Consider the following 72,089-nt stretch of genomic DNA (forward strand, 5'->3'; position numbering starts at 1 on the left):
AAGCATGTCTGTGAAGCTCACATCTGCAGAATAAAGTATGTCTACCTTGCATAAAGGCTTCTGGAATGACTAATGTTTTACCTGACCAAACAACTCCAAAGAATTTGACAGACAGCCCAGGTGCTTGTACTTTGGTTGTGTTCATGGCCCACCCACATTGTTGCAAATGACCTAGCAGCATTGGAGCCACTTGGGTTAAACCTGCAAAAGAACCAGAGGTTAGTAACATCATCAATATAATGAAGCATTGCAACCGTTCTGAGCTTAGTCCGCTTGGCTAGGTCCCCAGCCACCAAACCATGACAGAGAGTTGGGCCATACAGATAACCTTGGAACAACACTTGAAAAGTTCATTGTCTTCCGTCCCAGGCAAAGGCAAACTGTTCTTGGCTATCAGCTGAGACTGGGATAGAGGGGAAAATGCACTTGCAAGGTCCAGTACACAATGACAAGTTTCAACCTAGGTCATCAGCCAATTCATCAAGTAGTGAACTGAAGGCACAGATGCATATAAAGGAGGTGCTACTTTGTTCAGTTCTTAATAGTCTGTAGTCATTCTCCAAGTACCATCAGGTTTTTTCACTAGCCAAACTGGGGCATTAAAGGACTATGCATGGGATGAACAAGACCAACCTTTCCTGACTCCAGAATAGTGGCACTTATCTCTACATGTCCTCCTGGCAAGTGATACTGTTTCACATGTCCCCACAACACAAGCTTTACTGTCCAGATCTGCAGCTGGAATTCTCCAACTGTTGTTTGCAGATGCAAACCATAAAACACATCTACACCCAAGATGCATTCAGTCACTGGGGTCACATACACAGCACATACATAAGGGGGCAACTGTCCAATGCCCAGTGGCAAAGACACAGCTTTGACTTTAATAGTCTGTCCTCCATAGCCATCAACATTAACTGTGGTCCCCAGAAACTTATCAGGGTTGCTGTGTATCAGACTACATTTTGCACTGGTACCCACCAATGTTGACACACACTGCACATTTGCCATCCACCCCTAGGACCACAAAAATAGGAGCCCTGTTTTTGCTGAAACTGTTTCAACTCTTGAAACTGTGCTGTGTCATGTAGTGCCTGGTCAATGTTGGCTCACAGTTCAGTGAGCAGTAGCCACTCCATCTGGCCAGCTGCGCACCAGGACTCTTCATCTTTCACCGTGGAGCTAAATACCCTGAGAGCTTTCTCTGTGCTCTCAGGGGACCCATCCACTTGGTCCCACATTTCCAGTGGAGGCCAAGTCCACAGGAGCGCTGCCACCAGGTACCATATTCTTGAAGGCAGCCACATATCCACTCACTCCTGAGGGGCTCGTGGCTCCCTTACCTGCTCATCCTTCCAGACTATGCCAATTGTTGGGCTGGATCTCAGATCCTTCTGCCCCTTTCTGTGAAGATCATAAATAAGGTAATCGAAAGAAGATACTGGCTGCTTTATGCAAGGTAGACATACTTTATTCTTCAGATGTGAGCTTCACAGACATGCTTTACCCTCAGACATGAAGTCAGGCTCTACGCTGCTGACCCTCCATGCTCTGCCCTCCTTCCATGCTCCACTGACCAGCAGTTCAGAGCAAGTACCTTTATACTTTTAGTACACAATAGCAGCCACAAGCCAAGCATTACATAATTACAACAATCCTGCTGAATCAGTAAATGGGCATACATGCACAGTTACACTACTTTTATAACTGTTTCTAGTGAATGTGCTGAATCTTGCCCATTTATAACAAATGCAAGGCGAGAGATCCTGACTATACTTTTTCTATTTTCCTTACAAGGAACATCTAGTATGGACCTTATTCTTGGTGGTACCTCTACAGCGATGCAGGTATCACAATGGCAAATGGCTAAACAAGAGAGAGCTAAACTTCTCAATTGCTCTCCTTTTAAAGCCAGCAGAATCATGATTATGACCACCCATTAAACCATCAGTGATTTAATCCATTCATGTGGGCACACTCCTCCGGATCCAATCACCTCTCAAAAGTCCCCACCTTTCAATCACCATAATAGTATTTCCCACCTTCTTAACCCTGTTACCATGAAGGTCAAGTTTCCAGTATGTGAACCTTGGGAGGATACATTTAATCCATAGCACTTGGGCACCATTTACTGGTGGACCAACAGGTAAAAGAAAGGGGTTACTGTACTACTTAGAGTAATTAGCCTTTATTGTTATAAGAAGTTTTAGTATATATAATTAAATGTTCAGCACTAAGCATTGCTTCAGTTTAATAATTTCTTGGTTATAAAAATCTTGCACTCTGGTAGATTTCTCAAAAAGCATTTAACAAAATTGTATTCCGGAGTTTGTTTTTTTTGTTGTTGTTGTTGTTGTTTTCTATATTCATTATTGTTTGTGTACTTTATATTTGAAGGCAAATTAAGGTGAATATAAGACCTTTCACTATATCTCTTTTCTTGCTACTTTAAATATGGCCATATCTTGACTTCTGCTATAGAGTATTGCTGTTGAGAGTTTCAATACCAAATCTGATTTTTCTCCTAATTAATGACTGCTTATTTTTTCTTGGGTGTTTAGTTTTCTTTTCTATAATTTATTATTCAGTTTTATTGCTGTTATTATGTTTGAGACTATGCCTCTGTTTTTATTTTTTTTGAGAAAATCTTTACAGGTACACAGTGTACCCTCTCAATATAGTTCTAGTTTGATACTTCAATTTAGTTGTCTTTTCTATTTTAGAAAACTTTTCCTAACATTTATTTATTTATTTGCCTATCTATTTGTCAACTTATCAACCTGTTTATTTACCAATCTTTCACCTATCTATCATCTATTTTTTTTTATTGTTTTGGTTTATTTCTTTGGTACCTTCAGTGAAAGACATGCTGGATCTTTGTATCTGTTTTCTATATTTATGTTTTTTAATTAAATTTATTTGCTATTTTTATTTCTGTTTAATTAATATATTTTTAAATTTTTTATCTAATCCCTTAATGTAATTTCTGTGGTAATTATTATAGTAGTCCTTCAAGTTTAGACTTCATTTCTGAAGTTCATTTTTTGATAGTTTTTTTTTTGAGCTCTGTCAATTACTATTTATATCCTCTCTTCTCATTGTTCAATCATAATATTTCTGGCTTTTATATTTTTAATTGCTGCTGGTCTGTATGACTTTTATAGTTATTTTTAATTCTTTTAGCTCATTTTGTAATATTAGCCTATAACCTCAGTCTGTTCTGGTAACTTTATTTTCAGTACATATGTTGTTTAGTTTTTGTATCTTTTATTAAATATTCTATTTGGAGTTCAATCATACATTTTTGTATTTCTTCTATATAAAATATTGCTCTCATATATTATATTTTAGGGGAGAATTTCTGTATCAGCATAGTTTTTGTATCTTTAGTTCTTGAGGACATTCTCCTGTCATTTACTACAAAATATTAGAAATATCAGGTCTCTAAATGTAACTGTTTCCACAGAGCTGAGATCAGACTCCTTTAGACTCCTATCTAGATGCTAAAACTAATTTCTTTTATTCTCAGTGTTTCATCCTGCTTAATTTAAAAAATACTCTGAGTGGTTTTTCTGATGTTGGTATGTTCTCCACTTAGACCAGTGTACTGTACTAGAACTCTCAGAACTGAGGATGAGTGACACCACACAGCCATGTATATTTGTATCTATGCATTTTCTGATTATTTTTTTGGACATAAATTATGATATTAACATTGGATGTTTCTTTGTACTACATATCCATTTGAATGATTGACAAACATAATTTATTTAGTCAGATATTAAGCAAAAAAAAATTACGTACTAAGCAAAAATATTTCTACTGATATTTTTTAACAATTAAAACAATTTGTTATTTGTTAATATGTTGAGCTTTCAAGGAACTTGTTGCTAACCATATCCACGGTGCAGTAGTGATAATTTATTACTGGGTTTTGTTGAAAATGTTGCTCATGATTTTTAATTTTCCCATCTTATGCTTTAAGAATTGAATAGTTTTCATCGTGGGATCACTTTTAAATAACCATTATAATTTTGACAGAAATAGAAGTATTTTTAAATAAATATCTTTTTAAAAATAAGAATAACTACATTAGCTGTAGTGGTGTTTTATTTTTATATGTAATCCTGATCATGAAATTAGGAACTTAAAAGCAAGAGACCTACAGTTTGACTTATGAACAACTTTGTTTTGTTAAACTTGCTTCATACATAATTGGAAGAAATTATGGTTTCTGTATGAAAAACTTAAAATCCTATCTTATCCAGTAGAGACCCAGAGATTTAGCAGAATTTCTAACATAGTTATTATACTTTTATTGTATATCCCTCCCTGGAATATGCAGTAATTTCGTATTTAATCAACATAATCTATATTAACAAGCAGTTTTTGTTTGTTTTAGTCTAGAAGTGGTTAATCTAATAATAAAATAATAAACATTAGGTTTCTAAAATTTGCAAATAAATTAAGAATTCCGTATTAATTGATTTAGGCATATCTCACGGAAGTTAAAACTTGTCTCTTGAACAATTTTTTGAGTAATTTATTGGTGCCACTCTGATGCTGGTCTTAGGCATACTTCTTTCTATAATATACTCCCCCAATCCTTGATGTCTGTTCCCTATTGGCTTTGTAGCATAGCTTATGGAAGTTTGGGACTCTTGAACACAGCTTTACTGGAATAAAAGAGGAATATCAAAGCCTAAATAAAAAAAAAAGTAACATATATTTTCCGTTCCACAAGCTTTTTCTTGTCCTACTTTCACAAGAAAACAGTGACTGCCATAATCTCCTTTGTTAAACTGTTGGCCCAAGAATCTAAAAACTTTCCGTAAGTTCTGCTTTCCTAGATCTAGTTTCCCGTATGACGACAATCAACTTTTCTAGGTGATTGATAGTTATCTAGCAGATGTCTAACTCTAGAAAAAAAACATATGTACTCACCCACCAGACAGACCTAAGTATGAGAGCATTAAATAACTATACAATAAGCCCTACAGCCGTACTATGTGCAGTATTAAAGAATGTCATAGAGGTTATTCCATCACAGGACTAGAGGTACCTGATGAATTTAGTTCACCATTTGTGGCTAAATTAAATTCTTTATTTCCTTGTATATTTCCTATGAGTTCTCAATAGATTTATCTAAGAAAATCATTACGATTTGGTTTCTAAAAAATAATTTTAATGATTCTCTTGTAGATAAATCACCCTGTGAACATTTTATTTATACTAGTCAACATAAATTTGTTGGTATGCTGTGGAAAATCAGCTCAAATGCAGTTTTGATGATAAATGACCTATGACCTCAATTAATCAAGAAACCATTTTAATCTATTTCCATAGTTATTAACACATAGTGAGAGTCTACAATTACCCAGGCTTTATGCTAGGTACTTTACAAACATGATTAAATTTAATCCTTGTTTTCCAAGGTAAACATTGTGCATAATTACACATAAAAAAAGAATTGGAGATTAGAAAAGTGAAGCAAACTAAAGTCATGCATCTGGTCAAAATTAGAGGTGGTTATGTCTATGTAGATAGAATAAACAGTATTTCAATTTTTTTTTTCTCCCTAACTGGAAACTTAAGCCTGTGTAGAGATAATGCCATTATGATCCACTGTGTGCTGATCAATTAAAAACCCAGAAAAATTGTTCATATTTTTTTGCTTGAACTATCAGCTTTAGCTCAATCTTACTGTTTCAAAAATTTTTAATTATCATATTATTATCACAATCCAATAATTTGCTTGACGATAATGAGATTCTTATGGTAATATTCTTCCTTTTCATTTATTCTTTAAAATCATGTGAGTTAAATGCAAATCTCTTTCCTGGGGAAAAGTAAATTTGACAGCATGTGTATTCAAACATAACTGATAATGTTACGTAAGAGTTTTTTAACTGAAAAATGAATATTTGTAGACATTTTCAAAAGGAAGAGAACACAATATATTGGCATGGTCCTTGACACTATTTCTGAATATCAATCAAGGATAATAGGGAAATTATCAGATTCCCTTAGTGTGGTAAACTTAGTATATATGAATATGCAATTTGTTATTTAATCATTTTAAGGTAAGAATTTTTACAGGTACTACATATAACATTTATTAATACATTGGTGAGAGCTATGTAAAAATATGCTTCAGGAAGAATGTTCACTAGAAATCAGTGGTGTCCTGTAGTTTATTCTTTTATTTATTTATTAAATCACGGGTTATTTTTCTGTTCATCCATTCCTTCCTCTAAGCTAGTAGTACATTAGTTTTAGGGTCATCTAAGTTAATGATAAGAATTTCTCAAAAAATATCTCTCCAGACATACTTCCCTAATCAAGTGATCAGTTATTTGGAGATGCTTAATATCTATTGTTAAAATATAGTCAGTTAGGTGAGCTAGATCAGAGAGGTCTTATAAAAAATTTCAACAGACATAGTACAACATAATCTGGGATTTATTCAACCTGTATTTGTATTACATTTCATATTCATACAAGCATACTTATTCAGCAGTAGATTCCAGTACTGCATATACTTGAAATGATTAAGGGCATAGGTCTGTACTTAAAGAACAATGTCTGGCCGTAGGAGTAGTTGTTGAACTTCTTAATATTCACAGTAGCAGAAGGATTTCTTTGTCAAGTTGTGCATTGTTCAATTTACAAACAGCATTACACTGGAGTGATTGATATCTTTGTATTTCTTAACACTATTAAAACACAGATTCAACATCGTATGTTTAAGGGTTACCTGTAGTAAATGTTTGAAAAGCGACAATGCATTCATCATGATGTGCTAGTTTACACCCATGAATGAGTAGATGACTCTCTCTTGAACTCAAGTGAATAGCAACTTGACTCTGAAGAAATAGTCCTTAAAGCTGAAAATCTCCATGCGATGTAATACTTTTTTCAAGTAATCGGAGAGGTGAATTAGAAATGGTTATTTTGAGTAAGAAAAAACATGACTGCTATTGAATATTCTAAAGGACTCTTCAAATCCTTGCCATGAATTTAGAGGAAGGAATAATAAACTGTATATGACTTATTTAGTATAGAGAAGGTCAAGCAGCATGGCCAGTGCATTTGTATCTGAATGTGGTTAGCAGCATACATGCTCCTTTCCTGCTAATTCCATGATCAACCCACTGTTAGCACATTATAACGTCATTTAAATTTTTATAAATTTTATTAAAATAATTGATTATACATGGGAAAGAGTTGAATACAACACCTGTATACTATATATGATGATCAAATCAGGATAATGAGCATATTTGTCGTTACAAAATTTAATCATTCTTTGTGACCCTGAACGAGTTTCTCACTAATCCCCCTCATCCTTCCCCTTTTCCACCTCTAGTAACCACAATTCTGTTCTCTCCTTTTGAAAGTTCAGCATATTATTGTGATTACTGGTTCCTTCTTTCTTTCTTCCTTCCTTCCTTTCTCATTTATTTGTTTACGTCCCTCTTATGAGTGAGGATATTTCGGTGCCTGGTTTATTTCACTTAACATATTCTTTTTAAAATTTCGTTTTATTTATTTTTATTGTACCATAGTTGACTGTACATATCTGTGGTGTACACAGTTGAATATCAATACATGTGTGAAATAGGTAATGCTCATATTAGGATAATTAGTATATTCAACATTATACAATGCAATCATTTTTTGTGTCCCTTTACCAATTCCTCCCTTATGTCCTTCCTCCTCCGCTCTTCCTACCTATAGTAACCTCAGTTCCATTCTTTCCTTTTGAAAGTCCAATGTATTATTGTGATTGTTGTATTTTTCTTTCTTTCTTATTTATTTGTTTATTTTTTAGCTCCACTTGTAAGGGAAGACGTGGTATTTCTGTTTCTGTGCTTGGCTTATTTCACTTAACATGATTTTCTCTAAGTTCATCTATGTTGCTGCAAAGGGCAGAATTTCATTCCTTTTTATTGCATAGTAGCATTCCATCTCTCTCTCTTACACACACACACACACACACACACACACACACACACCATATTTTCTTATACAGTTATCCATCAATGAACATTTAGGTTGGTTCCAACTCTTGGCTACTGTGAATACAGCTTCAATAAACATGGGGGTGCAGGTAACCCTTTGACATGATGATTTCCATTCCTTTTGATATATACCCAGCAGTGGAATTTCTGGATCATATGGCAGCTCTATTTGTAGTTGTTTAAGGAAACGCCATATCATTTTCCATAATGGCTGCACCAATTGACAGTCCCAGCAGTAGTGTTCCCCTTTCTCTGCATCCTTGCCAGAATTTGTTATTCTTTGTCTTTTTGATAATAGCCTAAGTGAGATGAGATGACATCTCAACGTGATTTTGATTTGCATTTCCCCAATGCTGAGTGATGGTGAGCATTTTTACATGTGTCTGTTGGCCATTTTTATATCTTCCTTTGAGAAATACCTTTTCAGCTCCTTTACCCATTTTTTAATTGGGTTATTTGATTTTTACTGTTAAGTTGTTAGAGTACCTTGTATATTCTGAATATTAATCCTTTGTCAAATGCATAGTTTGCATATATTTTCTCCACTCTGTAGGCTGTCTTTTTTCTCTGTTTGTTGTTTCTTTTGCTGTGCAACTTTTTAGCTCATCCATGTTGCTGCAAATGGTACAATTTCTTATTTTTTATGGCTGAGTAGCATTCTCTTGTGTGTATATATCACTTTTTCATTATGCAGTCATCTGTTGATAGACATTTAGGTTGGTTCCATATCTTGACTTTTGCAAATAGAGCTGCAATAAACATGAGAGTGCAGGTATTCCTTTGACATGATGATTTCCATTTCTTTGGGTATGTAGCCAGTGGTGGGATTGCTCAATCATATGGCAGTTCTATCTGTTGTTGTTTGAGGAACCGCCATTCTGTTTCTCATAATACCTACACGAATTTACCATCCCACCAACAGTGAAGAAATGTTCCCCTTTCTCCATATCCTTGCCAGCATTTGCTGTTCTTTGTCTTTTTGATAATAGCCAGCCTAAGTGGAATGAGATGATATCTCAATGTAGTTTTGATTTGCATTTCCCAGATGCTTAGTGATGTTGAGAATTTTTTCATGTACCTGTTCGCCATTTGTATGTCTTCCTTTGAGAAATGTCTATTAGTTCCTTTGCCCATTTTTTAATTGGATTATTTGCATTTTTTACTACTAAGTTGTTTTAGTTACTTTTATATTAAGGCTATAAATCCCTTGCCAGGTGTATAGTTTGTAAATAATTTCTCCCACTCTGTAGGTTGTCTTTTCACTGTGTCAATTATTTTCTTTGCTGTACAGAAGGTTTTTAGTTTGATATAATCCTATTTGTTTATTTTTTTCTTTTGCTACCTGTCCCTTTGAGGTTTTCTTCATAGAGTATTTGTCCATTCCTACATCCTGAAGTGTTTCTCCTATGTTTTCTTCTAGGAGTTTTATAGTTTCAAGTCTTATATTTAAGTCTTTAATCATTTTTGAGTTTATTTTGATATATGGTGAAAGGTTCAGGTGTTGTTTCATTCCTCTACATATGGATATCTAGTTTTCTTAGCGCCATTTTTTGAAGAGGCTGACCTTTCCCCAAAGCACATTCTTGGTACCTTTATTGAAAGTCATTTGGGTATAAGTACATGGATTGATTTCTGTATTCTCTATTCTGTTCCATTGCTATATGTGTATGTTTTTATGCCACTATCATGCAGTTTTGGTTACTACAGCTTTGTAGCATAATTTGAAGTCAGGTAGTGTAATGCCTTCCACCTTTACTTTTTATTTTTTGCTCAGGATTGCTTTGGTTATTCAGGGTCTTTTTGTTGTTCCATATGAATGTTAGGATTATTTTTTTCTGTTTCTGTGAAGAATGTCATTTATATTTTGATGGGGATTGCTTTGAATCTGTAGATCACTTTGGATAGTTAGTATATTATCATATTGTTAATTATTCCAATCCAAGATCATGGAATGTCTTTCCATCTTTTTTTTTTTACCTCCTTTAATTTCTTTCAGCATTGATTTGTAGTTCTCATTGTAAAGATCTTTCACTTTCTTCATTATATTGATTCCTAGGTTTTTTATTTTTTGGTAACTGCTGAAAATGGGCTTGCTTTCTTGATATCTTTTTCTGCTCGTTTGTTGTTGGTGTATAAAAACACTACTCATTTTTGCATATTGATTTTGCATCCAGCTATTTTACTGAATTAATTTATCAGCTCTAAGAGGTTTTCATAAGAGTCTTTAGGTTTTTCTTATGTAGGATCATGTCATCTGCAAACAGGGACAGTTTGACTTTGTCTTATCCAATCAGTATGTCCTTTATTTCTTTCTCTTGCCTGATTGCTCTGATTAGTACTTCCAATACTATGTTAAATAGGATGGATGAGATTGTGCTTCCTTGTCTTATTACAGTTCAAGATGATATTGCAGTGGGTCTGTCATATACAGCTGCTATTGTGTTCAGATACTCTCCTTCTATACCAATTTTGTTGATTGTCTTTATCATTAAGGGATGTTGAATTTTGTCAAATGCTTTTTCTGCATCTATTGAGATGATCACATGGGTTTTGTCTTTGTTTTTGTTGATGCAGTGTATCACATTTATTGCTTTGCATATGTTTAACCATCCTTGCATTCCTGGGATGAATCCCACTTGATCATGATGTAAAATCTTTTTGTTTTAAATCTTTTTGTTTTTGTATTCAGCTTGCTAATACTTGGTTGAGGATTTTATGTCTATTTTCATCAAGGTTATTTATCTGTATCTTTCTTTTTTTGTTGTATCTTTGTCTGGTTTTGGTATAAGAGTGATTCTGGCCTAATAAAATAAGTTTGGGGAAATGGCCTCTGATTCCACTTTTTGGAATAGTTTGAAGAGAATTGGTATTAACTCCTCTTTAAATGTTTGGTAGAATTCAGCAGTAAAGCCATCCAGTCTTGGGATTTTCTTTGTTGGGAGATATCTGATTAATGCTTCAATCTCATTGCTTGCTATTGGTTTGTTCAGGTTTTGTATTTCTTCTTGGTTCAGTCTTGGTATGTGTCCAGAAATTTATTCATTTTCTCCAGGTTTCAAATTTGTTGGTGTATTGTTGTTCATAAGTCTCTAATGATTCTTTGTATTTCTATGGTATTTGTTGTAATGTCTCCTTTCTTTATTCTGATTTTTGTTATTTGAGTCTCCTCTCTTCTTTTTTTTTAGTTAGTCTGGCCAATCGTTAGTCTATTTTCATTCATTTCTGCTCTGATCTTAATTATTCATCTCCTTCTGCTAATATTAGGGTTGGATTGTTCCTGTTCTTCTAGTTCTTCAGTGTGTAATATTAGGTTGTTTAGTTGACAGTTTTCTATTCTTTTGAAGTAAGCATTTATTGGAATAAACTTCTCTCGTAGTACTGCTTTTTCACTATCTCATAGGGTTTGGCATGATGTATCTTTATTACCATTAGTTTCAAGAAGTTTTTTGATTTCCAGTTTAATTTTTTTTGTCCCACAGGTTGTTCAGGAGCATGATATTTAATTTCAATGTATTTGTGTAGTTTCCAAAGTTTTGTTTGTTATTGATTTGTAGTTTTAATGTGTTGTGGTCTGAAAACATACTTGAAATTATTTCAGTTTTTCAAAATTTGTTGCTACTTGATTTATGAGTTTTGTGACTTTACATGTGGTCTATCCCAGAAGTGTTCCATGTGCTTGTGACAAGAATGTATGTTCTGTAGTTGTGGGATGAAGCGTTCTGTAAATATCTGCCAAATCTAATTGGTCTAAAATGTAGTTTAAATCCTCTGTTTTTCTGTTGATTCATTTCCTAGATGATCTGTCCAATGTTGAGAAAGGGGTGTTCAGTCCCCAACTATATCATGTTAGGATCTCTCTCTCTCTTTAGGTTTTTTAGTGTTTGCTTTATATATCTGGGTGCTCTAATGTTGGTGGCATATATATTTATGATTGTTATGTCTTCTCGCTGGATAGATACGTTTATCATTATACAATGACCTTCTTTGTCTCTTTTTATAGTTTTTGGTTTAAAGTCTATTTTTTCCAATATAAAAATAGCTACTTTTTCTCTCCAATATAAAAATAGCTACTTCTCGGTTTTGATTTCCATTTGTGTGGTATATCTTTTTTCCATCACTTCACTACTAATCTATGTGAGTCTTTACAGGTGAGGTGAGTTTCCTGTAGACAGCATATAGCTGGGCTAGGATTTTTAATGTATTCAACCATTCTATATCTTTTGAATGGGGAATTCAATCCATTTACATTTAGAGTTGTTGTTGAAAGGAATTGTCTTATTCCTGGCTTTTTATTCATTTTTCTGTGGTTATTTTAAGTATATTTTGTTCCTTTCTTTCCTTTATTGTTTGCCTTCAGTGTTCATTGTTTTTTTGAGGTAGTGTTATATACTTTCTTTTTCTTTCTCATTTGCATTTCTGCTCTACCCGTGGGTTTTGTTCTTTCTTGTGTAATCATGTTGGTCATTGTCATTTTTTGGATTCGTGATGCGAGACACCCTTGAGGATTTCTCATAGGGTTGGTTATGTGGTGGTGAACTCCCACACAGTTTTTGCTTGTTGTTTGCCTGGGAAGTACTCTATTTCTCCTTCATTTCTGAAGGATAGCCTTATTTAGTATAGTATTCTTAGCTGGCAGGGTTTTTTTGTTTGTTTGTTTTGTTTTCTTTTAGTACTTTGGACATATCATCCCATTCTCTTTTGGCTTGTAGGGTTTTGGATGAAAAGTCTGCTGTTAGTCTGATGGGTATTCCCTTATAAACGACTTGACACTTTTCTCTTGCTATTTTTAGAATTTTCTCTTTGTCTTTGACTTCTGCAATTTGACTACAATGTGTCTCAGAGAATTTTTTGGATTAAATCTGCCTGAGGATATTTGAATCTCTTGAAAAATAGATATGAAAGTCCATATCTCATCCAATACCTGGTAAGATGCTTTGCTATTATTTCCTTGAATAGGTTTTCAAAGCCTTTTCCTTTCCTTTCCCTTCCAGAACATTCCATGATTTGGTTGTTTGTGCACTTAAGGTAGTCTGATAACTCCTATGGATTTTCTTCATTTTTAAAATTCTTTCCCCTTAATTTAATTTTATTTATTTATTGTCTTCCTGGGTTATTTCAAGAAAGACTAAGGGTAGTTGCGTGGGCTTCATAAGTAGTTCCCAACTCTGAGTGTGGGACCAACCTTGGGGGCAGTGTAGTTTCCCCTGTTGGTCAGCCACTGGGCCAAGAGGCTGCCCTTGCTTTGCAATAAAGACTATAAATATATGCACACCAACTTTGCAGCATCTAAATATAGAAGTAAATATTAACAGAAGTAAAGAAAGAAATAGATAGCAATACAATAATAGCACGGGACTTTATCACTCCACTTTCAACAATGGATAGAATATCCAGACAGAAAATCAAAATGGAAATTGTGGATCTGAATAATAAAAAAACCTTAGTTTTGCAGTTAAACAATTTTGGTTTTGAATCATGATCCGTCTATTTCTTATGTGTAAGTAACTCCATGTGACTCATTTTTGTATCTAGAAAATAGAAAAAATATAATTATCTCATGAGATTATAATTAACATTAACTGTTATTCTGTATATAATACTTGTAAGGCAGTCAATAATATTGACAAAAATATTCTTGCCAAACCCCCATTTAATAAGTACAGGTCCTTTATTTTATTACACAAAATAAAGAATAAAACCCTTATAGTTCTTAACTTTGATGAAAATGAAGTTTGTGAATATCAGTTACTACTTTACTGTTAATTTTTATATTCAACCTCAATGCTATTATGAAAAATGTTAAACCAGTTTCTTTCCAAAGAAGACATAGGCATTTGTGTTTTATACTGGCCCATGTTGTTTTATGCAAAGAGTAATGACCTATTGCTGAAAGGCATGGGTTTAGATGTTATCTCTACTATTTTTAGTTATGTGATAATGGGTGCATCATTTATCAGTCTGATTTTTAGATTCTTCATATAAAATTCTGGGTAATAACATAAAGTATGTTTAAATAAATACATTCAGAGTTAAGTAGCAATTTGAGCAAAAATCCTTCTTGTATTGAATCTGGCTTCTTGGTCTTAAAAATCATTAAGAACAATCCATGCCAAGTATAGTATTATTAAATATTTTGGCCAATTCTGGTCTTCATTCTAATAACTAACACTTTTCTTATTAGAATGAGTTGTTTTTATGAAACATCTACCTTTTTATCCTTATGAAAAAATTAGCATTGTTTCTCTGTAAAATCAATTTTGCCATTAGTCATTCTAAACTATTATGTAGTTATTTCCAAGTATAAATAACCTATCACACTAATCACAATTGACCAGTTTTTGCCTTTATATTATACTAGTAAGTATACTAGTAGCATTTTATACTAGTAACTTAGACTACTTAGACTAATGGCTATTCCTTTGTGATTTTGAAAAAAAAGCAATTCATTTTCATTCAGAAAATATTTTAGTCCATAATAAAAATAAAGTTTAGTTCCCTCAAGGTTAGTTATGGGCTGGCAGGTTGGCTCATTCAGAAGAGTGTGGTGTTAGTAACACCAAGTTCAAGGGTTCAAATCCCCATATCGACCAGGCAACTAAAGAAAGAAAAAAAGAAAGGAAGGAAGGGAGAAAGATTCGTTATTAAGAAAAGAAATATATCATGAACCACCACATCTTACAAGGTAATATCACAACATGTCGTTTGCTTGTTTATTTACAGCACAACTGTTTTTTCCCAAATATGTTTCTTGCTACTAGCACATCTACAAAATGCCATACAAAGAGAAATCACATGATTTTATAAAACAAGTAGTAACGCATTCATCAGATTATGTATTCTGGTTCTGAGATTAACATTGCTTGATGCTTCCTCTTAGAAATGTACATATATTGATCTCAAAAGTGTAAAAATTGTAAGTAAAACAGAATTAGAGGATTATTTTCAGGTCTGGCAGATTGACAAGAGCCCAGGTCATCTTTTTTGAGTACACTCTATTTTCATGTGCCAAATTTAAATCTTCTCTCTGGATTTTTAGTTAAAAAAAATACAGCAGAATGTTGTTTTTCAGGATTGCAACATGAAGATACTAAAAGTGCACCTTCTTGCTGCACTTTGAAGCCTAGCTCTTTGGCTTCCATAATCCTCTACTGTTTCTTACAGTGAATTCTGCTTTTTAAAGCCATTTTGATACTTTTATTGTTTCTGTACAACCCAATTTAGTTTTGATAGTGTTACAATCTATTACTTGCAAATCTGAAATCCAAGAGTGTTTAAAATAAGTTGTAATTCATTTGTAAGCAAAATATGACCCAAATTAGCATAAACTATATTATTTCCTATTGGAATGAACATTCATATATTTAACTGAGAAATAATACAGAGCTGCCTAGATTCCACAAGGGATAATATATAATACATACAAAGTGTGAAATTTTGAAATACACTAGATTGCAAGGTATTTTCTGTGCTTTTAAATGCTTAATTCAATAATCTGAGGATTTACTTCAGTTCCTCACTTCTTACATACCATTGCCAAAATAGTTTGGTTTGATATATCTTTCCATTGTAATAAACTAGATTGATTTCAAAAACACAAAAACTAATATTTGTGAACATATGACTTTTACTTTCATTTAATGAATAATCTGGGGTGCCATTTTAAACCGTGAATTGTTCTTAAATTCATTTCAATACCGCACAAATATTTAAGTGTCTACTACAGTTTCTGCAATATTTGATATAGTTGCATATACAAAACAATTATTTTCTCAGTTCCTAGTTTCCAATTGTATATTTATTAAAGTGATCATGAATACCATGTATTATTTTTTTAAATTGTATACAATGAAGTTCTAAAAAACTATTGGGTAAGACACATGAATTACACAATAGATTTTGGTATCACTAGTAAATTTGTAATAAAAGAGAACTGACTTACCCTTCTAACACAAGAAGGAGTTTTATGAGATGTCATCTATGTAGTATATTGTGATACATTCTAAATTCATGAACTGTTTCACATCCAGATTGATATCAGAAGGGTATGACAACACAATACATTGGATATGAAATTCTTCAGAAAACGTTATAACGTGATGAAGAAGGTTTTAAGCTGCTTCTTAATTCTGTTTAGTGTAATTAGAATATTTACTTTAATTTGAAGCCATAGAGCTCTTAAAACATAATATTCAAACATTTCTTTTTCTTCTGTAAACTGCATATGGTGTTTATCTCAACCATTAAGTATTTAGGCAAGGCTTTACAAATAAAGAATAAAGAAATTTTACTTACAGAAGTTGTGAAATGTTGATGAATCATATGAATATCAAAAATTGGGAAAGATTCAAGGATATGGGTAATTTTTGTTGGGATACAGTACTTAAAGCATTTTTTAGAAAGGTAAAGCTAGGCAGCTTTTCTACACATGATTTAGTTTTAAAGCAAACGTATGAATATACGTTATTGACATTGCTCTGACACTACAAGAAGCAAATAAGAAAAGAAGCAAAACAAGAAAACAAAATATAACTTTGCATTTGAAAAAGTAATGGAGTTTTCTGATTCCATTGAATAACTACTTTCTGAAAGTTTGCATGCAAATGGGTATAAACGTATTAAATTTGCTACACAAATAAAATTTTATATTATTTATTGGAGAAACTTTTTTTCGGATAATGACTTCAATGAATAAATATTGGCATGCTTAGCAAACTTGAAAGTTCTAAAGCAAAGGGTGGCTACAGTGTTTTGATCCCCTAAGAGAAGTTGAAAAACTAGTACCATTGCACTTGCATTCTTAGGCTCCTTCTTCATTCCTGTTTCTCTAGTAATGGTCGGCTGATGCATTACTACCCACTGGGACAATGCTGATAATGCTGTTGCTGCAATTGCTGCTGCAATGGCATCAAAAACTTCTCCAGGCTGTTATTCCAGGAATAAAAGAGAGACACAAGTTCAATTTGGACCCCTGAAGAGCCCCTCTCCAAGGTCTTGTCAGCTGTAATCTCGCTGAAAGCCTCTGTTCATCAGGTCTTGCCTACAGCAAATAAGAAATCCCAATAGGTAGTCTGTACAGGAGAATAGAAAAAATCAGTAGAATTAGATCATTTTATGGCAGTTCAATCAATGAATGAAGCAATTTTCCCATTTCTATCTATTTTTAAAACATTTTATTTGGCTAATATAGGCATAGCATCTGAAATTTTTTAAAAAATCAGTGCTCTTCTGCTTAATTCTTTTTATTGAGTTTGTAATTTATCCTTTTGAATAGCACAGGACTTCTGAAGAAAAAGGAAATAAATTTCAAGAAATGGAGCTGTAGAGTTTAGTTCAAATAAATATATTACATTTGGACTACATATGTTTCCCATCATGAAAAAAAAAACTCTGAATGTAAGATAGTATCTGAAAAATGCTCATTGTTTTTAGCAGAATGGAAGTTTTAGGTGAGATTAACAAGTGTTTCAGAGAAATGTTGACATGAAACCTAGATTATGTTGTTCTGAGGAATGAAAGAAAATTGAGAAAATAGAGACTAATTATAAGCAAACCTATGAAGAAGTGGACCTTTATGAGAAGTTACTATGGGTATACTATTGAAATTATATTTTAGATGTAGATTAAAATTATGTGATTGAGAGATGGAGTTTCAATACATAAGAGAGAGAGGGATAATGATTAGAGGAGTTTCCCTGACTGACAGGGGAGTTGGGATCCAAAGTTTGGCGGAACTTTAAGCTTCTTTCCTGAAGGGAAAAATTTGTACTGCCAGACAAGCCATAAGGAGAGGCTAGATTAATATGTTTAGGTCTGTATCTGTTAGCACAGGAAGGGTTTATGTTAGAATGGTATGATACTTGGTTCTTCTGCGAGCTAGAAGCTAAGACATAGGAGATTTTCAGGGGTTAATACATATGAAAAATGAGAAGGGAAAGAAGGAATATTAGGTAGGTCGTGATGTATGTATATTAGGCAAGTCTCAGGCAACCCAAAGGGAAACGTCATATCAAAGACTGCCTGAGGAGAATTCCTGGGTAGGGTAGAAAGGACCAGACTCTAATACTTCTTTCAAAGTCAATCACTTGCTTTGGCCTGATTGAGAAGAGGGTGGCCTCAGCTCAAATTTTAACCAGAGCCTGAAGATGCTAACAACTAGAGACTACTGACTAACTGAGCTTCTTTCAGTTAAACAGCAGATTCCTTCTTGAGGGGAGGTCTGGGTGGCTCACCTCCATGGCTGCCATAGTCCACACTTCGTACCGTATGTATCCACTTCTGCAAAAATATTCAAATAATAGTCGCCTAGGGATCCAAGAGGCCTCTCTTCCTGAGGAGAAACTTAAAAGATGAAGTAATAAAACAAACTACTTGGTATTCTTTTACTGCATTTGGTCCTGGGGTCACAGCTGGTACTCATGATTTCCTTGCTTTCTTATCCATCCTAAATTCCTCTCACCCTCAGCTATCACCTCTGCTGGTTTTAGTGGCTTACCTGGTCATGTGACACAAACCTTCATTCTAGAGAAGTCTGAGACTGTGGTAAAGTTACCCTTTTCAGGTTTGGGTTGCTATACTTATTGAATCAAAATCTCAATTGAGAAAGTGGTTTCCAAATGGGTCACTTAATTCGCAGCCATATTCCTGCTTTCTCTCATTGCATAACAGCAACCTTACCTCTTCCTGTTGATAAAGTATTCTGTCAGGACGGTTACTCTTCTTATTAATTGCTGCTCCTAGGACATTGGTGTCCAATGTACACAGAAAGCTTGTAGTTCAATGAAATTCTTGGTGTATTTTCTGGCACGAGTGCAACCCCTTTGACAACCAAGACCTCGAACCCCTGATAGCCCAGGGTTGCAGTAATGGGAAGGAAAAAGTTCTCCTATGGGTGATTTGGAATTATGATTAGTGGGGCCACTCCTGCTTCCACTCCTAGGTTCCCAGATTCATGTATTCCTTCTGATGGCACTGCACCAAGTAGAGTCTCTAGTTCTATACTTATAATTCACCCTGAAGATGAAACTCCATCTTTGCAGAATATTGCTGTTGAGATGGTACTACTGATGCATCTTTGGCAGGCCAGTTCAGTGCTCGACCAGGCCAACAACTTCAGGAGGTTACTCTGTGTGCTATAACCAGTGGATCCAATGATGATGAGTCTACTGCTGTACCTCCATTGCTGTGAAATGTGTCCTCTGGTCGAATATGCTAACGTGCATGATTCCATGCCTGTGATTCAGTCATTCCTTAAATTTCTTGTGTGATGGTTGTGGTGAGGATCTGCCGGACATGTAAACTTAATTCCAGAATAAGTGTGAACAGCTATGAGAACAAATCACTGCCATTTAATATGGAAGTGACTGAACATAGTCAACTTGTGACTAAAAGGCCTTTTAGTCTCCTCACAAATAGTACCTTGTCAGGTGCTCAGCGCTGGTTTCTGTGCTGACAAGTTGGGCAATCAGTCAACAGTATATACAACTGACTTGGTAAATGGGATACTTTGCTGTTGCAACCATCTATAGTCTCCATCTCTGCAACTGTGTCTGCAATATTCATCTATCCTTTATCCAGTTACGGGATGGCCAATGACAAAGGCTGGTTTTGTAAACTGAGGCATTTTGTCTGTTTTGTTGTTTACCCCGTTTGCGTGGTAGATGCTTTCTGATGGGCATTTATATGTAATACAAAAACCTTCATACTCTGTGATCACACTCCATCCACATGCCTCTACCCCAGACCTACTTGTCTCTCATCTTCCAGCCTTTTTCTCTTCCAAATACCTGGCCAGTAGGCCAGGCAATTCACTACCTAGAAACAGTCTTCAAAGCACTTTAAATGTATTAATTATTTTAAACTTCACTAAAACCTTATGATGTAGGTACTAGTATTATCTTCTCTTTTCTAATGATGAGGAAAAAATGTTTATTTGCACAAAATCTTACAGTGAGTAAGTGGCAGAACCAGGATTTGAAATTTGGCAGTCTGGCTCCCTTGTTCTTGTGGACTTTCAGTAGTTTAGCTCTACCAGTCAAGAAATACGGCCCAGTGTATGCTATGCACTGGCAAGGTAATTCATTCCTCCCATGTGGAACAGGAATCCAGGAGTGCTTGGGAAAACAAATTGGTGGGCAGAAAAGCCCCCCATCTCAAAATTGGATCTGCTATTTCCATGTGAGATCATGATTAGCTAATAGACTGCTTTTACTAGATGTGACTGAGAGCTACTATTAGACATAGTTGATAAGGTCAGCCTATACGGCTTCAAAAATAACATGGATGAAAACAATTTTTGACCCTAGTTATTATGATACAGAATTTATAGTGGCAAATTAAGTGAAATTCTAAATTCCTCCAGTTGAGTGCTGTCAGGAGGTTATGATAGAATTATATTTTTTAAAAAAGGATTTCAAATATAATTATTATTTATTCTTCTTTATGATCAACTTAGCCCATAATGATTAATTTGCAAATAAATGCTACTCAATTTAAATAGATGTAGGTTCTAATCACTGAGTGTATTTACCTATAAATAAATTAATATTTTCCCAGAAAATTTATTTTCTTTTCTTCGTCAGAAAATGTAAAGAAGGCCTATGCATTAAAAAATGTGATCTTAACATTTTTCAATCTTTGTATAATTTTGAGTGAACTAAAGGATTGATGTGTTTCCAAACATCTTCTGGCTCAAAGAACAAAGAAGTTCAGTATTGGAATTTTTGTTCATAGAAATAGTACAGAAGTTGTGTACTATATTACCATGATCTAAGCAAGTGGCAACCTTTGATAAAGTTACCCATTTCTTTGGCTTTTATATTCTTATTTTCCTGATGAGTACAGAGAAAATGCATGGAGAAGTAAACCTAAGGTAAAATAAAAAAGAAGTCCAAATATCTTTTCTCTGTACTAAAATGTATATCAGTTGGGTCAATATCTGTTAGCTATCTTCAGGAATTATGCTTCAGTTTTAGTGTTTGTGAACAAATTTTGTGGTAATAGGGAAATTTCTCACATAAACAAAAACCCTAGAGTTAACAGAAAGCTTAGAATTAACATGAATCCTAATCCGATTTGGGTTCCCTGTGGATTATACTTTCATTGAATGATATTTTTATTCAGTTTAACAGAGTGACATGCAAGGGAATAGAGGAGACTGGAATTTGAGTGAAAATGATACAGCCATAATCCTCAGTTTGTAAGAACTGTGGTAAGTTCCATGAGTATGTAATATTCTATTTAACTCATACTTCTTAAGAGCTTCAAAATGCATGGTGAGGTCTTCAGGATAAGACAATAGGTCAAGGAAAGTCACAGATATGTGGAAGTGGGGAAAATATTTAGAAAACAGATAAAGTTAGCTTGATAAAGAGAAGTACACAAAAGGAAAGATGTCTTCATTATTTTGATTTCTCACACCCATTTTATTTTAAATAATGTTAATTTGTCAAAGTTACTGGCTAATGTTGTGCGATCCCATGATTAATTCTAAGCCCATGTATTTAACAATTATTAGCAAATTTTGATTCAATCGTTCTCTTCTTGAATCACTATGTTCACTTGGCTTCTGTGGTAGCATAATCCCCTGCTCCTACTTACTCACTGGCAGTACTATCTGAACTGAATTATTCTTATTCCTGAATTCTATAGCCACATGTGACCTTCCAACTATAGGACCAGAGATGAAGTGGGAACTCCGGGAAGCTCAGAAACTCTAAGCAGGTGTAGCTATATTTATATCAAATATAACAGACTTGAGCCAAGGATAGTAAAAAAGGATAAAGAAGGTCATTATGTAATGATAAAGGGATCAATTGAACAAGAAGATATGACCATTCTAAACATATCTTCACCCAGTATTGGAGCACCCATATATATGCAGCAAATACTAATAGACCTAATGAGAGCGATAGACTCTGACACAATAATAGTTGGGGACTTAACATCCCACTTACAGCAACAGACAGATAATCCAGACAGAGAATTAACAGAGAAACATGCTAGACTGATGAGACCACAGACATACATAGAACATTCCATCCAACAGCTGCAGAATACACATTCTCAGCAGCACATGGAATATTCTCTAGAATAGACCATATGTTATGACACCAAACAAGTCTCAACAAATTTTTAAAAATTGAAATCATGTCAACTCTCTTATCTGACCACAACAGAATAAAACTATAAATCAATAACAGAAAGAAAATCGGAAACTGTACAAATACATGAAAATTAAAGAACATTCCCTTAACAAATGGATGGGGCAAAGAATAAATTAAAACCTTCCTCGAGACAAATGAAAATGAAAATGAAACATACCAGATCCTATGGGATACAGCAAAAGCAATACTAGAAGGGAAGTCTTTATTAAAATACCAATGACATTCTTCACAGAAATAGAAAAAACAATATTAGAAAGCTTATGGTACCACAAAAAATCCTGTATAGCCAAAGCAATCCTGAAGGAAAAGAACAAAGCTGCAGGCATCACACTTCCTGACTTTGAAATATTCTTTAAATCTGTAGTAACCAAAACAGCATGGTACTGGCATAAAAACAGACAGACCAATGGAACATAATAAAGAGCCCAGAAATAAACCCATGCATTTACAGCCAACTGGTTTTTGACAAAGTTGTCAAAAATATACACTGGGGAAAGGACAGCTTCTTCAATAAATGGCGCTGGGAAAACCAGATATCCACATGAAGAAGATGGACTCTAGACCCCTACCTCTCACCATACACAAAAATCAACTCAAAATGGACCAAAGACCTAAATTTAAGACCTAAATGGCACTACTAGAAGAAGACATACGGGAAAAGCTACATGAAATAGGAGTGAGCAGCACATTTTTAAGCGAGACTAAAAAGGCACAGGCAACTAATGCAAAAATACATGAATGGGACTACATTAAACCCAAAACTTCTGTACAGCAAGAAACACTATCAACAGAGTGAAGACACAACTTACAGAAAGAACAAAGTGTTTGCAAACTACACATCAGACAAGGGGTTAATATGCAGAATATGTGAGGAAGTCAAACAACTCAACAGCAAAGAAACAAATAACCTACCCAGCTTTACCACCTTCTCTCTACCACCCCAGAAAACTTGTGGCAAAATCCTACCTAGGAATGGGTCACAGAGGGCTCTGCCAGTTTTTATCCACACTTCTAAATTTTCAGACTAGGGATTGAGACCATGTCCCTCTGTCCCTAAGAAGGACCAGAAGCCCTATGCCAAGTTTAGAATTCAATGGGGAGATAAGAGAAAATTGTACTTCTTGGGCCTTTTAGATAATAGTGTACAGATGACAGATACCCACAAACCTTGGCACCTAAATAAGGGAAAACAATCAATTCTGTCTTGCTTGGGGGCTGAAACCACCACCACTGGGACTTTTGAGCAAAACTAACTATAAGCAAGTCCCTTTGTGTTGCATAAACTTCTACTGCTATGGCCCCTGCTGCTGAGTATACCATTGGTCTTGATGAATTGTCTATATTCACCTCTGCTAATCTTCCTGTCTACATTTTTCATTTGCTAACTATAAAGAAAAGGAAAACTTATTTTAAGTTCATTATTGCTATGAACTCTAAAGAAAAAAACCAAAAATTAAATCCTGAATTTAAAATCAGGAGGCTATAAGATTAATATTACTTCAATAAAACTATCCATATATGTGCACACAGTATTCAATTTTTCATTGAATACAGATTTATTGAGCACCTATAATATTTCAAGTGTACTCTAGACTCAGTCTCTCCTGCCATGAAGATTAATTTCTAAAACAAACATTAAGCAAAATAGTTCCAACTAAATAAGTAAAATTCGAAAGATACCATGAAGGAACATTAGATATAATGAAAGGCGATATATTTGAGAGCCAAATCTGTTGGTTACTATATAATTAATGTGTTCATAATGTTAATTGAGGACAATCAGACACCACTTGCTTTGGGAGATATTATGAATAAAAAATAGTTAGCATACCCATTATATACCTGCTCATTGAGCTTAGTGTACTACATTAAGTAGTCAGACAAATAAAAAAAAATATGTTGTCAATGCTAAAGGCTTAACGTGATGTGAGCAGAAAATAGAAAACATATGCAAAAATATGGAGAAGAAAGAATATGGCAGTGAGGAAATGATGGGAAAACAGAGATCTAGAAGAGATACAAGCATGTTTTAAGTAAACAGAGTGAAGGAAAAGTCCATTGAGAAGGAAAAGTCTAAGCAAATGATTGGGTGCAGGAAGTAACATCAGTCATTTAAAGAATTAGAGAAGCCAGGGAGAATAAAGTGAGGTGTAAGAAAAGTTGGGGGGTTTGGTATTGTCTTTAAAAATTCCACAGTGATTGTCATGTAGAAAACAGATTGGAGAAGAGCCAGAGGGGAGGTGGGAAGACTAATTGTGAATTAAAGTCTCAGTCTTAGAGAAAAGGTGTGCAAATAGCCTAAAGAGGGGAACATGTAAGTCTTCAGTGTCATAGGTGGTAACTAAACTCATGTGCACACGTAAAATTGTCTACGTACAAAGTGTAGAATAAGAATAAAATAAAAATGACCCTAAGACTGAGCCTTGAAGGACAAATGCTGTGCATTCGTGCACATGTGTTTCAACAGTGTGTGAGTGTGTGGGGCGTGTGACTCAAACGGTACCCAGGAAAGTAACTCAAGGAAAGATGGAAAATCATTAAACTTTGGAATTTATGGCCAAAATAAACTCTTTTCTATAAGCTAAAAGACTTTTTTCTAACAACAACTAACATGGGGTTGCTGAACAACAAAAAAATCAAAACATTGAAAAATTACAGCAGTCCCTCCTTATTTGTGGTTTTGCTTTCGCTGTTTCAGATCATTAACCCAAGGTCAACCATGATCCAAAAATATTAAATGGAAAATTTCAGAAATAAACAATTCATAAATTTTCAATTGTGAGCTGTTCTGAGTAGAGTGATGAAATCCCACATCATCAAGCCTGGGATGTGAATTAAACCTTTGTCCAGCATGTTCATGCCGTAGGCAACCATTAGTCACTTAGTAGTTGTCTAGGTTATCAGATCGACTGTCATGATATCACAGTGCTTGTGTTCAAGTAACCCTTATTTGATGTAACAATGGTCCCAAAGCACAAGATGAATGATGCTGGCAAGTCAGGTATGCCAAAGAAAAGCGTAAAGGGCTTCCTTTAAGTGAAAGGGTGAAAGTTCTTGATTTATTAAAGAAAGAAAATAACCATGTGCTGTGGTTGCTAAAATCTCAGGCAAGGACGAATATTCTATCCATGAAATTGTGAGGAAGAAAAAAGAAATCCATGCTAGTTTGTTGTTGTACCCCAAGCAGATGATTCTTTTTCTGACTGTATGTCAATAGCAGCCTAACACTGTGTAACTATGCCCAGGTCACTCACCTCACTTCATCTCATCATGAAGGCATTGTGTTGTCTCACATCATCACAAGGGTGAATACAGTACAATAAGCTATTTTGAGAGAAAGAGACCACATTCACATAACTTTCATTACAGTATATTATTACCATTGTTCTATTTTATTAGTAGTTCTTATTGTTAATATTACTGCACCTAATTTATAAATTAAACTTTATCATAGCTATGTAAATAGAGGAAAAACACAGTATATGTAGGGTTCGGTACTATCTGAGGTTTCAGGCATCCACTGGGAGTCTTGGAACATATTCCCCCATGTATAAGGGGCAACTACTGTGTACTGACTTTGACCTTTGAAATACAACAATAAGATAACAAAGAGAGTGGTTTGGACAAGATTTTTAACCACCTTCAAAACTAAGATGAGCCCAGGGTCATTTCCAGCCACTCTTCCATTGCTGGACAATCTCTAATCCTACCTTTACTTTTAAAATTAATGTTGCAGATTGTGACTTGAAGATGTGCATCAGTGTCCCATTGTAACCAGAGGTAGGTCGCCATCAGTAAGGCAATGTGGGAACAGTAAAATTGCACAAATACACTGAATTCTGAGTTCTGTGATTTTCAATGCATCACGTCTGGTAAACTTAAAAATAGAGACTGCCTAAAATTAGCAAAAAGTAAATCTTCTCCTCATAGTTAAAGAAATTTGGCAGTGGGAAAGGAGAGAAAAAAGTGAGGTATGAGGAAAAAAAAGTGATAGAATTAGATAGGGCCCAATTAGACAGACTCTTTTAGTTCGGGTTGTAGATTTTGGTTTCATTCTTAGCAGTGTGAAGCCATTAATACATCGGCCCCAGTCTAGTGGGATTTCCTCCCCCTTCTCCTTATTGCCTATTTAACTCAGAGCTTAAACCATTAACTACCACAAATTTTAGTTGAACTTGCCTCAAAAGCGAGGAAAGTTTAATTTTAACTTGAAAACCCTCCTAGGAGGTGAAGAAAAAAATATTCGAATGTCATTCATTAACATAGAAAAAGAGCATGAAAAGGTAAGTTTCTCTATTTAAAAGAAAAAAGGTTGCACCTAATATCATGTAAACATAGTTCATGCATGTTAATTTCTTGCAATACATACTATATGAAGTAACTTACTGCCATTTGAATCAAACATCTTGACAACATGAATCACATTAGGTTTTATAAAACATATGGTTCTAATCAGCCCCTACCCAATAGACATCTTTTTTGATGACAACTTATTTCCAGGCAAATGAGTCCACAGTATAAAACTCTCATTTTAAATAATTGTATAGAATCTACAAACACACAGAGAATAGCAAAATCTTGACAAAAGGACCGAGGAGTTTTTAATTTGAATTGTCATAGAAAATCAGAGAGCAAATGTTTATTTTATTCACTCCTAAGAGCATTTAAATAAACCCCAGGCCTATGTGGCCTATGTTGGCTGATTAGAGAGTTTAAAAGTTTTGAGATATTTCATATGCTCTGAATGTATTACTCTATCAATATGCTACAATATAAGATGCTGAAAAACGAAACACCATTTCCAGTAATCTGTGCTGTGGAAATATTTATTTAAACTGTCTAATATCTAATTTTCCAAATTCCAAACAAATAATCTATTAATTAATTCCAAACAAATGATCTAGTTACCTAGATGGTAACATTTTGTTTATGAACCTAAAGTTAAACTGTATAAAACTGTTTAAAACTATAAACTTGTATTCAAGATAGAGTATGTTGAAAATTTATTTAGAAAATTACTCTTTTCTTATTATGACTGTGTATATCTACATCTTTTTTATTAACATATAATCTCAACATAGTTCTCTATATAACTATAACATTTTTGGTTAACTATACCTAATATGACTAGATGTATAATGTTTGCATGACAGAAATCTCAGTTTTAAATAGGCTCTCTTTTTTAGGAGAATGTGCCTGTGTATATACATACACCTATTGCTTCACTGAAGTTCTTTATCTCAGGAAAAAATTATCATAAGTTATGCCTAACGTTTTACACATCGTTTGTAAAAAATAAGATAATAGGTTTTTAATTTTTCTGAATCCTTGCATATAAGCATAACCATTAAAAAGGTATTTTAAAAAACTTATGTGATCATTCCTTTTAAACATTTATTTGCTGTCATTTTAATTTCAATAGATCAAAAATAATTTCATCCAATAATAGAATTATATCTTTATCATTTTAGTTATAGTGAGTGAAAACTTATGTTCAGAAAAAAATAACATGTAAGATATTTTTCAACCAGGAATAGATTTCATAAGAATGTAAGAAAAAGAGTTAGATACAGATACAAGCAAAACTGCAAAATGCGCTATGCTTGAAGCAGACAGAGCAGCGATCTCAATGGTGGCTATCCATGAATTTTAAAGGAAGTGAACAAGAAAACCAGTGAACCTTTAACTGACATTTTTGAAAGTTCACTAGACTTGGGAGAGATTCTAGAGGATTTGAAAGCAGCAAACATGACTATGTCATTTCAAATGGGTCAAGAGAGAAGCAAATATATATCTATATATATTGTGAGAGCAGCAAGTTGAGAAAAGTCTTACTAACTAAAGCTGCACACTGAGAGAATATTAGAAAAAGAGGATCTTCTAATTTAAAATAACCAGCACAAATACACTCATTGGATAAAATATTTAAGCAATATTAGCAGAATACGTAAGAAACTACAAGATTAAATTTGAAGTCAAAATTGATATTAAAATAAACCTTGCATAGTGGCACACAAAGAAGGAAAAGGAAATAAAATATTGCAGTATTTGAAATATTTTGAGGATAAAGAAAAGAATAAAAAGAACATGTCTTAAATACAGAAAATATTGCTTTAGTATAACATCTAAACTAAAGATAACTAAGTTTCAAAGTACAAAAGCCCACTCAAGTGGGCTTACATAGAGGATATTTGATAATGTATCAAAGGATCACATTATGACTTTCTAGGTCTAATTTCTCTATTAAATTTCTATCCTCTCTCTCGCTGTCTCTCTCCCCCCCCCCCCCACGGCCACCCCCCACCAGCTTTTGTCTGGTAAGGCTTTTAGTCTTACTCTTGTAATGGCAAAATGAGATTTTTAATCACTAGTTCAGTTCTGGCCTTGACTCAACATGAACTTCTTAGATCTAGCGACTGCCATTATTTATCTAACGATGGGCCTTTGAATGAATTCTAATTTTAGAAAAAGTCAGTGAGCTTAGATTGGGTAAAGTGCCCACCTGAGTCTATACGATACATTGAAAAAAACTGAGTCATCTGATCTCCAAAACTGATACCTTAGTCAGAATCCGCAGCAGTACACTTCCAATAAAGGGATGGTAATAGGTAATCTAAACCTTCTGAGTCATCAATTTTCAAGACCTTGCTTGAAGACTTTGGAGACCTTGTTCAACACAAGAGCATGATTATAAGGGTATAAGACATATAAATTGTGTGTTTGGAACACAATAAGAGTATGTCTATGCACTGTCCTATACATAACAAAATAATTGCTACAGTCATTACTGAAACTTATTACTACTCTTCTGAATGACTGAGGCTTTGAGGACAGCTTTTCTTGCCCCTGATCTTAGCTTAAAGTCTTTCTCCATAATTTATGATGTTCTTTGTTGTTTTCTGTAGATGCCTTTTTTTCAGGTTGAGAAAGTTCACTCCCATTGATAGGTGTTAGTTAAGCATTTCTATCATGAAAAGGTGATGGATTTTGTCAAATGCTTTTCCTGCATTTATTGAAATGATCATAAGGTTTTTGTTCCTTATTCTGTTTAAATGGAGTATTACATCAATTGAATTTTAGATATTAAACCAACCTTACATTCCTGGAATAAATTCCACTTGGTCATGGTATATAATTATTTTTATGTGTTGCTAAGATTGTCTTGCTAGTATTTTTTAAAGGATTTTTTGCATCTTTATTCATAGTAGATATTAATCTGTAGTTTTCTTCCTTGTGGTGTTCTTATCTGATTTTGGTATCAGGGTAACTTAACACAGTCTTCATAGAATGAATAGGGAAGTGTTCCCTTCTCTTCTATTTATGAAAGGGTTTGTGGAGAATTGGTAGTAATTCTTCCTTGAATGCTTGGTATCACCAGTGATGGTATCCGAACCTAAGCTTTCCTTTGTGTAAAGTTTTTTGAATTACTGGTTCGATCTCTACACCTTGTAGGTTTATTCAAATAGTCTATTTTTCTTGAGTTGCTTTTGATAATTTGTGTTTTCTAAAAATTTGTCCATTTACCTAGGTTGTCTAATTGGTTAGCACATAGTTGTTTATAAAATTTCTTTAATCCTTATTTCTGAAATAAATATTTGATAAACATGTTATTTCTTTCATTCCTCTTCTTTAGTCATTTAAGACTTCTCTCTTTTTTCTCTGTCAGCATAGCTAAAGGATTCTCAGTACTTTTGGTGTTTGAAAGAACTGACTTTAGTTTTACTGATTATCTCCCTAGATTTTCTATTTTTGATTATATTTATGCGGTTCTAATCTTTATTATTCCCTTTCTTTTACTTGCTTTGGGTTGAGTTTGCTCTTCTAGTTATGATTTCTTAATGTGGAAAGTTAAGTTATTGACTGAAGACCATTCTTCTTTCTTTTATATAGTCATTTATGTAGTAAATTTCCTTCTGAGCACTGCTTGACCTGCATCTTATAAATTTTGGTAGGTTGTGTTTTCATTTTCATTTATTTTAAAATATTCTATCATTTCTCATGATTTCTTTTGTGCCCACTGATTATTCAGGAGTGTGTTGATTAATTTCCATATTTCTGTAAATTTCCAAATTTGTTTGTTACTGATTTTAATTTAATTCCATTTTGGTTGGATAACATACTCCTATATGATTTGAAACAAATGTAGGATTAAGTACACTAAATAAATTAAGATAAAATCTGAATATAATAGATCCAAAAAATGCTAAATCATAGCTGAAAACATAGTACGTAGAAACACATTTTAGACATTTAGAAAATAAAGAAAAACTGAATCATATTATGGAATTCAGGTAGGTTTACTTTTTTAAAATAATGGTATAACTTCTTTTGTTTTAACAGTTACCTTAATTATGAAGGGATTTCTAGAAAAAAATTAATAAGGTAAAAAATATGGACAAGGTGTCAGTAAAGGAAAGTGAAAAAAAATCTAGTAGAAATTTTTTTTACTAATTATTTGTATCAAGCCAAACGAGAAAGATCTTTTACAGAAATCTGTCCTTGGTATTCACTTGGCAATGTGATACTTATACTAGAAAACATAATTAATAATTAATAATCATAAATGCCCATGTGAGTGGATCATTATGCAGAAGAAGACAGAATCCAGTGCCAAACAAAATTTAATATAATGGAATAAATATGAAGAAAGTAACAGAATGGAAATGTAACAAACATATCAATTCAAAGTATCTATTTTGCTATTAGTAATAGTTTCCAAGAAGCTCAGGGGATTTTATTTAATATTAACAAAGGTTCAACAGAAATAAAAAAATATATAAATTAATTATATACCCACTCCAACACCAAGCACACAAAGTTCATTAAATCCTTCCCTTCATGACTGTCTCTCTCTACCACTCTAGATCCCTGCTATCTTTCTAGCAAAACTTCTCTATTGAGTTTCCATTTGCTCCCTCCATTACTTTACCCCCTTCCCTATTTTGCTTCACTCTGACAGTGCTTTCTTCCTCAACACTTCACTAATATGGTTTTTGTCAAGACTGGCAGCAGACCATCTTCCAACAAGTAATGGTAAATCTATTTTTTTGCATCTTGTTATACTTTTTGGCTTTTATGAGATCTATTTCCTGGATTTCTTTTTACTTTATGGACCATTGTTTTTCAGTCTCTTTTGCTGGTTTCTGCTCTTTTTTAGTTATCAGTTAGGCTCTTACCCCAGCTCATTTTCAGTAGCATGGTTACTTCAAGATACTATATATTAATTCACTCTTTGAAGAAGTGTTTATTGAGCAACTACTTTCTGTCAATTACTATTCTACAAGTTGTAAATTCAAATGTAAATATAATTATTTTTCCTTAATGGTTCATATAAGGTGAACAACAGCAGAATTTACCCCAAAATAGCAGAAATGTTATGAAAATCATAACTGAGATATGAGGAAGATATAGTGGAACACAGTGTTTTTTATATTTTAAAATTTTTTAATTGACACATTGATTACACTTATTTATGGGGTACTGAGTTATATTTCAATACATATATACAATTTGTGAAGATCAAATCAAATAATCAGCATATTTTGCATCACAAAAATTTATTTTTTTCTTTGGGATAAGATCATTTGAACTCCTCTCTTCTAGCCAATTGAGAACATGTAATAAATTATTTTTAGTTTTTGATGTCTAGCACTACTGCAGACTGCTAGAACTTATTTTTTTAATCTAGCTGTGATTTTGTATCAAATAACTAACCTCTCCCTATCCCCTCTCTCCCCTCCCATTCCCAGCCTTAGTAACCACATTTCTACTCTCTACTCCACAAGCGCAACTATTTGTAGTTACTGTATGCAAGTGAGAACATTGGTATTTAACTTTCCATACCTGACTTATTTCACTTAGTGTAATGTCTTCTAGGCTCATCCATATTGCCACAAATGACAGGATCTCATTCTTTTTCATGGCTGAGTAGTATTCCATTGTGTATACATACCACATTTTCTTTATCTATTCATCTGTCTATAGACATCTAGGTTGATCCCATATCTTAGCCTTTGCAAATTCTGCTGAAATAAACATGAAGGTGCAGATATTACTTTGGTATGCCAGTGTTCTTTTCTTTGGATAAATACCTAGACTGGAGATTACTGGATCATATGATAGTTCTATTTTTAGGTGTTTTTTTTTTTTTTTTTTTGTCTTTTTCATGACCAGTACTCAGCCAGTGAGTGCACCGGCCATTCCTATATAGGATCCGAACCTGCGGGAGCATCGCTGCGCTCTCAGCGCCGCACTCTCCCGAGTGCACCACTGGCTCGGCCCTTTAGGTGTTTTTTGTTTGTTTTTGTTTTTGTTTTTTTGAGAAATATTCACTCTGTTTTCCATAATGGCTGGACTGATTTACATTCCCATCAACAATGTATAAGAGGAACATGATATTTACAGAAAACAGTTCATGGGAGAGGAAATGCGACCAACTAGAAGTAATGAGGAAAGGTTTTACAGGTAAAATTAAAAGTATGCATTAGAAATGAAATGTGAAAATGTCAAATAAGTATAAGTTACTAGAATGTATAAATAAATGCAGCAAGAAATAAAACAATAGAAATAAGGAAATTTCACCACTAATGAGCCTTTTACAATGAGCACATTTTGTAATGATGAATATGCCAACTATCCTGATTTGATTATCACATATTGTACACAAATATTGATAGTCAAATCTGTACCCCACAAATATGTATAATCAACTATGTTTCAATAAAAAAGAGTCTTTTATAATAACCTAAAGTTAATTTATTTTTATCCAATAAACTATGAGTAGCCATTAAAAAAAATTATAGAAAGGCGGTAACTGGCAAAATGAGATTTGTATTCTATAAATACTACTTTGTCATTAAAATTAATATTTTTCTTGCATTAATATAATAAGTCTTTTGGATAAGGGAAACAAATAATATAGTCACAAATTCTACAATATTCTATTCAAAAGGATACTGGGACCTTAAGTAAGATATGGACAATTTGGCTGACAAGAAGGGGTTGGGCATAAAATATATATAAGATCTAGGGAATTAGTAGGATCCAGAAATTAATTAGATATAGAGAGGGAAGAGCAGAGATGGCACTCATATTTCTGGTGTGGGTGACTTTGGGGTAAAAATGCAAATTATAATAATAAACGCTGAAGAAGTAGGATGTTCGGTGTGTGACTAACCTGGGAAGGAGATTAGGGGATAACATCCATCAGTTTTTTGTTTTTCTTTCAAACAATGAAAACTCAGTTTTAAGCAGAAAATAACTAGATTATTGGAAAGTTATAGAGTAGCTTACAAAACCCATGAGTCTACAGAACTAAAATCAGAAAAGTGGCAGAAGCTTTGGAAGGTCAGACAGAGAGAATTTACACAACGTCATGCCACACAAGAAGAGCGTGAGTAGTGTGGCATGCCTGCTGTGGGCCACTGGGCAACATCACTTGTGCCATTAAAAATTTTCAATTTGTTACCTGAATTTTCTTGCTATTGTCTGTGGATTCAAGTCTTATAGGAGAGCTAAGTAACTGGCCAGACAAACATCACATGCTGCATTGGGCTTCAGAGAGAAGTGTTTTCTTCCTAGAAGGCAAAGTCCTGCCCTGTCACCCGGGATAAAATCTAGGGTGTTCTGCTGAAATAAAAAGGGTTTTCAGATATTAGTTGGCTGAAAAATAAAATAACAAATAAAATGAAAAATACGATCTACAGAGAGTAAATTAAGTAAGAAATGTCCACAGGAGATTTCACCTACAGAGTTGCATATGTAAGTTCGAAACCTCAAATAGTGATTCAGGTTTTTCACTCTTCAGCTGTAGCCAGGGTATTTGTTAAAGCTGTAGCAATAGCTCTGATCACCCAAGTAGTAAATCTAGATTAGGAAGAGGAAAGATTCCACACTGCTAAGGATCAATGATATTTAAACATAGGAAATGACACAATAGCCCACAAAGCAGATTTAGAGGAAACAGTAAACAGAGCAGAAGAAGAGTAGTTTTCAACAAAATACAAAAATCAAGAGTTTCAAGCGAAGAGATTAGATCATGTTAAAAGCTACTGCAGTAGAGTAACATACTTACCGGTAACTTTGGTTAATATCAGGAAGTCCTCGATGGCTGTTGATTAAGTGAAAGCCTGGAATGGAACCTGATAATTATTGGATTAAGAGGATAGTGGAAAATGATTAATCAAAGACAGTAAGCATGGAAAAAACATATTTAAATTTTTACTGGAAATGAAAGGAGAGAAGAATGGTAGATAGAGAGAGGCTTTGTTGTATTCTCACTCTTTCGAATATTAATTTGAGAGTAACACTGATATGTGATCGACTAATAAGAAGGGGATCTCAGGTCTGGGGGGGTGAAGTCTGGGGGGTGAAGCCATGTGTGAAAGGAAATTTTGGAAGGAGAATTCTAGAACTAAGACTTTATAATGAAAGATTGTAATTAGCAAACTATCTTGTTATCCCTTTTCAGTTTTGCCTCCCAACTTGAAATATTTCCACACACACACACACACACACACACACACACACACACACACACACACAGAGGAAGGAAGGGGAAAATATAAGAAAAAAGGAAGAAACATTAAAGAAATAAATCACTGCAGAGGAGCACAGACAAAAGGCACAATGTATTCTGCACTGCCACCTACTTCTTTTCTGGAAAAGACGAGTACTTTTCTTCATACAAGCTAAATATTTTGTACTAATACCTTTAGATAAGGAATCCACTGATGTCTTCACAGGCAGTATTTTCTATATAAAGCGTAGGTAATTAGGACCTCTGGTTATGTATGAGCATCTAATGGACCAATTAGTCCTTCAAGGAAACGAGTTTTATTGTTTCATTGTTTCCTCTGCAGTGTTCCCAATTTTAATATAACTTCCCTATCTAGAAAACTAGTGTTGTACTTTGATTCCACTTTAAAACTAAAGAACTTCTGAATCTAATTCATGTATATATATAACACTATGTATATATACATGTGTATGTTCTCATACTCACACACGGGATAGCTAAAAAGTTAGTATAGATGACTTCTGTCAGACTCTTCTTGACTAAACTGTAGTCAGGCTCCTCTAAGTCCTCTTCTTGACTATGTATCATCCTTGCTCGACCTGCACAGCCCTGTTTTAGCAAGAATCCTGTTAAATCCATTCAGCCAGAATTTCTATCGTTTGATAACTAATCATTCTCAATATCCGATTAAATTCCTCATCTCTCACCAGCCACCCAGATGATGTCTCGTCACCCCAGCCTGACTTCAGCAAGAATCCTGTTTGGTCCGTCCAGCAAGGATCCCCCCCACCCTCTTCCTAATTTTCCATCCACTCACCCCAATGCTCCCCAACCCTGTTCCTATACTGAGGATGTCTCTTTTCCCCTATTTCAATATTTCAGGAAATACAGTCCCAAGTGCAGTCTTTTGACACCTGCTTGGCCACATGCGAACGGGCCAGCCTTAGGCCTGGAACACTTCTTTACCGAGAGATAAAGGGCACTCATTGCATGTGTGGACTTGTTGCCTGTGTGGGAATATCTTTCCCTGTTTTAAATTCAGTGTCTTTGCTCTGCTTAAGCATGTGTATATTGATGGACCTAAGGTACGCCCCAGATTTTAGGATTTCAGACTCCATGTGGGAAGGGTTGGGTCCTTCTACTGCAGAACGAGAACATTGTTTATAGAGAAATTGTTCTGCATAGGCTGAGGGGCTGAGGGAGCAGCGGTGGGGACCTGCTAGCCATGGGGGAAGAATGCACACTATCGCAGCTGATCTTGTTCTCTCTCTTCTCTTTGTGAGTAAAAGTGTTGCTCCATCCAGTGTTTGACTGTGTTGTTTTCCTTGGTGATTCCTTTGTGACTCCAATACTAAGATGCAAAGGACAGAGGTGTTTGGACTTCTATTCCTTGTGGTTGGCACAATGATGATCTTTGCTATCTTCCATGTAGTTAGTATTCTGACACTGGTAACCAGAGCACCATGTTCTTCTTACACAATAGGTTTTAAATTAAGTCTATTTTTACTGCTTTAAGTACTATCCTACTCTGGTTTTCTTTAACCCTCCTTTCAGTTCTAACATCATCTTAAAGTGAGGCTCATGCTTGTGTATGTTTATTATATTACCAAGAAAATAATTTTGAATATAATTTTACATTTTCCAGCATTCACTTAATGATAATTATATTAGTCAATAACTTTTCATTCAGGCATGTTATAAATTTACTTCAAAACATGCAGTCCCTCTCCCCAGTCTTTTTATTTGCAGCAATCCCTACTCCTTCAATAGATAATATTATGTGACCAATTTTACCTTAGATATTTCTAGCTTTCATAAGAATAGAAAGTGTTAAAAAAATTCTTGCTTGCTTATATTTAATAAAATTACAGTCATTTGGGGCCATCCTTTATTATCAGATTAAAGGAAAACTGTTGTGTACTATATATTTTTTTTTATTAATAAAGGAAGTAATATAGAGCAGTTTTAGAATATTTCTTAAATTATTATGACGGTTACAATATTATCTCCTCAATACCTTTTATATCATGTAATCATTCTTTTTTACATTCCACAGTTTGAAATGCCTTTAACATTCGTATTTATTTTAAATATAATTCAAAGAAATGCATGGGTGTGTTTATCTTCCTCCTGAGTGTGCTTTATTACCAAATGCTATTCAAACATGATATATAAAATTGTAAATGATCTACAATACTTATCCTCAGTGTTAAATCTTTTCTTCTATAATATAAATTTGATATAAGTTAAAGAAGCAAATAATTTACAATGAATCTGTTACTTGTAGTGGTAAGTGACTTTATAACAAATGTATTGACATAGACTATCAAGAATTCACATATCCTTTGGACTTTTTAATTTGTTTTTTGTTCTGGAAAAACAGCCAGATTAGTCATCTATCTTCTATTCACAATGATTCTTTGCACAGTTTATGGTGCAGTTTCTTTCCACAACTCAGATACGTTCTTTTCTATTTCTGTTTAGACCAATACTGCTGCCCTCTTTAAGACCTGGTTCATTTCATCCAAATGACTACTAGAGTTAAAAAGAAATTGCCAATTTAGTAATCTCCTACTCTGCCCACTCCCTGCCAGTTTCCCCCAGGTCAGCCTTTGATTGGATGAGAAATTTATGCAGTTTTATACCAGTCTAATCAGAATGCATGCAAAAAAACCCTCCACTGCACAATGGAGATGACTGCAAAATCCCAGAGTTTATGTAAATAAGAGGATGTTCGAGGCAGCCAATCTAGGACTCAAAAAGCTTGATTTGAGTGTGCCCAAGAATAGCTATAGAAAAGCATCCCTAGTTCGCATTTTAGCAGATGAGCTCTCCTTGCCGATTTTGGCATCAAAGTAAGTGAGTTCAGCTCTTTAAAAAAATGCAAAAGCATTACAGAGAATGCTTTTTTTCCCCTAAAGGTACAGCTAAGGACTTCCAGCTAATTAAATTAATCCACTTTTTTTTTTTTTAGAGCTTTGTCATTACATGTAGAAAACAAATGTGAGTGCTTTCTTTGTCAGGAATCAATTCAATCGTCATTAAAGTCACTCAAAAAGGTCTACCTCTTATCCTCTTCTGACACTGATATACATTAGTCACTCAATTTTATTACCCTGTCTCATTTCTGTTTACTTTGTAAATTTTGGGTACAAAATATTAGGTAAAGTAAACACACCACTTTTCTTAGTCCTTATTTTTCATTAACCAGAACCATCTAAAACTGCACATATTTCCAATGAAATATTTAAAAATTGTCCAAAAAATCTTGTTATTCTAAATTATTTGGTACTTTGGATATAGCACAATATTAATTTTGTTGTAACATAAAAGGTTTTTTTAGTGCTCTCCAAAATTTTTCTTCCCCTTTAAGTATTGGTCATGTTTGAGGATATATATTTTATATATTTTATATACATATTTTTTCTTAATTGCTGCCATGTGAAAGATCATTGTTTAGAGATGACTTTCTCTTTTATCTTTCATGCCAATAGTGGTAAACAGCCTATGGTAATTTGAAAAATGCTGCACACATCTTGAAGATATGCCTGTGTCCTAATTTTTAGTACCTGTAAATGTGACCTTATTTGGAAAAATAGTTCTCTGCAAATGGGATTGACTGAAGGATCTTGAGATGAAGAAATCATCCTAGATTATCCTGATCCTAAACAAAATCACAAGTGTTCTTACAAGAGAGAGCAAGAGGGAGATTAGATATACACACACAGAGGAAAAGGTGGTGTGAAGACAGAGGCTCTGATTGCGATGATGAGGCCAGAAGCCAAGGGAAGCCAAGAAATGTTGGCAGCCATCAGAAGCTGTAAGACACAAGGAACAATTCCCTCAGAGCCTCCGTGAGAGAATGCATTCTGTTGTTTAAGCCACCAAGGTTGTAGTATTTGTATGGCTGCCCTAGAAAACTCATGTACATTCCAAGGATTTTTTTTCCTCTGGCAAAGGCCTGAGAATCTCTTTTCTTTCACACTCTGCTGAGTGTAGAGTGTCCAGATTGGAAACCTGCAGGTATGTTGACAAGTTAAAGTTCTTTCATTCTTCCCCCACCCCCGGCCCCTACCTTGAAGAAGTCTGAGACTAAAATCTGAGATTCAAGTTTTTCTATGAAGGGAGTAAAGTGACCAAGATAAAGTTCTTGGTCTGAAGTTATTCAAGTGATAATTCAGAAAAATAGGATTTGCATGTAACACTATTCAGTTACTGCATTTATCTGAATTGGTGTTTGGGGCAAAAGCACCAGCTAATAATACATGCATCATGGCATTTACTATCTATCGTTATTCTGCATATATTTCCTACATTATAGGTTGTGGTGATTAGTTTAGCACAGTATTCAGACATTATTATATCTTTGGCCAATTACTAAACAAGACTATAAGGTGTATTTTTATATATTATTATATATAATAAGCATAAGAATCATAAATATAAAATTGTTGATATTCAAAGTAATATTTATTAGGATATTTGTAATGAATTATTATATTATGATTCCTTTAGGTATTGTTACTCTACATAGGAAAAGCAAGGCTTTTTCAAAATTTTACTAGTAGTCTAGCTTGTAAACTTAAGCTGAAAAACAAAAACAAAAGCAAGCAAACAAACAAAAAACAAAAAGTCTGGTTCAAAAGAGAAAAGCAGGTGTATGATACAGTGTTATTTTACCTGGTACAGAAATTGTGCATTATAAAGGTGCAGCAAACTCTTAAAGAACCAGTGCACAGAGTAAAAAAAAGGGAGAGAATCTTAGACCTCCAGCAATTCAACGTATTGAAATATCTGAGGGCCCTTAAGTAGTTAGTACTTGATTCAAGGCAGAAGTGGAGTTTCTCTACTCTTCATCTTCAAGTAAAGACGAATGAGCTTTCATAATGGACCTTGCTCTGACAATGGGAATAAATGACTGTGAGAGCTGAACACTTTCAAGGAGACCCAGAGATTCAGTATGCAAAGCTTTTCATTTTATCATTGAAAGTGCAGCCTTGGATTATTACTGACAGCCAAGATGCAGTTAAAGTAAAGGTCACACAGACTATTGACAATAATAAATTTTAAAATTTGGTATCTTTTGGCTGAGGCCTTCTCCAAGCCATTTATCAAAAAAAGAAAAGAAAAAAAGAAAAAGAAGTATTTTGTGCTAGTCCAGCTTAAAACAACATATACACTTTCCAGATTATTTCTGAAAAAATATCAAAAAATTGTAGTTTTAAATTGCATTAATGAACCTATTCTCTAAATTCCTGAATAAGAATACCAAATCCTATAAACACTGATAGTACAATATAACTGAAATTACTGTATTTCTGTATTTTGATAAAGATTAACAATATATAGTAGGAAGTTTATTTTTCATTATAAACGCCTAAGATTAATAGTTCCTCCAGTTTTGTATTAACTAATTGCCTATTTTAATTATTTATTAAATATTTTTGCCTCAAAAACAAAGACACTTTGAAACGCCCTATTAAACTGATTGAAGTGTTTACAGTAAAACTGTATGGATATTTAGGATGGATTTATTTATTTTTTCCTCCAAAATTATCTTTTTAACATAGCAATATATTTCTGTCAACAAAATTATTTATTTCCAAAGTTATAATTCATGACAAACTTTATTTTAGCTCCTAATTTTTAAGGATATCAACTTCCCTTCTCTTTTGGATTGTCTTTTGCTTTCCACAGGATGTAATAAAAACAAAAAAAGTTTAGTATTCCAGTTCCCTATATTCTCCAGTCTTATAATCTCTGGTCTTATCCGATTTTATATAATATAGGAAAAATTCATTTGACTTAAGATTATTTATTTATTTAAAAGAAAATCTCAGAGACACTAAACATTCCAATTGTATAAGCAATGAATATAGTATGTGGAAATACTTGTTTCAAAATAAAAATTACACTCCCCTCATAAATCATATAACAGGGCCAGAAAATGGGAGCCTCAGCCATCCAATTATTTGTCTTTTAAAAATTTATTTATTTATTTATTTATTTATTATCTTTTTTAGCACTGTCACAATTCAAGAACATAAAGGAAAACCTTCCAAGAAGATGTCCACTCCTAGCAAGGATACAGATTAATAATAATAACCTCTGCTCCCAATTCTGGCACAGTACTTTGAGACCAGTAGCAGTAGATCCAAATACATCTTTGCTGTGTAGATTATAGGTACACAAAGCAGCTGGGGAATATTTCTTTGGAAGTATAGACCCTCATCACTCAGTCTATGATTATGATATGACATATGAGCTTAAAATGTATATTTTGACAATTTATAGCCATTTACATTTAGACAGTGACAAAAAACAGTTTAATATCTTACTGTGATGTAAGAAACATATATTAATCACCTACACAGTGGCTGGTACACTGTCATTTACTTTGGGCAATGTAAAATGTAGAAACAATAGTCTGCATAATATAGTCTGTGATAATTGCAAAAGATTTACATACCTAGATATCTTTAGTTTTGCACGTACTACGAATATAAACATTTCACACGATTTGCCTATAAAGGCATATTATGGCAATAGAAATTAAGAAATCCTATACTAATAATTATGGATAATGTTACAAAGTGGAAAGATTGCACTAGCGTAAAATTTTCATATTGAAAGCTGCATAATAGATTACGTTCTCTAGTTCTTTTCTGTTGGTCGATTTTGATATAATTTAGTGGTGTTATACAAAAATACCATAAATATAGAAAAATATGGTCATTAAGGAATTATTTGTATAACAATAACAATAATGATAATAAAATTAGTAATAAACCTGTACTGAGTACTTCTCAAATACCTGGAAGTTTTTTTAACTCTGCCTGTATTAAATTATTTAACTTTCTCAACAACCTACGTGATAGGTGATTATTAATTTCTATTTTAAATATGAAGAAAAGGAAAGCATACAGATAAATTTAGCCAAATTTACAGAGATATGAGGAGCAGAGTCAGGGTTTATAACAAGGCAACTTGAGCCCTGGGCCATGGTACATGGATTTACCTGTGACTTTGTTAAAATATGTTGGAGTTTAGAAACTTTACAGTAGAATATTGCTTCCTCGATGAAGGCATGGCATTTTATTTGAAGAACTGGCATTTCAAAATGACTGATGAGTAGAATGTTGATGATGCTGTTGAATGTGTACAGAATTACACAGAAGCTAAGACAACATTTGGAGCTGGACAGATTTTAAAGTATCTCATACCTCTCTACTTATTCTCCACGTAATATTGGTTAAGTCAGCCCCTGTGAGCATTGGTTTCCTCACTTATGCAATGAGGGGGGTTAGTATCTCCTTATAGCCTCACTATGAGGATTGAGCTGTAGGCAAAGTGCCTGGTGATAGTCTTTCCATAAACATGGTAGCTATTTTTACTAATATTAAAAATTACAATTTAATGTTGAAATAATTTATTATTTATTTTAACTATATGAACATCTTTTCTAAAATACAACTCATGGGACTGCAAACCCCAACATTTTAGCATTAGAATTCATATTTTATTTTACTATAAAACCTCCCTGGATTGTTACACTTTTCACTTAAAGGAGCTATGTCCCTGTTTGAGGGCTGAAGCTTTCTTTAAATTGTGAGCATCACATTAGTACAGTTCACATTCTTTAGGTATAAAATCTAGATATAGCAAGCACTACTAAATCAAAAGGAGCCACTCTTTCCTGACAACTACAGTACTTGAACACTTAACTACGAGAAATAATAACACACACACACACACACACCTATCTTATTTATAATACACTGACACAGAAGAATCTTATAATTTCACATTTCAAGTTTTAAAGGGAAATGTGTCAATACAGTTACTCATTCTACATGTTCATATCAAGTGGTCAGAAAATCTTTATTTGATTAATTCAGTAATCACTTATTGAATACTGAGAATATGATCACCTTTGGTTCTTACCTACAGTGTTCCCTGTTTGCCATTATTTTAATATATAGTGAAGTTTGTTTTATTAACAGTGATAATGATAATAATGATGATGATATACTGTTAACTTAGCAGTTACTATAGGTTAAGAATTCCACTTAATTCTTACAAAAGTCCTGTGAGCTAAGTACCATTATTACATTTTTACAGATGGGAAAATTATGATTAAAGAGATTAAATGTTCTATCCAAAGCTAACATTGATTTGTCAGTCATCAGCAATATCTGTAATAAGTTTATATATACTATCTAACCAGAATGTTTAGTTGTTCTTTTCTAAAATTATTTGGATTTTTCCATCCGTAAAAAGAAAAAAATTAATGGTGTGGGGTTTACCCAAAAAGTGTGTACTATTCCGTCAGCATCACTATTCCAATCTTATACCATACTCTAAAAGAATGGATGCTTTTGCTCCATATTCCTCCATGACATACACTATTTCACACACACTACCCAAAACGAAGCTATATTTTATCCCTGCTGAAAAAGAAATGTTTTTTGAACTAGGATTAAGACATAATTGAACCACAGTACTATGTTTTGAAAACAGGGAGGTGAAAACACATGGAAATAGCCTGTGATCCCCACAGAGAAAGTTCACCACTTCTGAAACGCCCATTTGTAAGCCATGGTTTTAAATATATTTTGTGTTTAAACATAAAAAAATATCTTATATCTACTAATATGTCAAAAATAAATGCTATAAATATTTAAGAGAATGGCAATGAAACATTACTGAAAGATCCAAACAATCATTTTTAACTAAAAGGGCGGGGAAATGCCATAAAATTCAATCTTCAAAAATGAATAAAATAATTCATTTAATTAAAGAGTAATTATTGAGTGATTATTTAGTGTCAGGCACCATTTTTGGTGTTGGATTTACAACAGTAAAGAAAACAAACATCCCTGGACTTTTGGAATTTGCATTCTAACCATTACATTGAAAAGAAAAAAGTTACTAGTACTTTCCAGTTAATTATTAAGCATTATGGAAATAAAAACTTTGGTCCATGAGGTTTTTTTATTTTCCAAATGCTCTTCAGATTGCCTAGGAAAGTAATTGGAAATATATAAAATAAAAATATAAGTATACAATAATTAAGTTTACAAACAAGGTAGAAGTTGGTCCTTATATTTTATAGGTTTACTTCTAATCATAAACAGTTTTCTTTGATTTTCAAATTTAAACACTCTAAGTAATTTTAATTTAGCTAATTTGAATTAAATTAAATTAGAATTTAATCAAGTTTCCAAATTTAGACACTTAAACATATCTAACAGCAAATTTGCTGAAATCCTGTTGTAAAGAAATACGAAAATATCAAAACCCACATTTAAAAAATACCTTATTAAATTTTAACTGTTCTTAAACAAATAGTCACATATTAAAACAAGCCACAAAAAAATTGTCTGATTAATTTGGGGACAAATATATTTAAATGTATTCTTTTAAAAAGCTATTCTTTTTTAAAAAATATGTTTGTTTAAGCTGTTAGATATACATAATATAAAATTTATACTTTTAAACATTTTTAAAGTGCAGAGTTCAGTGACATTCAGTAAATTTACGTTGTTGTGCACTGATTTCCACCGTCCACCTCCAGAAATTTTGTCTTCTTGCAAAACTCATTGTACTCATTAAACAATAACTCCCCATCCTTCCTTCCTCCCAGCCTCTCGCCATCACCATTATATGTAATTTCTCTATAAATTCGACTAATTTGAGTACCTTATATGAGTAGAATCACACAGTATTTGTCATTTTGTGTCTGCCTTGTTTAATTTGACATGTCTTCATGGTTCATCCATATCGTAGCATGAGTCAGAATTTCCTCCCTTTCTAAAGCTGAATAATATTCCACTCTGTGTGTGTGTGTGTGTGTGTGTGTGTGCGTGTGCGTGTGTGTGTGTGTGTGTGTGTGTGTGTGTATGCCACACATTGTTTATCATACATCAATGGACACTTGGGTTGCTTCCACTTTCGGCTATTGTGAATATTGTTGCTATGAACATGTGTGTACAAATATCTATTTGTGTTTCTGTTTTCAATTATTTTGATTATATACCCTGAAGTGGAATCTCTGGATCATATAGTATCTCTATTTTTTAAAAAAAGTTTTTGAGGAACTCCCATATTGTTTTCTATATATGGCTGTACAATTTTAGACTCTCACCAGCAGTGCACTACTGTGCAATTTCTTCACAGCCACGCTAATATTTATTTCCTTTTTTTTGTAATAATAATCATTCTAATAGGTATGAAGTGGCATCTCACATGTTTTTGGTTTGCATTTCCCCAATGATTAGTGAATCTGAGCATCTTTTCATGTGCTTATTGTCATTCAGGTATCTTTTTTGGAGAAATGTCTATTCATGTCTTTTGTCCATTTTCAAATCTTTTCAAATATGATTATTTACTTCTTGTTGAATTTTAGGAATTCTCTATATATTATGGATATTAATCCCTTATCAGATAAGTGATTTGTAAATTTTCTTTCCCATTCTGTGGGTAGCCTTTTACTCATTTGATAGTATCTTTTGATGCACAAAAATTTTGATCTTTTGAAGTTCAATTTATTTTTGGTTTTGGTTTGGCAGAAATTGTGAGATGCTTAGTATTTGAGGACAAGTTTGTCAGGACAGTAGCTTCTAAAATCCCTTTATAAAAATGGATTTTTATTTCAGACCTCCACTTGACCCTAAGTAGGAAAAGAATAGAGCTGGCATAATAATTGCATTTAACAAACATAAATTCCAAGAGAACAGATAAAATGGGAATATTTAATAAATAGAAAATAGAGAATGCTTTATTAAAATTATAAGAAGTGTAAAATAAGTCATTGCTGTATATCACAATAAAGTTTCAAATGCAAATGATGTTTTAATAAAAGAGAATATATGGATTTACATAAAGCAAGTGTCAAGTTCTTCAGGTGGTTGAGACCAAATCTAATCAATAAGCACCGAGTGCATAAAAATTAATATTTCAGGATCCAAAATATACACAAACTATATATTTGCTATTAAAAATTGTTAATAGTAACAAACATCATCTTTTCACAAATCTAACTGCTGGCATAATTCAAGCATTGAATACTCTCATTTTTTCAGGGTTCTTTATTTCAGTTTAAGAAAATAAGTTAAGCAACTATTCAGTTTCTCTTTGTATTTGTACATATATCCATATTTACAAATGAATTTAAAACTTATACATGTACAACAATATTAATAGCAATAATATTAATAATGAAATTAATAATAAAACAATTCACTGATCATTTACCAAGTGCTAAGTGCTTCATGTACAACTGACTTCTCTAATTCTACAATTAAACTTTGATAGACATAGTATTATCTCTCATTTTCTACCACTTTAAAGGAAAAATGTCAACTTATAGTGGTCATTTTGTAAATCAACAGCATTTCTAAAGTTATAATCTCAGCTTTTTCATAAAGTATCTAAAGTAATTGTACAAATATTTGTGTCCAAATTCCCAGTGTATTCCATGCATTCTATAAAAACTCAACTAGATCTGGTAGTTGGAAGACAGGACTTGTCCAACATTCTATTTCACATTTTGTTCATTTTTTCCTAATTAACTGCTCTTGTCATATTGTAAATTATTTGCCATAAACTACCAACTAGAAAATAATGTTTTTGGTCAATAAATTGCATTCAGACTCTAGTAGGGTCAAAATTCAATGATTCCCTAGAAATAATAAAATAATGAAATAATTTTGGTAGTTCCTATTAGTGTTTTACATTATTTTTTATGTTCTTATGGCATATTGAAATTAAGCATAGTAATTATATATACGTGTATTACATATGTGTATATATGTTTATATATACGTGTATACATATATACATGTATATACACACATACATATACATTTATATGAAAAAGAACAGAATCGTTTCACATTGAAATAACTGTTATATACTATGTATTTATTTTTATCTTGTCTTCTATAGGCTTTTTATTTATTCATTTTAAATTGCATTAAAATTATAGTTTAGATAATAACTAAAACAGAAATAATCACATCCAACTACCAGGTATACTTGAATTTTTTAATGATATGTGTAATATGTTGGGAATTTGGATATTTGAATATTATTTTTACAATTACTTTATGTTCTTTTGGAAAAGGTGAGATTAAAATTTTAGGAACTCGTTCTAATGTCATTTGTTTACAAAATGATTGCTTTAAATTAACATCCTTTCTTCTAAGTGCTGGATGAGTGAGGTTATGCTATAACAAAACAGTTGATGGCAAAGAATACCTGACACTATGTATCTGCCATTTTACATACTTTTAATACAAAAATAATAGTTTCATAGTCTTATGGGTGAGGAAATAATTATTCAAGTTCCTTGGAAATTCAAAAGACAATTATGTTGCTCTGGGCACTGCTGCATTTCGGAAGATGAGGAAGAAACCTTCTTTACAGTAATTCTCCTCTTAGTGCTTGAACCTATTGTTCAGTAATTCTCCTAGCACTGTTTTCTCAAATAAGTCAAAGGTTTAATCACTTTTAGCAAGTTAAGGAAGATACATTATTGTTTTCAAATATTACTAATCATGGGAATAAATTCATTCTAAATTATGGATTTAAAAAAAGTGACAAAAGACAGATATTTCCTTATTCCCAGCAAATTATGGACCAGAAAAAAAAAATTGCTTTGGGAAGCTGAGTAGGTCCAGCATTCATTTCCTGGTTGTAAAATATATATTGAGGATACATGATCATTTGTAATTCCTAAATTTATAGTTCATCCCATAGGGTGGGGTTATGTTGTACCATGACTTGCCCATCTTTGAGAGGTTAATGTTTCATGTTTCTACCAACATAAATGAGTCTTGTTTTATTAAATACATCTTATTTAATTAATCTTAGTGTGTTGGTCAGTTTGTTTTCCTGTGTTATTTTGTTGTTTTTGTTGTTGCCATGGATTCTTTCCATATTTTTGACTAACTTTCATCTTTTCGAATCGGTTTTTTAATATGTGGGAATTAGTGCATATTGAATTCTACATGCTTTTCATACAGAATGGCAGAGCTAAAAACCCTTCTTTTTTACAGTTAAGTTGGATGTGTGACTTAATTTCCCAATCATAAGACCCACATAAGAATTTAATTCAGAATTTAGCAATGTGATGAAGTAGGATTTTCAGGAATGTTCATTTTTGCTGGTATGATAGGGAACAGAATATCAGTCCTCAATGGTGGGATAGGTAGTAGGCAATAGGTTCTCAGTGATAGCAAACCTCGTTCCCAGCTGGCAGCAGATAGGAGCATCAGTGCTAGCAGCACTAGCAGATGCTCTGTAAAGCAATGCTTTCCCGAAATCTCCTCACAGTTCTAAAACCTACCTAATATTATTTAATAAAATCAATTAACCGATTAAACTATCCAAGTTTGATTTGTGTATTTTACTCTTTTCTATGAAACCTGGGTAATGTTTGTACATACGCTTTTTTAGAAAAATAAGAAAATTTGACTAGAATATTTTGTGAGTTGTTTGTATAGGACTATCAATATACACGAAAATAAAATTTCTAGGATATAAGATTTAGGAAACATGACTGTCTCTCCTCAAAATTTTGTAAGCATTGGTCTCTTTCCTTGTGCCATTTATATATGCTATGGTGTGAATGTTTATGTCAATTCATATGTTGAAATCCTAACCTCCAAGGTGGTGGTATTAGTAGGAAGGGTCTTGGAGAGAGGTGATCAGGTCATGAAGGCAAAGCCCTCATGAATGGGATTAGCACCCTTATAAAAGAAAGTTCCCTTGCCCTTGAGCCAGGTGAAGTTAAAATAAGAAGAAGATGGTCTGTGATGAAACTGTCCTCATCAGGCACTAACTGAATCTGCAGGCACCTTGATCTTGTGCCGTGAGCCATCCTACATGTTAAAATACATCAAAATTAATTGGTTTATTTAAAGGGTATTGTCAATACTAACGGTGTATTTGATGCATGTTCCTGGTATGGGTTGGCTCCATTTAATTTTGTTATTAATCTGCATTGTTAGTGATATGTGCATTAACCCATTGTGTCTGTGGTCATGCTCTTGTACGTGTGGAGTGAAGTTATTATGTTAGATTTCTATCCACATTCCCCCAGGGAGACTGTGGGTCTGGGTGCAGTAATGTTTATAACTAATTGGTCATCAACCAGTTACAGATTTCTTTGTTTCTCCCCACTCCCACAGTTTCACTTGATTTACCAAGAACATGTTCTTTCCTTAGTAATAATAAGAATGATATAGTGTGTTTTTGTTAGTTTGAGTAGGATCACTTAACTTTTCATTTTGTCCCCTATGCTGTCCCCGGAGTCTATTGGCAGGGAAATAAAGGGTATAAACATTGTGATTTTGATTAAAAATTAAAATGATCAATATAGAGTATAAACAATATTAAATTGTTAACCATAACTAATCAATTTTATTAAAATTAAGTGTAAGTATAAGTAAGATTAAAAAGGGGTTAAATTGTAAGCTAAGAAGGTTAAGGTTTATGATTCAGACCAAAAGTCTGACGTTTTAAAGCCAAGCATGTTGCTGTTGTATAATTTCCTGGCCACAAGCCATAGGCTTTGGGGTGAACTACTGATGCATGGGTAGGTGTTTTTGTCACAGCGTGAATGCTTTAGAACATTTTGACCTTTCCTTTTCAATAGAAACAAAATAGACAATGTTTTGATTAAAAGATAAATCATCATGTAAAAAAATTAAGTAAAAAAAAGATATAAGTAAAACAAGATTCATGTGGTTTTCGTCCACACTTGCACTAGACACTTGTGGTCCCCCTTTTTCTTTTTTCCTCATCCTATCCACACCACCTATTCAGGTCCAATGAATCCTGTGGAGCTGGTCTCCAGCAATCTTGGACTTCCCAACCTTCAGAATTGTGAGAAATCCTTTTTTTTGTTATTGTTCTTTATAAGATACCCAGTCTTTAATATTTTGTTATAGCAGGCATAACAAAGGAATGCAATATGTTACAGAGAAATTTGAAATCACTAAAATTTTTATTTTCTCCTGGGCAATTTCCCCTTCCTCCAGCTTTATTGAGGTATAATTAACAATTAAAAACTGTATTTATTTACGGTGTACAATCTGATGATTTGATAAACATATAGTATATACAGGCAGAGGCATATTTGATAGAATTTATTATTAATATTATTTGTGTTTAACCATCATTGAAAGGGAGGGTTTCATATCCAATCAACCTGGATGTATCATTACGTAAAGTTAAAGATCATAGTATGCATAATTACCAGCTCAACTTCCAATATTTATCTGCCATTTATCTACTGAGTGTTTTCATTTGTTGATGTGGGTTCTCTTAGACCTACATTTAATGTGTCTAACACTCTTGACAGATGGAGAGTACTAAAGAAATTATGAAACGTAGAAAAGAGCCCTATTATAATGTATCCTGTTTTACCCTCCTCAATTAATAATCTAGTTATGGAAATTGTATTCTTAGCATTTGAGTAATTTCCAGTAATCCTTTCCTGCCCTTATCCCAATTTGTTATTTTTTTAAAATCATAATATTAGAATGGATGAAGAATGAGACACAGTATTAGATGTGGAGGCGGGAGGAGTATGAGAAACTGCAACACTGCCTAAATTTAGCATGCAGTCCATAGAAGGATGGGTATTCAATTTTCTGCTTGGTTCAGATTTTGTTTCTGATCCAGGGATTAGAGAAAGAGGGAAGAAATAAAGGTCTATCTACTTTCCAGCAGGCAGGCACACTAGCAGCATAGTACTGATTGAATATTTAATCCACTCCCATTGGCCTTATAGTTAATGGAAATTCCTCTCATATTCTGACAATAAGTTGACAGTGGATACCAGTCCACTGTGCTATGCAATTTCATCTGTTTAAGTGTCTTCCTAACTACTTTAGTGAAAAGGTGGAGAAGGCTGTTTCAAGGGCTGCTAGCCAGATGACATTTTAAACTGGAAATGAAAGTATGGGCTTTTGAGTTTCCAATATATCTGCGAATTCTGTATAAGAAATAATTTGGTCCACTACAAAACAGATGCGCTACACACTGACCTCATAGAAAAAGCTGGAGAGTTAAAGTTAGACAAATAGGATATGCAGCTTGCTAAATTTTCATTGTGATCTCCACTACTTTTTTCTTTAACGTGTATACAATTTATTATCTATTCCTTATGCACTCTTCAAGCCTATTGTGTTAAGAAAGCATAAGTTATTGAATAAAAGAGAAATTACTTGATATCTTTAGTATGGTTGTATTTTCCAGAAAGTTATAATGTAGAAGCAATTGGCTATTTTTTGACATTAAAACGTAAAATATTATACAAACCTATTATGTTTCCTTTGTGTAAAAAGTACTTTTCCTAGAATGTTTTTAACTCAGTTAAAAGGTATTAATGGGGTATCAACTATCTATTCAGCACTGCTTCAGGCACCACACACAACAGTAAATAAAACAAGTAAATATGTCTGCCTCCATGAAGCTTACATTATTCCCTTTTATATGTCTTTGCTAAATGCCCATGCGTCCTTTTCATTTCATATCCAGTGCTACTTTTCCTAACCTGTCTACTAGTGCCTAACTGCAGCCTCTTCGAAGATGAAAACCATATTTATGTTCCCTTAAAGCTCCTAATCTAGTTCCTTAATATGTGCTTATTGGATAAAATCATATTTAACCACACAGTTATGCCATTCACAAAAAATGGCATTCTTGAGTGTTTTTGTGAATACCTCTTAGGAAAAGTTCTTCATTTCATTATATTTGTTTTAAACAAATAATTGTAATTATTAGATAGGAAATACCTCTGCCTCAAGTTATTTACTATTACTGGGAATTAGGTTTTCATGAACATAGTTAAAACATTGCAAAATTTTGTCAAATTATATTTGGAAAGTAAGCTTATGAAGTACACTGAAAATACATACACACACACACACACTATTTTCAAATTAGCTGATAATAATAGCACTATTCAAAACAATGGTTAAGTTTATGGTGCTTATAAGTTTATGGAACTCAGTACTGTACACACACACACACACACACACACACTTTTTTTTTTGGCAGCTGGCTGGTACTGGGATCTGAACCTCAGTACACCATTGATATAAAAAGTGAGAGATATTCTAATAGATAGAATCAACATTACAGGAATCTTTGAACTTTATTTACATTTTTTAAATTAAATCACAAAATAAATTATTACTCTTAATTGGGTTTATATTCCTATAATGCCTCAATCTCAATGTATGAGAGTTAAGCCTTAACTATTTAGCAACTGATTTTTTTTTTTACTAAAATAGAGATATTTATATTTTTGCTCTATTAATAAACTGCTGTGTGGTCAAACTTCACAATGTAAACAAATTATTAAGTTCAGTTATTAAACTCAGATTTATTTCATCTTATTTTATCATTGTTTTCATTTTATCTCAAATAATAGTTTTCAATGTTATATTTTGTCCATTTTTTTAAGCAGTCTTATTTCTACTCATTGTGGAAGAAATCAAAGTGTCAGCCATTAAATAAATAAGAAAAATATAAAATATAACATTAGATAATTGTGTTTTTTTAATGAGCCAGTATTTTACAAAAATCCATTATTTGACAAAGGAAAAATTAATAAACATAGGAATTATATTCCCAGAAATAGTATTCAAAGTTAAATATTAAAACAATTATATTATTAAGTCAGTTCTTCCCAAATAACTGAACATCAAAACAATCAATCAATTTCAGGCTTTTATTAAGGAAAATCATTTAAGTAGAGTTCTTAAATGTGTATCTGTAATAAATTTCACAATTAAAAATTAACCAATATCTCCAAGTAATTTAACTATTTTTTAGGGTAATATCTGATGTAATATCAATAATATCTTGCTGAATAAAAGTTTCCTTTGGTAGCAGACCTTGCTTGGATATAAAGCCTATAAATGAAAGATTATGTTACTATAATTTAACAATATAAGAAAAAAATATAAAGTCCTTTCCAGAATAGTCCTGAGAACGACATATCACTTCTGTTACGAGGGCCACAGACTTTAAAAATTTCCTCAACGTGATAAGATATTGACAACATAAATAAAAGGACTTGCTATTATATACATATGCATGAAAAGGTATTCAGGCAGAGGCACATGGTAGAGCTTGGTAGCTGAGGGCTTTTTGGTTGAGGTCCACCAGTGTATTTGAGGAAAGTAAGGTGTTGTTGCTGTTCTGAGGGCTAAATAAAAATTTTAAAAGAGGCAAACAATGGCAAACTGATTTCATGGCATAGTTTCTTTTCACCCAAGAGATGAGGGCAGGGGAGCTTACCTGTGAATATAGACACTAGACCATGCGGTATTGCTGCCAACAACATGTGTGAAAGGGTCATTAAGCAAAGAAAAAAGCACACTGTGTATATTAGTCAGGATTCTCAAGAAAAACAGAACCAATCGAATGTATGTGCGTATAGGTAGAGAAAGAGATTTAATTTAAGCAATTGGCTCATGTGACTATGGAGGTTTGCAAGTCCAAAATCTGCAGGGTGTGTTGGCAGGTTGGAGATCCAGTGCTTTAGTCTCTTCAGGCTGCTGTAAAGTTCCTTAGACTGGGTGGCTTATAAACAGTAGAAATTGATTTTGTCACAGGTTTAGAGGCTGATAAGTCCATGATCAAGGCACCAGCAGATCCAGTGCCGCTTCCTAGTTCATTATGACCTTCTCCTCACTGTACTCACATGGCAGAAGGGCTGAGGAGCTCTCCATGTTTCTTTTATAAAGGTATCAATCCCATTTGTGAGGGCTCTGCTCCCATGATCTAATTACCTGCCAAAGGCCTTCCCATGTAGTACCATCACATTGGGGGTTAGGATTTCAACACAAGAATTTGGGGGTTGGGGACAAATATTCAGTTTATAGTACCTGGAAAGAGCAGATCAAATCAAAGGCCATCTGTTAGCAGAATTCCTTCAGGAGAAGTTAGTCTTTTGGTCTCTTAAGACCTTTAACTGATTGGATGAGGACACCCATATTTTGGAGGGTAATCTGCTTTACTCAAAGTCTATGGACTTAAATGTCAAGTTCATCCAAAAAAACCCTCACGGAAACATCAAGAGTAACGTCTGACTATATATCTGGGCACTGTGTCTTAGCCAAATTGACACATCAAATGAACCAAACACTGGACCACTCCTAGGCAGAATTTACCCTTTACTTCAAGAAATCTGAAACCCTATTACGCACATGCACACACACACACACACACACACACACACACACACACACACACACACACACACACACTTGTTTTTTTTTTTTTTTTTAATCAGGACAACAATAAACGGTTTGAAGTGAGGGACCAAAAGGGGGTCTAAAAGAATTCAAGTTCTGTGACTGAGCCAATGACAGCAAAGTCCAAATTTATGACTGTAGCTGGTGAGTAGATACATTTTTGATGTTGTTGTTACTTTATATGTATAAGCTGGTGCTATTCAACCTTCATGTAAGAGGAGTTATTATTCTGACAAACAGATATTGTGAATAGAATCATTTAACATATTTGCTTGAATCTGTTTTATGGCTTCCCTCTGAGCTTCGACTATGATCAAACTCAAAACATGTCCTAAAATCCTTTTGAGGCCTTGGCCTTGTCCACCTCTCAGACTTATATCTTGTCACTTCTGCCATTGCTCTCTACATTTCAGCTAACTTCTGGAAGGCAACAATTATTTTATAATGAAGAATGATCGAACAAGTTGTTCCTTTTGCCTAGAGAACACATTGGTGTTCTTTACTAGTGAGCACTGCCTTATTTGTTCAGTACAGGGTCAGTGTCATTTTTCTTGAGTGGATTGTCCTAATTCCAAGTCTCATTTAGTCTTCTTTCTCATAGCCTCTTTTATAACTATAGCTTTTATTATCATTTTAAAAATGTGTTTGTGTGTTTGTTTAATATTCTTCTGCCAGGCTGTTTTGTTCACTAATGTATTTTGAGAGCCTGGCACAAGTTCCAGTATATTACAGGAATTCATCAATCATGTTTAACTAAATTATATTGAATTTTAAGCAACTAATACACCAAGACATTTTACATACAAGGGTACTTCAAAAAGTTCATGCAAAGATTTGTATTATCTTTTAATTCTTTTTCTTGCGAACTTTTTGAAGTATCCTTGTACTGACTGCTTAATGACTTGCCAATTTTGAATTATATTAATAATATCTAACACTATAGCTATTCTTGTTAAACATTCTTTCAACCTAATAATCTAACATTCAAATAATTTTAAAATTTGAATTCTATCATTCATGTATTTAATATGTGTCCTGGATTTTTGCCAATTTTAAACTTAATAAAAATATCCTTCATACAATTTTTCTACCCCCTTGTATATGTCCCTAATTTCAGGCACTTCAAATTGAAATCATTTGATGAATTTATTTACTGAGTTTCCTCTGTGCCTCAAGTAAATAGCAATAAAAATTAAAAGATAAAAAGACAGCAAATTAAGAAAGCATTGGCAGTCTATAAAACATAAATTGAACATTTTTTTGAAATAAAATAATGCATTCTGTAAGTGGTTCATTAAGTAAAAGCCCACTGGACTCAGGACTTGATTCAGTTTAAGGAGATAGTTCACAAGAAGAGAAGGAGAATGAATATATTTCATGCAAAATGAGGGCCTAATACCAGGTCCAATGGTTAAAACTAGAATTGTAATAACAATTTAAATGGCTAAAACTTTCAGAATAGGAGAAACAAATAAATCCTCAATTTGAAAATTTATTTGGAGTTCTGAAGAAAAATAAAACAGATCAATAACTTGATACTTAATAATAAAACGGTAAAACAGCAAAACCTAAAAGAAAATTCTTTTTTTTTAATTATTCAAAATATTTTAAAATTTTCTTGTATATATTTGTGGGGTACATTATGCTGATTCAATACATGCATATACCACACAATGATTCACGTAAGGTAGGGTAGATAGCACAGTTTTGTGCCCATTAGTCCACCACTTTTCCTCCTCTCCACATCCCCCTACTCTGCCTGCCTTGGCTTCTGGTACTTGTTATTCTACTCTCTTCTTCTATGAGAACCACTTTTTTCCCCCTATAAATTCTACATATGAATGATATCATGCAGTATTTGTCTTTCGGTGACTGACTTACTTCACTTAACATTATGGTTTCAACTTCGTACACATTGCTGCAAATGATAGGATATCATTTTTGTTTTCCTCTTTTTAGAGCTGAGTAGTATTCCATTGTGTATATACCACAGTTTTTTTTATCCATTCATCTCTTGATGGTTATTTAGGTTGATTCCTTGTTTCCATGTCTTGGCTATTGTGAATAGGGCTATGATGAACATGAAGTGCAGATGTCTTTTTGATATGTTGATTTCATTTCCTTTGATATGTTTTCATTTCCTTTGATTTTATTTCATATCCCACTAGTGGGATAGCTAGGTCGTAATGTAGATCTCTTTTTAGTTCTCTGAAGAACCTCCATACTATTTTCCACAGTGGCTGTACCACTCTACACACTCACCAGCAATGTAGGAAAGTTTCTTTTTCATTACCTCCTTGTCAGTATTTGTTATTTTTTGTCTTGCTGATAATAGCCACTCTAACCAGAGTGAGATGACATGTAGTTGTGATTTTAATTTGCATTTCCTTGATATTTAGTGATGTTGAGCATTTTTTCACATGCTTGTTGGACATTGGTATGTATTCTTTTGAGAAATGTCTGTTCAGGTCCTTTGCCCATTTTGTAATTGGGTTATTGTGTTTTTTGCTGATGAGTTTTTAAGTTCCTTATGTATATTCTGGATATTAACCTCTTGTCTGATGTGTAGTTTGCAAACACTTTCTCCCATTCCGTAGGTTATCTCTTCACTTTATTGACAGTATCCCTTGCTGTGCAGAAGCTTTTTAATTTGATGTAGTCCCATTTAAATATTTTGGTTTTAGTTGTCTGTGCCTTCATTGTCTCACTCAAAGAAGTTCTGCCCACTCCCAATTCATGTAGCATTTCCCTTATGCTTTCTTCTAGAAGATTCATAGTTTTGGGTCTTTAATTTGGGCCTTTTATCCATTTTGAGTTGATTTTTCTTATGGTAAGAGATAACCTTCTAGTTTCAATTTTTTTTTAGGTGGATATCAAGTTTTCCCAGCACCATTTATTAGAGTCTGTCCCTTCTCCACTGTATATTCTTGACACCTTCATCAAAAAATCACTTGGCTGTAAATGTGTTGTTTTATTTGGAGTCTCTCTATTCAATTCCACTGGTCAATTTGTCTGTTTTTATGCCAGTACCATGCTGTTTTGGCTACTATATCTTTATACTATATTTTGAAGTGAGGGCGTTTGATGCCTCCTACTTTGTTGTTTTTGTTCAAGATTGCTTAAGCTACATGGGCCTTGAGTTCCATACAAATTTAAAGATAGCTTTTTTCTATATCTGTGAAGAACATCATTGATATTTTGATAGGTACTGCATTGAATGTGTAGATTGCTTTGGATAATATGGACATTTTGATGATGTTAATTCTTCCAACCCATGAACATGGGATACCTTTCCATTTATTTGTGTCCTCTTCAATTTTTTTTCACCAGTGTATAATAATTTTCATTAGAGAAGTCTTTCACCTGCTTGGTTAAATAGCTACTCCCCTAGCTATTTCATTTTTTCAGTAGCTACAGTGAATGAGATTACTTTCTTGATTTTAAGAGAAAATTCTTAAAAACTACTAGAGAAATAAAGACAGATTTTTTTCTGCAAAATCATGATGAATAGATCACAGCAGGCTTCCCCCCCCACACACACACACTTTTTAAAAATAGTAACAATGAGAAGAGAACACAGTGAATATTTCATTCTATGTGCTTAAGAAATGCATGTTAAGATTTGGAATTGACTGTCATATAAGAGTTAGTGTAAGTTTTTTTTGCTTGTTTGTTAGTTTTTGTGAATACAGCATAAGTGATAGCCTGAAAATCATTTTTCTAAAAATACTTAAAAGTGCTTTATAAAATTTTTTATTAAATATGTTAGATTAAATGAGATCCCATAAAGTAAAAAATAAAAAACAAAGGATCCAAAACAAACAGGAAGTTAAAAAGAGAGGATTAGAAACTAAGGTTTTGTTAGGAATGATATGCCTAGGTTGGTAAAGAAGAAGCTGGCCTTTCAAGGGTGGACGCTAGATAGGAAAGAAGAGCTTGAGTCTACACAAATTGGGAAGTTGGAGCTGAGATTCACCACATCCAGTAGGCCTCCTAAAGAGCTAGTGAAAAGAAAAAGAGAAAAATCTGGCCACACATAGAAAGAGACGAATGTTCAAAAAACCCTTTAAAAACAGATAAACAGTTTTTTTAAGAATCTTGTAGATTACTGAGAAAATTTCTGTAAATTTAAAAGTTTATTTATTTTACATTTCCCATACAATTTTTTTTCATTTATTTATTTATTTATTTATTTATTTATTTATTTATTTATTTATTTATTTATTTACTTATTTATACATACATACACATACATGCATACATACATACATACATGTGGGGTACAAAGTTGTTTTCCAATAGCTGTGTAGAATGTGTGGTGGTTACAGCAGTATAGTTAGCTTATTCATCATTACAATACATAATCACTCTTTGTGTCCATTGACCAATTCCTTGTTAGTCCCCTCTTTCTCCCTGTCCTCTCCCCTTTTCCACCTTTAGTTTTATAAAAGTTCAATGTATTACTGTGATTATTGTTTCTTTCTTTCTTTCTCTCTGTCTCTCTTTATTGTTCATTTGTTTATTTATGGATTCCATAAACTTGGAAACATAGAAAATGTCAATTTAAAATAAATTTATGTCAAAATTTAGTCAGGAAGAAATTAAAAACTTGTCTAGACCGAACCATAGAATTGTAGTAAAAAATCCATTTAAGGAAACCAGGTCAGGGTAGTTTTAGAAACATGTTTTACCAAAACCCAGTGAAACATAAAATCTTCTATTTCAGTTTTTTAGAAATCTGAAGAGAAGCACATATCTAGTTAATTGTTATGAGACTAGTACAGCATAAACACCAGAAGTAGTACCAATATAATTTACTTTATAGTGCTAAACAATGAAACAAACATATATCCAACTATTTACAAAAGCATACACAAATATTTCCTAAGTAAATTAAATAAAGCAAAATGTAATTTTTTTCTACTAAATGTAAAGATACATTGTCATCAGAAAACACATCAATGTAAGGTTATAAAAAAGCAAAATAATCACTTAAATGGATTCAGAAAAATTATATGTATATCAACATTCATTGATTATATAAAACCCTTGTAAATCAGGAAGAAAAGCTTAGTAAAGTAGAAGACAACTGCCTTATTATCATTGAGTATAAAGGGTACACCATTTTTAAAGTAAAGCTTTAGAAACACTTTAAAGTTAGAAGCAAGAAAAGGATGCCCAATATCACCTTCGTTATTGCATATATTACTGGTCCTAGATAATATAAGAAAGCAAAGAACATGAAAAAGATATAGCAACTGTAAAATTATTCATTTGAAGATGATATGATTGCCAACACATATAAGCAATAAGAATTAGTCAGAAATCTCAACAGATTACCAGATACAAGAGCAAGATCCAGAAATCAATACCATTTCTATACACAAGAAGCAACAAATTTTAAAATATAATAATAAAGACATAGTAATTCTGCAATAACAGCAAGAGTTAAGTTACCTAGTAATAAATTTAATAAAAGATATTTAAGACATTTATCGAGAAAATTAATGAAGGATGTAAAGAAAAGAACTAAACAAACCGAAAAGTGTACCTCTTCCCTAGATGGAAGTCCTCAATATTTCACTGTTTTTATTCTCTTACAGTTGATCCAAAATTCAGAGATAAGTTAGTTAAAAACAATAATTTTATGTGGAACTTACCAATATGATATAAGAGTAAATGGCTAAGAGTAGTCAGGAAAATATAAAGAATATTAAAGTGGGAGGTGAAACAAGATTCAAGGAATCATTATGAAATTAGTAATTTGGACAGTTTTCTACCAGTACAGTTTTTTGTTTGTTTGTTTGTTTTGTTTTGTTTTGTTTTGTTTTGTGACCGGTAAGGGGATCGCAACCCTTGGCTTGGTTTCGCCCACACCGCGCTCAGCCAGTGAGCACACCGGCCATCACTATATAGGATCCGAACCTGCGCCTCGGCGCTCCCAGCGCCGCCCTCTCCCAAGTGAGCCACAGGGTCAGCCCTACCAGTACAGTTTTATAAAAAAAAAATAGCAAAAGAATGTAGAGAACCCAGAATGGATCATGTATATATTGAAACATAGTATATAAAAGGATATATTTAAAAAGACAATATGGAAATTTTGTACTTTCCCAAAATCATTGTAGGACAATTAGCTAACACTGTAGAAAGTAAAATATAATTCTATCCTATTATATAACAACATACTTAAATTAAGTTTCAGACAGATTAAAGACTTGAACTGAAAATAAATTTTTAAAACTTGCATTAAAAATGTAGAAAAGAATCTTTATTATCCCAGGTTAGGAAGGATCCCTTAAACAAAATTCCAAAGGCGCAAACTATAAAGTGAAAATAATATAAATTGTTCTGCCATACAATAAATATTTTTGCTCATCAAAAGATGCCCTAAACAAGCAAACAAACAGACATGCCACACGGACTTGGGGTCAATATTTACTTGGGGTCAATATTTACAGTGCAAAGTCAAAAATTTGTAATCAGTTTACGGAAAGAATTCCAAAAGAACAAATAGCCCCAATAAACAAATGGGAAAACCCTTGAAAAGACCATCCACAGAAGTGAAAATACAAATATAAAATAAATGTGAGAAGGTGTTCAAAAAGATTAGTAATCAGAAAAAAAATAATTTGAAGCAACAATATTGTTCCATTCCATAGCTATTAGATTTGTCAAAAAAATGCAAGTTGGGTTGTGCCATAAATTGATAAAAATAATAAATATGGGAACTCTTATTTACTGCTGGTGAGACTGTACATTAATTTGTCCACTTTGGAGAGAAATGTAGCATCAGCTAGAATAACTGGAGATGTGCACACAAAATTTGACATCTTCACTTAGTATATGTCAGTAAAACACTTGCACACATATACAAGGAGATCTGTAGAAAGATTTTCACTGCATCATTATTTGTAATAGAAAAACATATTGGAAATATGTTTATCAGAAGAATGGATAAATAGCTATGTAAATATGTTTGAATAGCTCATGTGTATGTGTGTTTTCTTTTGTACCCAGATACATAAAATCAAGCTAATATATTTTATGCCACTATCTGCTTCGGGCAGTATAAGATTAAATTCTTATTTTATTTTATTGTCTTTCTTTTTTTCCCTTTGTTTCTGATCGTCACTTTCACCACCTATTGTAATAAGTATATATCTTTGAAAGATATATAATGTTGCTTTTGGTGCACACATTTTAAAGTTATAAAAATGTCAGTGTACGGTAGATGCCATTCTGTTTCTTTTTTTCCACGACATGTTTTAGAGAACTACCTAGAATACTAAAACTATCTTTTATTTTTTTCTCTAAGTGAAGAAGATCATTTCATAAAATGCGTTCTCTGTAACTTTTCTTTCTGCATATTCCCTTAGAAACTTGTGACCTGTTTTCTCAAAGATATATATGCTGGGTCATGGGTCATAGAGTACAGAGTATGTACTTTCCCTTTTTGTTCTTTTTTTTGAAGATTGGCTTTCTTGCCTTGTCTTTCTACTCCCATGAATGATTTTTATTTAACTTACTATTTATTAGATAATATAATGATAGAAGGCAACATTTCAAATATTTTAAAAGTTCAAGTTTCTATTACAGCTATTTCCTTCAGACTTTCATTTCTTCACCCCAGAGGGAAAACAATACAATTAGCTCCTTGATGATCCTATTAAAATGGTTTATTGTATATACAAACAAATACAAAATATTTACATTTTTACCCAAATAGTAGCACATTAAACATGTTGTTCTACACTGAACTTTTTTTTTCTTTGTAATTTATCTTGAAGAAATTTCCATTTTGGTACATAAAGGACTGACTTCTATATAGATACATAGTATACCATTATTTGATTTTATAATTATTTAGTAATATCTTTGTAGTTGAACATATTAGATTATTTTTCATCTATTGCATTTCAAAGAATTCTGCAAAGAATAATCTTATACAGATAAAAATCATTTTACATGTGTACAAGTTTATCAGTAAAATATGTTTGGAAATATATTCCTGATTCATAGAGTAAAGTGCATTTATAATTTAAATAGATATTGAGAGTTATCTCTCTATAGAGGTTGTACTAATTTACAAATTTATCTGAAATAGTCAATGGTTGCTAATTCCTCATTATCTTTTCTTGCCAAACTGTGACTTGTGTGTGTGTGTGTGTGTGTGTGTGCAATGTACACAAATATCAAAACATTTATATATGAACATGTTCAAAATTGAGGAGGTACAAAAGTTAAACAGAGAAAAGTAGGTTTGCCTCACATAACTTTACCTGGTCACGTAGTAATTTTCTGCTGTGGCAGCCATACGTATCAGTTACATACACATGTAAGTTTGGGCATATATAGGAATTCCTCTTATTTGGACAGATTTGTATTTTCTTCTGCATTGCAAGAACTGGAATGAGAAAGCTCTCACCACCATGCTTTTAAAAAGGAGTGCCAGATTTCTGTGTAACTATTTATGGTAGGAATATATGTTTTTATTATCTCAATATTCAGCCTCAGCAAGCAGCATCATTGATATGGATCTTAAAGTGATAGTTTTATTGACTTTCTGTCTGGTGCAGGACCATGGATAAGGAGCTGTGCACTGCTGATGATCACGATGTTTGAGGCTGCTCTAATCTGGATGGCTTGGTTCTGTTGCGCAACAACCATTCTGGGACCACTATTCACCAACCTCCAGCCAGCTATTTGCCTTGCCAGTGTACTCACTGGATCTCTGTTTCTTATATTCTATACATTCCTTTTGTTTGGTTTACTCTTTTTCTTTTTTTTTTTTTTGATGGGGTGAGAGTGTAGAGCTTAATCTCTAGTAGCTTCCTCAGAAAGAATATATAAAAGGCTATTTAAGATCTTTGCATAAATTCTGTAGGTGTGGAATTCCGAACTGGAAATTATTTTCCTACAGAACATTATTCCATTGTCATTCAGCTTCTAAAATTACAATTGGCATGTCCAAAAATTACTACAATTTTTTTCATTTGACGTATTTTTATTTTTCTTTATCTCCCAGAATTAGAACAGAGAAACAGAACCACTAGAAGGTTATATTAAGGGACTTGTTTTGATACAATTGTAGGAGCTGATTAAGTAATCTGTAAAGCTATTGTCTTCCTGTCTGATGTTGCAACTCGAGTCACTTGCATTTAGCAAGCACCTCTGATGTTCATGGTTGCTATTCTACTGGGGTGACCCAAACTTTCATTCTTAATGGGTATAGACTGTTACCAGTGATGTAGGATGGGTTTTTGTAGCTTTCCATTCTCTTTAGTCTCAGAACATGAGAGTAATGTGAGGCACTCTAGAGGATCCGTGGCATTCCAGACATACTCTTTTACACCCATTGTATAGCGGCAACACGATTTCCCCTTGACTGGCAGAATCAAACACTCCAGCAGTACTGTAACCTCCATCTTTGCTTATAGGCTTATCACATGTGAAACAGAGTATGATGTGGAAATCTCAAGTTCTAGTTCATTAGAATCATTGTGTTATTCCTTGATAGAAGCATTCTTTCCTTTAGAACTGAGAACCCTAGACCAGAAGAGGCTAAAGTTTAGGGATGGGAAGCAAAAAATTTGCTAGTGGGTCACTGGGGTTAATAATAAAAATAGCTACTCCCATTTTCACTCCTGGGTTACTACAAACATGAATCCTAGTTATGGGAGAAATGACACCATTTATTCAATGATGGTATGCAGTACATTCTACACCTGGAGTGCCACATAGCTGGCACTATAACTTCGTCTTTAAAAGGCCATTCCAATTCCACCATTCAAGCCAGCAAGACCAGGATGATGGGAAACATAAAAAGACCAATGAATTCCACAAACGTGAGCCCATTGCTACACTTTATTTGCTGTGAAATTAGATCATTGGATGGAATGATGCTATGTGGAATACTGTAACAGTGGATAAGATGTTCTTTAAATCAACAAATAGTAGTTTAGGCAGAAGCATTGCAAGCAAGGAAGACAAACTGATATCCAGAATAAGTGCCAATTCAACTAAAACCAAAATACTGTCCCTTCCATGATAAAAGTTGTACGATATAATCACCTGCCACCAATTCCGTGGCTGATAACTGTGGGGAAAGGTGCTATATCAGGAAGCTCAGATTTGGTATTTACTGTTGACAGATTGATCAAAGAAGTGAATATAGTCAGATTGGCCTTGATGAGTAGAAGTCCATGTTTCTGAGCCCATGTATAATCCCAACCCCTGACAGCATGAATACTGGTTCATGAACCCATTGGGAGTAGCTGAGGAACAGAATCATATGTACACAGAGCAATTCATGCTGTTCACCTAATTTTTAAAATCCTTCTCAGCTGAGCCCATCCTTTTGTGAGCATTCACATAACACAGAAATATTGTCATACTCCCATTCAGCAAGATTTATCAACGTAACTACTTTCCAGAATTTCTTATCACCAGTTTTCCAATTATGCTCCTTCCAGGCCCCTGACCATCCAGGCAAACTCTTGGCCACAATCCGGGAGTAATTGTGGACCTGTACCTCTGGCTATTTCTTCTTGCAGACAAAGTTGCTGCCCAGGCACACTGACATTCTTCCTACTGGGAGGATTTCCTTTCACTACTGTCCTCGAGACCCATCACAGAGTAGGACTGTGGTGCTACAGCTGCCCAATTTGGAGTGATTCCTGCATATTGTGCAGAACCATCTGTAAACCAAACCCAAGATTATTCTTCCTTAGTCTCCTGGTCATAGGAAACTCTCCATGAGGCCACAGATGCGAATTTAGGTAGAGAAGGCAATGGAGCAGGAGTAAAGATCATGGCATCTAGTCCAGTCCATCAGGCAAGTGTCTTGCAGAAATGTTTATATTTGTATTTGGCATTCTGAGATTTATAGTGATGTACCTTGGTGTGTATATTTATCCATGATTTGTGGGCATTTTCTTGCTGAAAACTCAAGTCTGTTAGTCTAGTAAAAAAATTGAAATGACAGAATTCAAGTAACATTATTCAACTTAAACCATGCATAATCTTTTTTTTCTCAATTTTCCTGTTTCTGTTTGTTTTTTTTAGGCTTAATGTTTCATATTATAGGTTTTTCTCAGACATCTGGTAATGTTCCTTTATATGCTCATGACTGAGATTTCGTAATGAAAATTCTGAATGGAATATGGTAGAGAGTAAGTACTTTTCAACTTTTTTCTTCATGATGGGGTAATCCACACAGGCTATTTATTGGGAGAACTTCTAAGTCCAGCACCTTTCTGAATCTCTTATTGGGTAAAATATCCCAGAGGATAGTTCACCACATTTCCTGTCTTGAAGCTTAAACTCTGGTTGCCAGTTTTCTTAAAGTCTAGTGAGGGGAGAGAGGCAGTTCTGGTCTCCACATTCAGTATTAGTAGACCATCTAGCCCTTGTTTTCAGTAGTGTTCCAGGCCCTCAGCTGTTTCTAGGATCTTGGAGTCCAGAAAATTTGTGTTCTCTCTAGAACATGACCTTCATATTTCTGCTAGAATGGGAGATAGGAAGAGGCATAAAGTATGAGAAAGAATTCATCTAGCTTTTACCCAAAGTGTTCTCATTCTAGTTCTCCTTTTTGCCTTTTTTCCCTTTCAGAGAAGTTCAGAATGGAACCAGAGCTACTATTTCATGAGTCTTTTGAGGAATTTTCAGAGTGAGTTAGTTTCTTAGACTTCCCCCTTGCAAGTTGGAATTTCACCTCTCTCAGTTTCACTCATGTATCTATTTTTGTACTTCCCAAAATTGGTTTTCATCATTTTTTTCTATTATCCCTTTTCTTTCAGGTCTTGTTTTTAACAAGAAAAAAAATATGAAGAAAAACATTTTTGGTAGGCTATTGGTGATCTAGGAATTTATGAAATCTGAGTGCTTGCCATGTGCCATCTTAATCAAGAATCTCTGCATGATTGATTTCATAATTAAGTACCAATTTTTTTAACCATATCATTTTATAACCATAATAGTTACACATTTGGATTTTTGCTTAGACATTTTGTTATCTGTTTCTTTTTGTTTCATTTTGGAGTTTTGGTTTTGGGGTTTTTTTGTTTGTTGGTTGGTCTGTTTTTGCAATTTTTATAGTTGTAAAGTGGTATCTCATTTCTATTATATGAATTGCCAAAAAAATATTTTGATAATTTTTAAAATTTGGTTTTCTGACTCTTCCTTTTTGATTTATAAGTTCTCTCACTATAGTATAAGTATTAATTTTTAATTCAATCAGACATAACATCTAAGTCTTTCTGCCATTTGCTAAGTTTATATTTTTCTCCATTCTGTTTATTGATCTACTTGTCTATACCTACTGCCAAATCACACATCATAAATCTAGCTTTATAATAAATTTTAACATCTGTCAAGACAAGTATCTCTTTCCATATTCTGCTTAATCAAAAAAGAATTATTTTGGCTCTTTGTTCTTCCAAATAATTTTAGAATCAGCTTGTCAAGTTTTACTGTATTAATTAGGTTATGCTATATTAACAAACTCTCCAAATCTTGGTGGTTTAGTACCATTAAAGATCATTTTTCACTCATGTGAAGTCTGATGCTGATCAGATAATTTTCCAGTATAGCCTCCTTTATGTAGCATCTCAGGAATCTAGAATGCTTTTCATCTTGTGGCTGTTTCATCTCAACATATATCCTTCATAGTTAGTACTGAACTAGAAATGTGAGCATGGGGATCACATAAGATATTTTAAGAACTGTCTTGGAATCACAATGCCAACCACAGTCAACTGGGCAAAACTCAGTCTGGTGGCTCCAATCTAATTACTCTAGATTTGGAGGGATGTAATCTTCATATGTGCCCAGAAAAAGCAAAATGTAATTTTAATTGTCATTGCATCTGCTCAATCAGAAAATTTGAGAGAAGATCAACCTCTTTATGATAATAAGGCAGTTTTTCTACGACCATAAAATATTGCCCAGTTTTCAGGTCTGTTTTAATATATTTCAATAAGGTTTTATAGAACTCTGAATACAGTTATTTCACAACTTTTGTAAAATTCTTCAATATTTCTTATCAAGGGTTATATTTAAAGACTGCTTGAGGTATTTCTTTATTCTCCCAAGGTCACTAAGATACTCTCCATTTTCTTTTATTAATTATATGCATTAACAAGAGCAGTCGAAATTTCTATAGCACAAATATAAAAATTTATACTGGCCCAAGGACAATATAAATCTATTTCTGACTCACATAGCAGTTCAAGGCAACAGTTCAAGATCAGAAAGTGAATGCCTTCCATGAAGTTATTCAGGCATAGGCTCCATTATCTTGTTGCCCCACAATCCCCAAGGGCCTTTCTGTCATCTCTGTCTAGCCAATGGAAGGGAAAATAAGGCATGCACACAGGTTTCTTAAATGTGTTAATCCAGAATTTGTGAACATAACTTTTGTGTACTTTCTACTAAAGAAAATTTAACAACAGGGTCAATCCTAATTTCAATGAAGTCTGAAAAATGCAATTTAGTTTTGAGCCTATATTTCTTTATTATGTGCATCTGTTTGAGCCACTGTATAGTCTTCGTCACATTTTAGAGTTTTAACGTTTGCATTTATATCTATAATCTACACAGAATGTACATCTATATATGGTATGAAGGGTGTATCTTTCTTTATTTTCATGACAGGGAATGAGTCTCTACAATTTAATGTTTCTGTTATTGACATATCTATTTTCATATATATGTGAAGCCATTTCTTCATTTTCTCACCTGTTACTTTGTTTTTTTTTTATCCCCGTGATAATATTGTACTACAGAAATTGCTTTTTATGTATTTCTTAGAGTAATTTTCTCAATATAGTTCTTTAATTTTTATGGACAGTTCTTTTCCTTAACTCTTTTATATAAATTTTTAAATTAATTTTCCAAATTTCACAAACTCACACACATACATCCCTATTAGTATTTTTATTAGAATCACTTTAAATTAATACACCAAATTGTAAAGCATCATGATATAGATTTATCCCATTCACAAACATGACAAATCTATCCATTTATACATGGTTTTCTTTCATATACTTAATAAAACTTAAAAAATCCCCATAATTGTTATACATGCTCTATTAATCATTTAATACTCTATATCACTTTAAAATATTATAAGATGTATTGTTTCTATGGTATATTCTAATTAGTAGTTGCCATTGTAAAGGAGAAAAACACTACAGTGTTCTATCTATGCTGTCTATGACTGCTCTTGTATTACATAATATGCTCAGGATGTATAAATACCAATTTCAGGATATCATAGTGTCGCTTTTGGGAGAGAGAAGAATGGTGTTAGGGAAGTTTGCAAAAAAATTTCCATCTCTATGTGCAATGTATTATTGCTTTCTAAAATTAAACAATTTTAAGAAAATTCTACATTCACTAAATTACCATGTGTTACTATTTGTTTAATAATTTTTCCAATAATTTTTGAAAAATTGGGAAGTAATATTTTAGTTTTCATAAAGATATAAAAGATATATGTGAATGATATGTTATTCATAATAATAATTTTAAATAAATAAATTATATCCCTCTCTGAAATTTTTATATATGTGTTTTATTATGTAATTTCCTTCTTTAAATGTATAAATAAGGTTACTTATGTGTTTTCAATGCCATGCATGCAATGGCTATAGTTGAGACAAATTTAACCTTGGAATGAAAATACCTGCTCCTAACTTTGACTTTACTGTTTTTCCCAAATAATAATGACCAATTACTTTAACTCTATGGTTTGGCCTAGTTAATTAGAAATAATAACACATGTACTCCATTTCAATGGGTTTATCTAACAATAATATGACACAATATACAAAATCTCTGTGTATGTCATAATATGCTATACAAAGCAAAGTTAATGTAATTATTGGTAGTTTGCAGAGTTCAATTCAGTTTTTGAGTTACTCAGTGCATGCTATGTCCCAGGTATGGAATTTGGGAGAACAAATTAAAACAAAACAAAACAACAGCAAAAAATCATAAAAGAGAATAAGGGACTTTTTGATGTAAGATAAAGGATTTAGGGTGAGTATCCCACTGGACACCCCAATTCATGATATCTAAGGCTTTCACTTACATTTTATCCCAATGTTGATAAGTGGTTTTGTGAGTTTGTTAGCATGTAAAAGTTATTAACACAATTATTTTTAAAAGACAGATTCAGATTTAATATTTTAAGAAAGGATATTATTTCTAAAAATAGAAATAAAATACTCTGTTGACTAGCTCACCAACTGTGTTACCTGAAAGTGACAAAATCTAAAATACTATAGTAATTATTTAGCTTATGACCTTCTATATCATTCTTTTCCTTCTCCTTGGTTGAGTATTCTTTTTCTACATAAGATGTCTACATATAATAGCATTCCACTTTCCATTTTTACATAGCCTCCTAATTTAGTTTTATAATCATAAAACTTTCCATCAGTTATAGTTCTGACTCTTTAGTTTTATTTAATAAAGTCTTTCTTTTTTTATACAGTAAGAACATCAAAATCCCTACATGATACCTAAATCTCCTTAAATTTCAGAAATTACTAAGTGAAAACCTGACACAACCACATATGTTCCATAACAATCTTAATATTAAGACATCTAAAGTCTAAACTCAATTATTCTCAAAAAGTATTTCATATCCAGTGTGCCTTACTATCACCCTCTAGACACCCAAGTCAGAGCCTTGGTAGTCTTAAGGGCCTTTCTTTCCCTTGACTCCAAAATGTAACTTATTGAGATCCTAGGCATACTAAATTCTAAACACCTTCTTTGAACATTTCTATTTATTTTATTCCCATTACCACTAGCCTATTGACAAATTTCACTTATAGTAACATTAATATCGTAAAGGTTTCTCTTCCACCTTCCTGAACTACTTCATTTAGTCATCAGCATTGCTATTAAGGTAGGAGTTTAGTGTGCACTTTTGACTTTGTCTCACTCTATTTAGATCTTTCACACTTCCCAATAGACATAAAATTTTTTTGTAATCAAGCCCATCACACCTCCTCAGAATCATCTTGCTGCACTTACCTAAGCAAACTATGTTATAGCCAGAATGAACTACTTGCAGTTCCCTGCACATGTGATGATCTAGTCCATATACCATTTCCTTTACCAGGACTGCACTCACTTTTTCTCTACTAGAAAATTCTACAGAACACTTTGCCATTCCTTAAGGCAGATTTCCTCCTCCCTACTCCCATGATGCTTTACTACACCTCAAAAAGAGTACCAAGAGAATTCCATCTCTTTGCTTCCTTTTGTTTGGACTTCTAGATCATGAGCATTTTAACAGAGATTTATCTTTCTTCTTTTGCCTTTTACACACTGCTTTGGACATATAGATGTTTTCTGCATTAATGAATATTCATTGTATCTTCTATGTTAAGATTTTTAAATTGTATATAAAGAAATCCCCCCCCTCCCCCCGTCAATCCCTATCTGCGGGTATGGGTATGTGTGTACATAAGTAATGAATAGTTTATTATACAAGAATATAGAAATAAACAGAATTATGATCATGTTAATCTCATTTTGGCCCCATTCTAGGAAAGACTTTACAAAACAAACAAAAAAAGGCATAATACATATAGAAACATAAATTTCTAAAATTCTCAAGATACATTGTGAACTCTACATATATGGCAGGAAACCCAATCATTTAGAACATCTGGCCTCTCTCATGAGGCATATACTTGTTATAATACGTGTACACAAAAGCAGATAGCAGCAGAGAGTGCAACAAACTCATTTTTGTGCATTCTTTCTCATTGCAAGTCTCATGTCTATACCTCAGCAATTTTTGAAAGAAGATTAATGACATGAATATCTGTAAAGAAAATGTCTATGTGATCAACATTGGTGGTGCTCTTAAATATCAGTGTCACAGTTCTTTGCAACAGCTGCCTTTATGCCACACAACCCTATTTTATTGAGGTGACAGGCTGTCACATGTAAGGTTTATTTCTATTACTTTTTTGGCTGCTTTAATTCACAGTCTATTTTCAGCATCTTTTCCTTTTCATATGTTAATTTTGACTCAAACCAATTAACATATCTAACAAATCCTGGAATTAATTTTTTATTTCTGATTGAAGCACATGTTTGTGCTGAAATATATTAGAGTCCTTTTTAATAGTTCAGTTTTCAATATTTACCTACATTTTGGAACAAGGTTATGCCTATAGTTACTTCATTGCTGACTCTCTGGCTTACTTCAATACCCAATTCTAAAAACTCAGCTTTAATGACTTCAATTGCAAAACATTCTTATTAAGCTCTGTCTCTGAAGACAATTTCTGATATTTGCTGAAGAGTCAGATTTTTTCATAGGAACACCATCATGAGCTCAAATGAGATAGTCTTCTGGAAAATATGGCTATATTTTTTAAATGTTGGTATCTGAGATGTCAGACTGTCAGGAATAAATAACTGCACTTCTGCTTCACTTAATACAAATACCATTTTATAAAATTGTGATAAACTACTGCATATGTACCAGAAATCATTTAGATGCATAGAAAATCTTTCTTAATAATTTAGAATTATCAGGGATTTTATATTTACCTTTCAGAGATATTTTCTTCTTTCAAAATTGTAATACAGCTTAAAGACAAAATAAGTCAAAATCTGCAGGATATAGAATTGAATTTTCCTTATAGCAGTTTTTAGATTAGTTTTTGTTTATTTCACATTATGTATCCTATGCCATTGTGGTTTTGTTCAGATATGAATAAAAGCTAATGTTTGTTTATTAAAAATTTTATTCTCCCCCACACAATTTAAAGATCCACAGATATAAAATATAATATATAACAAAACAACAGACAATGCTCTGTTCACCATCCTAGTCTTCATTATATCAAGTAAAATGTGATCAATTGTAAACAACAGAAAACCCAACTCACACTGAAAAATAACAAAGAAGATTTAGGTACTTGTCTCACATCCACACAAAAAGCAAGATCCACCAAGATGGTCTTTTCCATCATCACAATAAACTAACGTGTCTGGATTAATTTAGAGCAAGTGACCACTCAATATCACTGAAATATTCTCAGCTCTGCCATTTTATCCACAGGCTGGC

The sequence above is a fragment of the Cynocephalus volans genome, chromosome 9, assembly GCF_027409185.1.
Source record: "Cynocephalus volans isolate mCynVol1 chromosome 9, mCynVol1.pri, whole genome shotgun sequence".
Taxonomy (NCBI): Eukaryota; Metazoa; Chordata; class Mammalia; order Dermoptera; family Cynocephalidae; genus Cynocephalus; species Cynocephalus volans.